The 60,948-nt window shown below is 39.0% G+C and overlaps 4 protein-coding genes and 1 pseudogene across 12 annotated transcripts in view; 3 read left to right on the forward strand and 2 right to left on the reverse strand.

Moving 5' to 3' along the window:
* LOC146572007 (B-cell receptor CD22-like) overlaps positions 1–3,693 on the forward strand; it is a 4,938-nt gene extending 1,245 nt beyond the window's left edge. The window contains exons 4-8 of the mRNA XM_085276042.1: positions 140–400; positions 678–938; positions 3,143–3,224; positions 3,304–3,364; positions 3,445–3,693. Coding sequence (XP_085132168.1) covers positions 140–400; positions 678–938; positions 3,143–3,224; positions 3,304–3,364; positions 3,445–3,588 — 809 coding nt within the window. The 3' untranslated portion in view covers positions 3,589–3,693. The remainder of the gene's footprint in view (positions 1–139; positions 401–677; positions 939–3,142; positions 3,225–3,303; positions 3,365–3,444) is intronic.
* An 8,664-nt stretch (positions 3,694–12,357) lies between these two features.
* On the forward strand, positions 12,358–19,675 carry LOC146572008 (B-cell receptor CD22-like). The gene is made up of 9 exons (XM_085276043.1): positions 12,358–12,466; positions 12,612–12,932; positions 15,888–16,220; positions 16,323–16,556; positions 17,273–17,533; positions 17,811–18,071; positions 19,233–19,314; positions 19,394–19,454; positions 19,532–19,675. The coding sequence occupies exons 1-9, from the start codon at positions 12,373–12,375 to the stop codon at positions 19,673–19,675; spliced, it is 1,791 nt and encodes a 596-aa protein (XP_085132169.1). The 5' UTR covers positions 12,358–12,372.
* A 10,626-nt stretch (positions 19,676–30,301) lies between these two features.
* On the reverse strand, positions 30,302–32,698 carry LOC146572009 (E3 SUMO-protein ligase ZBED1-like; annotated as a pseudogene). Its single transcript, XR_014892648.1, has 4 exons — positions 32,674–32,698; positions 32,459–32,598; positions 31,384–32,418; positions 30,302–31,275 (listed from the first exon to the last, which is right to left on the reverse strand). The product of XR_014892648.1 is annotated as an E3 SUMO-protein ligase ZBED1-like (transcript).
* Positions 32,643–59,487, reverse strand: LOC146572010 (B-cell receptor CD22-like). Of its 8 annotated transcripts, none has more exons than XR_014892645.1 (10): positions 59,354–59,487; positions 56,113–56,457; positions 55,783–56,016; positions 55,330–55,590; positions 51,866–52,126; positions 51,307–51,567; positions 49,682–49,772; positions 49,507–49,564; positions 49,266–49,381; positions 32,643–32,794 (listed from the first exon to the last, which is right to left on the reverse strand). XR_014892645.1 is itself a non-coding variant. In XM_085276036.1 (9 exons), exons 1-8 carry the CDS (start codon positions 59,415–59,417, stop codon positions 49,535–49,537), a joined length of 1,428 nt encoding a protein of 475 aa, XP_085132162.1. In that variant the 5' UTR covers positions 59,418–59,487; the 3' UTR covers positions 49,047–49,381; positions 49,507–49,534. The 8 variants fall into 8 exon arrangements, 6 of the variants coding, with proteins under 6 accessions (XP_085132162.1, XP_085132161.1, XP_085132164.1 ...); XR_014892646.1 differs by lacking the exon at positions 32,643–32,794 and adding an exon at positions 47,400–48,824 and having other exon boundaries at positions 49,276–49,381; XM_085276036.1 differs by lacking the exon at positions 32,643–32,794 and having other exon boundaries at positions 49,047–49,381; positions 51,426–51,567.
* Positions 37,041–46,126, forward strand: LOC146572011 (uncharacterized). Its single transcript, XM_085276041.1, has 2 exons — positions 37,041–37,732; positions 43,553–46,126. The coding sequence occupies exon 2, from the start codon at positions 43,938–43,940 to the stop codon at positions 45,618–45,620; it is 1,683 nt and encodes a 560-aa protein (XP_085132167.1). The 5' UTR covers positions 37,041–37,732; positions 43,553–43,937; the 3' UTR covers positions 45,621–46,126.
* Positions 59,488–60,948: the final 1,461 nt, after the last annotated feature.

The following is a 60,948-nucleotide window of genomic DNA, read 5'->3' on the forward strand; positions in this document are numbered from 1 at the left end:
TAAAATATAAGGAAGTTTGACAAAGAAATAGGAAGGTTTCTACATATTATTATTTTATAATTTTTGTTGTGAGAAGCCTGCAAAGACTTGAGTATATTTATAACCAACCATGTTGTCATTCTTATGTTTCCTCCTCCAGATGCTCCAAAGCTTCCCTCTGTGTCAGTGAGTCCCTCTGCTGAGATAGTGGAGGGCAGTTCAGTCACTCTGACCTGTAGCAGTGATGCTAACCCAGCAGCTAACTACACCTGGTACAAGGAGGATGTCATCAACCCTCTCAGTTACCAAAACCAACATGTTTTCAGCTCCATCCTGCCCTCTGACTCTGGAAAGTATTACTGTACAGCTGATAATGACCTGGGACAAAAGAGATCTGAAAGCAGAAACATTGATGTGAAATGTGAGTAAAATACATTTATAAGCTTTAAGTTCTTTGATCTCAATTGAACAGTTAACATCAACTTTAGAGATAAGAGTTAATTCATTATCATGAAGAGTGAAAACAGATTTACTGCACAATCATGTCTGTTTATTACAATATAAGGAAGTTTGACAAGGAAATAAGTAAGGTTTCTGAATGTTACCTTTTATAATTTTTGTAGCGTTGTGAGAAGCCTGCAAAGACTTGAGTATATTTATAACCAACCATGTTGTCATTGTCCTTATTTCTCCTCCAGATGCTCCAAAGCTTCCCTCTGTGTCAGTGAGTCCCTCTGCTGAGATAGTGGAGGGCAGTTCAGTCACTCTGACCTGTAGCAGTGATGCTAACCCAGCAGCTAACTACACCTGGTACAAGGAGGATGAAAATTTACCAAAAGCATTTGGACAGAACTTCACCGTCACCAAGTTCAGACCTGAACACAGTGGGCGTTATTACTGTGAAGCCCAGAACAAGCTGGGACGTCATAACTCCACCTTACAGCAGACCATTGTGCCAGGTAATCATTTATATTTACATACTGGATACACTCAGAAAGGAGTGCAGTCAAAAAGTCAGGCACAATCTACATTCATGCACTATGGCTAATTATTGGATGGCACTAGAATTTATAATAACAGATCACTGTCAAAATACCTCAGCACAGATAGAACTGTATTACTACCTAAATGTACACATGTACAAGTATTTATTTTGCCAAAATGTTTCCTCTTCAGTGTTGTATGGACTCATAGCGCTGCTACAGATAATTAAACCAGAGCTGATTTTAAAAACTTTGCTCTTTTGAATCTACACTAATCCATCATCATCTTTAAAAGCATATGTTTGTATGGTGTCTGTCCTGTGAGGGCCAAATATCTCAAAATAATCATTAATGAGTTCAGAAAACCAGGCCTGCAACTTGATTTACAAAGATAATTTAAATATATTAAAAATAAAATACTGGCTGCACCTGTAACTGTTCAACTTGCCTGTGTGGTTAAACAGAATATGGCAGGAGTCCCACTGTCTGCTGTCAAGGCTTTCCTTATTCATGTGCTAAAGAGTCCTAAGAATCAACATTGTAACTTATCTATCACGATGACAAGAACCATGTTTATTGCTAATGCTAGTCCTGTTTCCATGCAAAAAGCAGATTGTAACTGATCTCAGAATACTGAAAGCAGAGCCAGTGACATTTTAACCTCCTGTTAAAAACCAGGGATTTATCCATAATGCCCATGTGCACCCAGCCAGATAAAGCTGCAGGCGACTCAGCTTGAAGTGATTTTTAATCGAATGCAGACGAGGCTATGAAATTAAGATGTGCTACAGTTTTCAGTGGAATAAGGGGCGCGCCCAGTTAACCCTGTTTTCAGAGACAATAGCCAACTGCTGCCACTGTTTATTGTAGGCTTTTTAATTTACAGTATAAAGTGCATTTAGACAACTGAAATGAGACCTCTAAAAGTTGATTCTGTTCATCTGGACGTAGCGTTTTGTGGGGGAAACGTTTCGTCACTCATCCAGGTGACTTCTTCAGTCTCAGCTGACTGCAGGTTTCCCCAACCTTATAAACAGTACATTTGCATAATGACTGAAACCAGCCCACTGAAGGAACAATGGGCTGGGAGGTCAGTTCCTTAATCATAATTATGTAAATTCTCATGACCATTCATCAGCAACCACTGACCAATATCAGCTTTTAGATGTCCCCCATTACTGATGTAAATCTTACAGTCTAAGAAGGCTAACCTGCCACTTTTCATATCCTCCCTTTTGAATTTGATGTGTCGGTCCCCCGAGTTAATGTGATCCGTGAAATGTGGTACGTCCTGAGATTTGATTTTCACCCAGGTGTCATCCACATATCTGAACCAATGGCTTGGTGGTGTTCCAGGGTAGGATAGCAAAGCCCTCTTTTCCATTTCTTCCATGTACAAATTGGCCACGATGGGTGAAACTGGTGAGCCCATGGCACACCCATGTTTCTGCCTGTAGAACTGACCCTTGAAGACACACATGAAAACACAGTTCCAAAAGCAAACACACTTGGTCGATGCTGAGAGGGGTCCTGTTGCTGAGGTTGGTGTCATCCTGTAATCTCTTACAGACTACCTCCAACGCTTCTGGGACTGGGATGCAAGTGAAGAGAGATGTAACGTCGTAAGAGATCATGGTTTCATCTGCCTCCATAATGACATCTCTCACCTTCTCAACACAATCCAGGGTGTTCTGGATGTGGTGTTCAGAGCTGCAAATCTTAATTTACATAATTAAGATTAAGGAACTGACCTCCCAGCCCAGTGTTCCTTCAGTGGGCTGGTTTCAGTCATTATGCAAATGTACTGTTTATAAGATTGGGGAAACCTGCAGTCAGCTGAGACTGAAGAAGTCACCTGGATGAGTGACGAAACGTTTCTCCCACAAAACGCTAAGTCAAGATTAACAGAATCAACTTTTGGAGATTTACTTTCCTGGGTGATTAAGAATGCATCAAGACGAAACTGACATGAGAGAAATTTTTTGATAAAACACTGTTTGAGATTAACAGAGTGAGGTCACGTTACTCTGCTGTGTTTAAATAGATTTCTATTTTTATTTTTCACTGGAGAAGAACTTGGCTTCTGTAGCCTAAAACTCCAACACTGTTCAGGCCATACACAGGTCGAACGTTATGGAATACTCAATTAACTATTAGTGCTTTACTTTGATCTTGATCAGGAGCAAAGAAGATAAAAGCTGCTGGAGTAACTGCTGCTGTTCTCCTGTCCGTCACATCCCTCTCTGTCTTCCTTTGGATTCGGTGAGCAGATCTGTCGCATTAAACTTTTACTTTTCAGTCATTGTGTTGTTCTTTTGTTCATTATCATTTCATTCCTCAGAAAAAAGAGGAATTCCAAGGAATCATCCAAGACTGAAGGCAGAGCAGACAACAAAGAACAGGTGAAACCAGAAATATAATTGCAGTAAAAAAAAAAATCATCATTCACCATTCTAATCTAAGATCATTTTTTTCTATGCAGTGTGTCTCTGATCAGGAGGAGCCACAGGAACAGGATGATCTTCAGTATGCCAGCATCCACTTCTCTAAAAACCAGGCAGATCCTCTCTACAGCAACAGCAGTTCAGCCCCACAGACACCTGGAGGAACAGAAAGTTACACTTAAAAACTGAAAACTATTTGAATGAAAGAGTCCAGGCAACTAATCAGTCTTCCTAGATTGTATCACATCATCTCAACAAGAATAAATGTAACAAAGTTGTTGAACTTCATGCAGATCATACATGATTTAATTACGCTCACCACAGAAACATAAAATCTTTATTTTATTTTTTCAAATTACAAGTTTGACTCTTGTTAATATAAAAACCACCTACTTTAACTTTTTTGAGTTTACTGTGTTACACTGCTGTTAAATCAAATTAAAAAGTACAGCCCTGTGGTGAGCAGCTCCTCACATAATACGATGAGCCTCGCTAGAAGATTCAAATTAAATATCTGGGAAATGCATTGCCTGCTTGAGCATTCTTCTTCTGTTTTTAAGCTTTTTTTTTCACCATCATAATATAATTTCATGCTACATACTCAGAATCAACTAATTTGTGTCTATGAACCAAAAGCCATTGATGAAGAGGATCCATCCAGACTGCACCCTGCAGTCAACAAGATGTGGTCAACAAAGCCAAAATCCCCATTAGCAGAAAGAAGCTGCATCATGGGAGGTTTGGTCTGTTCACTCAGTGAGCGTCATAATTTAGCCAGCATGGTGGCTACTGGAGCTAGTTTCATTTTCACAAACCAAAATAATCTTTTGCTGCTCTTTTTCTTTCCTCATCACTTGTAGAAAAATACACGTATGTGATCAAACATGATTATCATAGTCTGTTTTCTGATGTTTGATATCCTGATGTATTATTATCATAATCACATTTATTTCAAACTGCACAAAGAAATTGACTTTTTAAAACGATTAACTTTTTTAACAAATCATTAAATAACACCTGATTTTTCAATAGCACTTCATTACTCTGATGTCTCACAGTGATATATATGGTTTATAAAACATTATTCTGCTACACCTCAACTTCTATGTGACTTTAATTTTCCATGGTGCTTTTTTTTTTTTGCATCAATAAAATTGTATAACATCAAGTTATGTCATGTTAATGCTGACTGGCTATTTGATATAACAGATCCAAACAGAGCACACTATCTGGATCTAGGTAAAATGGTGAAATGTGTTTGTTTTGAAAGAAAATTACAAAAATAACATTAAATTCCTTACAAAAAAAAATATAAATTATAGTGATTAACAGAAATATTCACAACAAATTCTCTGTAAAAACTCCCTTATGTATTGTCACAAACTGGGTCAAAGGGCAAAGAGAGAGTTCATAGGTACATCTTTAACTGAACTCTTTGTATCATGATAGTCCCATACAGTAGAAGACAAATTAGTAAAATCATTTAGCTACATTTATTTCTAAATTTACTGCTATATTTTGTGTTCTGTGCAAATGAACGCTGTCAAAACCACCAACACAAAGCACCAAAAAATGCCTTGAAACATAAACAACATACATTATTAAAGTGACAGAACTTCAGGTTACAAAAAGACACAATCACTAATTAGTGAGATACACGAGTCTCACAATAAATCCACACATGTTGGGATTTATCATAAAGACAACACTAAATGCATTTGTACAGCTAGCTTTCTTCATAGACAAAAATAGACACGTGTTTGGATAAGAAAAAATAACTTCACCAAACATGGTGGAGGAATTATTATGGTATGTGTGGCTGCCAGTGTTGATGATGTGACTGTGGATATAAGCAGCAGACTGAATTCTGAGTACAGGTATACACTCTCTTCTCAGATTCAGCCAAATGCTGCAAAACCAATTGGATGGTCCTTCAGATTGCAAATAGATAATGAATCAAAGCATATTACAAAACCAACTGGAGAGTTTCTCAGTATTCATCAATGGCAAAGTCACCAGCTGATCTTAACACCTAGGAGCATCCTTTTCAGTTACAGAAGACAAAACTGAAGTCAGAGAGACCCACAAAGAAACAGCTACTAAAGGTGGCTGCAAGAAAGACCAGGCAAAGTGTCTCAAGAGACGAAACTCTTAAAGTGTTCCTGATTTTTTTCTTTCTTTCTTTTGTTTTACTGCCCTCTAGTGTTAGCTTGCAGCTTTGAGTTTCATCTCTCAGTACTCTCTCTCCCTGAGTGAAAAATCCTTTAAAGAATTTGGCCATTCAAAATAAATATACTTGTTTGTATATTGATAACAAACACCTTAAGGTCTGATTTAATTCCATAGTAAGCACAGACCTTGCCCCAAACCCCCCCCTAACCAGGCTAGCCCACAGGTCACATGACCACTACTTAACTAGAAACCATGCTTTTTTTTCTTCCCCTGTCATATATAATGAGTAATACATACAAATCATTTCAGTACATAGGTATGTCCCCCAATGTCCTGTTCGGAGAGCAATTACTTTCTAGCTGTCTGATTGGATTTTTGTTTTTAATAAATCAGTCTCATGATTGTGAGCCCCACCTAATGTGTAAACAAATGGAAGGCAGGCAGGGTAGTGAGGTGAGGAGACCAAAGACATTACTGCCAGGCAACCCTACATCTGATATGGCTCCCCAGTACATTTCCAGCCTTCCACTAGCACCTATAGTGGATCCTGTTGTGTCATTTGTAAGTATAATTGTCTTTATGTAGGTGAGTGCTAAGCTAGTGCTATGTAGGGCAGCAGATATCGATTGTTCAGATAAGAAATACTTATGTCTTATTAATGAGCAATAATAAAAAAAGAGAGTCTTTTAAAATGAATTGCTCATTGACTTCCATTTCAGACATTGCAATGTTTTAAATTTTAACTGGATATAATGGTTGTCAAAAACAACAACAACAACAACAACAACAACAACAACAACAACAACAACTAAACCCCTTTAGGTAATTTAATACCAACCATATCAATTTTTTTTAAAGAAAACCATTTTTAAAGCAAAAAAATCAAAGATCAAAGTCATTGCAATCTAAACTAAGACATAAAAATGTACATTTATCTTCTTAGACAGCTTTCTGACATCAATGAAGTAGATTAGGCATGTTCTCATTTTTATGAGTTTTTGTGAATGTGTGTGTCTGCAGGTTTAAGTGTACAAGTAAATAAAGGAGTTTGTGCCTGTAACCCTTTAAAGGAGTATGTGGTGGCTGCAATGAAGAAAAGCAAGAAAACAAAAAAAATATTAACACAATTTATATAGCACACTATTTTACATTATTTTACTTTCAATCTAAAAAATGTTTGAAATGAATATGGTCTAATACACCCAAAGCCCTCCTTTAAACTCACCACTGTTTGCTGCAGGTACTGCTACAGCACTCCTACTCTGGAGTTTATCACATCAGTGCACTCCTGAACAGCGGACTTATTTTTGAACAGTAATAATAATTTTTTGCACATCAGGTCATCCTGCATACTAAGCCAACATATTGAGGTCATAGTTCTTTTGCACACATCTCTGTTTCACACTTTAATATTGTCTTCTTTTTGTCTTCATTTATTTATCTGTACTATTTATATTTTATATGTTCTATTTCTATTGTATATATTAATTGGCATCTCTGTGGGGACAGCAAAGAAAAAATTTCATTGCACAAAGAAATCCCTTTTTTTCTTTGAATACATGACAATAAACACTTTGAATCTTGAATCTCTTGAATCTACAGAGCTGCGTGTTAAACTAAGATAAGATGAACAAACAACTTCTGTTGAGAATTTTTTATAATCGAATTATTCAAATTACTCCGTGAATTGTTGCAGACCCATGCATTAAAAGATGTGAGACAGGTGGAGGACGATCCCACTCAGTGGCAGACCGGCTGTCATCCCATCCCATTGACCCAGCACCCAAGGGAGGCCATAGCGTCAAGGAGTACAGCAAAGGGCCACATTTCAGCCTGACAGCTTGATCATCTGGATGGGGAACTCTCCAGATTGTAAGTTACCAGAATACTGGAGATGTCATAGGATCCAGTAAATATTCCAGTAAAAGCTGACGTACTGAAGCAACTTCTTTACTCAAAGAATCTGACATTTAGAAAACCGTCACTCCCTTCTTGCTTCCTCTTCTGTAGTGCTAGCCAGATTTTGCTAGAAAATTTTAAATTGGATCTATTTAAATATTACAGCTTCCCATCCCACAGCCAAATAAAGGAGATGTGGAAATTTTTTTTAGTCTGTTACAGATAAAAGATAAGTTTATTGTATTTTTTGACCGAACAGGTACTCTTGTGTGTTCTGTCTTGCAATGTAAGAGACGCAGCAGCAGATTAGAATCAAGTATAGAAAGACTTTATATATTCTCTACATCACCAAATTAATACATGGATATTCCCTGGACAACGTAACCCAAAGTTTGCGCTCCATTCACGGGTTTTAGCAAAGTACACATAGCAACCTCCACATATAAAACATATTCCACCAGTAGAGAATCTGTAATGCACATAAAATAAATATAAGAGACTGTCGTCAATCGCAGAACGGTAACCAGACTCCTCCATGGCTCTGTGGCTGAAGAGTTCACTATATACAACACTTACTCATCATCAAGCCAGTCTATATCTGGAAAGAAATGTTTCAATATTCACCTCTCAGACTCACCAACATGGCGACCCACTGATGGCTCCAACCCTGGCGAGCTGCTCCCCCCATCACCCTCTCTCCACATTCCCCAAGTAAGGACTGATTGGAATCTCAACACTCTGTTCACTTTTCAACATACATCAAGATTTATACACCTGAGTCACAAACCCAGAATCCCTGTGATGTCCCCATTTTTACTTTATCATGAATATTATTACTATGGAAGGAGGAAATGCGCACGCGTGCACACACACACACACACACACACACACACACACACACACACACACACACACACACACACACACATTTTATAAACCCTCTGGTGACTGTTAACATATATGTGTAACGAGTATTTGAACCATTCTGCTTGATTTAGCTGCTGTCAAGTTTTAGCAAACAATAGCTGTAGGGCTCAAGTGTTGGACCGGGCATGACAGAGAGAAGCAGAGTGTAAATGGTAAATGGCCTGTATTTATATAGCGCTTTACTAGTCCCTAAGGACCCCAAAGCGCTTTACATATCCAGTCATCCATACATTCACACTCACATTCACACACTGGTGATGGCAAGCTACATTGTAGCCACAGCCACCCTGGGGTGCACTGACAGAGACGAGGCTGCCGGACACTGGCGCCACCGGGCCTTCTGACCACCACCAGTAGGCAACGGGTGAAGCGTCTTGCCCAAGGACACAACGACCGAGACTGTCCAAGCCGGGGCTCGAACCGGCAACCTTCCAATTACAAGGCGAATTCCCAGCTCTTGAGCCACGATCGCCCGTAGTTTGAGATTCTTTCTTCCCTTAGAGAAATCACACAGGCTGGCGGCCTTACTGCAGACAATAATAAAAGGCACTAATTTACATGAGGAACAGATCATCAGAGAGAGCAAAACGAAACAAGTCTACCACCCACTAATGATGTGTCGGTCGCGAACGAAATGGCTCTTACACAGACACAGAGAGAGGCATGAATTTTCTTCAGTGTATTTCTGACATTCAGGATTTCTCTCGAACAAATGGCCATAATTTCCTAACCGTAGGGGCTAGAACGGTCATTCTGACACCGTTTTGTTCAGAAGAGATGGAGGAATCTTCAGGTGTTCATAATTCATAATTAAAGTATAAATTATTGAACATATATGACTTGCCATACACTGTAACTGAGTAGAGGCGAAGCAAAAACTGCCTTGACTTGCCCTCAAACAACATTTTGTAAATCGAAATCTATATCAGCATCAAAATCATTCTTTCACCGTAAGAAACAGCAGGGGTTGGTGAACAGTCATAGAAATTTTCAGGGCTCTGTTGAAATCTATCAAAAAGATATGACGAGAGAAAAAAGTGCCTCATTTAGTTGAAGTTGAGTTTGAAATCTGAAGAAATCTGAGCGAGAAACAAATTTCCTACCCTCAAAAAAATGTAATTCATGACCAAACGGTAACAAGTGAGAAAGAAATTCTTGAATTGTGAGCGTCAGGAGTGTCTGAAGATATATTGGCACAAGCCTCATGTCTCAACTTTGCTTTGTTAAGCAGATATGACAATTTGAAAATGTGTCTCATTAGAGAAATCCAGCGGTGATTTTGAACAAACTCTCCATTGACTGTCTATGGAGAGTTTTCAGACTTTGTGTTGACATTTTCTGAAAGCCAGCAAAAATACCTACGTTTTGATGTATAATTTGTGGGGGTTGAGTGGAAATTGAGCGAGTAGTAAGAAGTTGTTGGGACATGAAGAGAAAATTCAAAAAGCTCAAGTGTCCACTCTGAGTTAATTGCACAGCAACCATAACAACGCATGTATTTTCTGAAAAATCACAAAGCTGCAACTGGAAACTTAAAGAGGCATTAAATTAAAACGGTAACAGATATGAAAAAGCTGAATCATACATGAATAGCCCAATAATCTGAGAATGTTTTAAAGTTTGAATGGAGTTTCTACGTGAAAGTATAAGGATGTAGTTAAGTTTCAAAATCAAGCAAATTTTAGCAGAATTTTGGAAGTTTTCCATTCATTTTCCATGCCTGTGAGGCATTCACACAACTACACACTCCAAACACGCTGAACCAGCGGTCCCCAACCCCTGGGCCTCGGACCGGTACCGGTCCGTGAGTTGTTTGGTACCGGGCCGCGAGAGTTGAGGCTCAGGTGTGAAATGTAAATAATTTTTTTTTTCGGTACCGGTACTAGTTTTATTTTGTTGTATTTATCCGCGACACCTTAAAGGCCGGTCCGTGAAAATATTGTCGGGCATAAACCGGTCTGTGGCGCAAAAAAGGTTGGGGACCACTGCGCTAAACTCAAAACTCGCTCTCTCTCTTTTTCTGCTCTCTCTCTTTCTCCTAAAACTTCCCCTGTATATGACTCTGGTTTTACGTGGCCTATCAACACAGTTTATAAATTGGTATATATCACCTTGTTGCTTTGTCTTTAAGTGGTCATGTGATTGGCGTACCACGACTACTTTATTCTTCCTCAGTCAAACAGCAGCACTCATGCCAGTTTTGCCACCTTAGTTCCAGGTGTTGTGCTAGACAGTGATCGTGATTACCGTCCGCGGGAGCGCGCGCAGCTGCTTAAAACTGTAGCGTCCAGATTACTTACAGCTACTTCCGCGTTAGTAATGCTGCTACTCGTAACGCCGTTATTCCCATCACTGACTACCACACACCAAATCCGGTTGTTGGTACGTCCTGGCTTGTGTAGCCACTAGATAACAAAAGCTCAACACTGTGCTTAGCATATGCCCATCCAAGCTGAGTCAGCTTGGATGGGCATATGCGGTTTGTCCTCAAGGCCTGGTTCCCACTGGATTCTTGGCTGACTCATCAAACAAAGACTTAACTATATTACTTAAAAACCACTTCATCTCTCCATTCCTCATGAGAGAGTTAGAGCAGGATTGTAAACATGTTCCTTATTTTGCTCCTCAGACTTGACTTTGCTTCTTCTTAAATACAACACTGAACTTTAAGCTCTTTCAGATTAATCACATATACAGAGGGTACAGTCAGGTGTATTTTAACAGTTTCTGCTTTTACTTACAGACCTCAGGAAAAAGCCACGTTTGACAGCTCTTTGAAGACAGCTCCATTGTGGATTGTATTTAAAGGTGTTGCTGGGACTCATTTACTTCAAATAAACATTATCGACCAGCAGTTATGTTTTATGGACATGGAGAGATGAGAGGAACAGCTGTAAGTTTAATTGCATACAACTCCAAATCAAAAGAGTTAGGACGGTATGTTATGAAAATGAAACTGAAAACAGTATTCCAATAGTTCTTGCAACACATTTAAAAAAAAAGTTGGAACATCCTTTAGAAAAGGAGCTGAATCTTTTAACATTTTCTATTATAAAAATGTATAATTTTTCAGTCTTTTCTCCATGTTTCTTAGTTTCCTCAGTCATATTTCCCTCTGTCTCTTGCTCTCTCTTTGTGTTCTCACTCTCGCTGTCTCTCTGTTTTTAGTCAGACTTTCATTGTGTTTCTCATACTTCCCAATTTATGTTGACAGTCTCTTGTCCCGTGTACATTGTGTTCAATTTTGCTTCCAAAGTCTCGTCAGTTAATTTTTTTTCAGCTGTGTTCCCCAGATGTGGCAGGCAGGTAGGTTAGGACCCAAATGTAAGACTCTCTGTCCTGATTCTCTCCTGTATATTGGCTCTCTCACTCTGTCTGTTGTTTTGATCTCCATCTTGCTCTGTGTGTCATTTGTTTAGAGCCTGCAGTGTTTGTATCCATGAGTATCTGCCAGTTAAGTTGGATTAAGTTATTTTTAATTTCCAGCAATGAAGCTGTTGTTCAGTCCAGCCTGATAATCTTACATTTGAGTCCTGACCTACCTGCCAGCCACACACAGCACTTCATGACATTTAAAGCTTCCTTTCTATGTAACCTCAATATTCCCATCAGTTTCCCCCTAAATATTTTATTATACAAGTTGTACTGATGAAAATACACAACAGATCATATTTTTTCTTTCTTATGTTTTGCTTTGAGAACGAGCTGGCTATTCACAGTGAAAATCTTGTCCAACAGGTACAGCTGGGTCTGCCAGCATTTGGGTTGTACGTGAAGGAGAGGATCTTTCACTTTATAGTTTTTTGACTGTGTCTGGAAACACAAAGTTCTTCTGCAAGGAAAAATGTGAGCGAGCAGAAAACATCCTCATTAAAACAGATGAAACCACAGCTCAGAGCGGCAGATTCAGCATTGAATACAAAGATGCAGCTTCAGGAAGAGGAAGCCTGACTTTTACCATCACAAATATGAGAAAGTCTGACTCAGGAATGTACCGGTATGGTTTGGGTAAATCTTCAGCTCCAGATTCATACTCAGACTTTGAGGTCAGAGTTTCAAATGGTGAGTTTCTACTAAAAGTCAAAATTGGGAAACCAATCACCTACTCTCATACCCCCATAAACTCTCAGGCCAAATACAGTCCTATTTAAACTCAGTCACTTTATTTATTTATTATATAATTCATGGATGTTCATCTATTTAACAGAAATTGCTAAAAACTCTAGAGTCTCCCGTGCACAGAGTGAGGGAGAAGAAATCTCATTTCCATGTGCCACTGCTGTCCAGGCACAGAGGAAGTTCCTTTGTAAGAATCCGTGTGAGAAAGAAGGAAATATCTTCATTGACACAACTAATGACAAAGTTCAGAATGGCAGGTACAGCATTGAATACACAAAAGGATCTGCGTTTGAACTTCGAGCAACCATCAGACGTCTGACCAAGTCCGACACGGGACAGTACAGGTGTGGTTACGGGGACCCTTTATCTCCTGATTCATATGACACTGACGATATTTTGGTTGTAGATGGTAAGTTTCTTTTCAGAATAATAACAATTCTTGATATGTTCATCCTATAGCTTGTTGTTAAAATCTTGCAAATTAGGGATTAGATTAAAATTCATAGTAAAAGATGCCAGTCTTTCTACAATTCTCTCTGTTTTGTTCTTTTTCTGCCCGTCCTTTCCAGCACTGTAGCAATCAGAATTATTGTTTGAAGACCAGGAAAAATGCCCAACAGATTTATTTTACCAAGTGGACCATCCTGGCTTTTGATATACTGGTAGATGGTCAGGTGGCCAGGAGAGGAAAGAGGTGCAGTGCTTTCCCTGCACCTGTAAATTGTTATTATAATTTTTTAATTATGATTAAAATAATCCCACTATTGTCCTCTCTCACGTATTCACAGACATTTGGGACATTATTGGACACAATATTCATTGTAATTGGGTCTTTTTCAGTTACGTTGTTAAATATATATGCCCCCCCTGGAAGCGATATTTATTTCTTTAAGAAAATTATAGACATGATGGTAACAGAGACAGTAGGTTTTCTAATTGGCGGAGGAGATTTAAATATACATCTATAACCAAAGCTAGATATTTCCAATAGAAAAGCACAGAATACCAAAACATTAATTAAGAATATAAATACATTGATGAAGGAGGTGGGACTAATTGATATATGGAGAAACTTGCATTATACCTATTTTTCCTCACCGCACTTGTTATACACAAGAATAAATTATTTTATTACCTTTGGGGAAAATAAAGATAGAATAAACACTTGTGAAATTGGAGCAATAGACTTAAGCGACCATGCACCAGTATACCTGTCCATTGATTTAAACCTGCAACCAAAACTCAATAATTGGAAATTAAATTCAAGCTTACTGAATGATCCACACTTCAAAGAACAAATTAAGAAAGAGATTCACTTCTATATGGAAACGAATGATAATGGTGAGGTGTCTCCTCCTATTCTGTGGGATACTTTAAAAGCTGTCCTGAGAGGGAAAATTATAGCAATATAAGCAATTATAAAAAAAAAGATGAGAAATAAAAAATTAGAAGAGCTGCAAAATAAGTTAGAAGAATTAGAGAAAAGGCATAAAAGAAAAACAACACAGGATATATTGGAGGAAATCATCAAAACAAGAAATGAAATAAATGATTTGACTACATATGAAATTAAATTTTTTTTTATGTTTCTTAAACAAAGGTATTACGAGGGAGGATCTAAAGCAATGAATGTTTTAGCCTGGAAACTAAAAAAGTAAATAGCAGATAATACAGTTCACAAAATTAAACATCCAGTGACAAAATTAATAAAAAATAAACTAGGAGAAGTTCAGAGTGCATTTGAAACATTTTATAAGACTCTTTATGCTAATAAGACAGAGAGTAGTATAGTTGAAATGAACAGTTTTTTAGACTCTCTCGATTTACCAGTACTGAATGAAGAACAGAATAAAACTTCGATTGAAGATATAACAGAAAAGGAACTAAGAAGAGCAATAAGGAGCTAAAAGAAGAATTAATACCAGTGATGCTTCTCACACTGAATTGAGTCTTAAAGAAGGCTCAAGTACCTTTTAGCTGGAAAGAAGCAATTATCTCTGCTATCCCAAAAGAAAACAAGATAAATTAGAATGTGTGTCATATAGACCAATATCTGTTCTTAATACAGATCATAAGCTGTTTATATCTATCATGGCTAGACGATTACAAAAGTTCTTACCTAGTCTAATTCATAATGATCAAACAGGTTTTATTCGAGAGCGCCAAATACAAGATAATGTACGGCGGACACTACAAATTATTAACCATATTCGACAGAATAAAGTAGAAGCAATGGTAATCAGTATCGATTCAGCATTCGATTCAGTTAATTGGAACTTTCTTTATGGAGTCTTGCATAGATTTGGCTTGCATGAAATAATAATTAAGACAATACAGGCACTTTATGATAACCCTACGGCAAGGATTAAAATTAATGGCTACCTATCAAATAGTATTAAGCTGCAAAGAGGAACAAGGCAGGGCTGTGCGTGCTCACCATTATTATTCACGTTATATCTGGAACCATTGGCTCACTATATATGGCAAAACAAAGAAGTAGAAGGTATTAATATCCATGAGAAGGAGCATAAATTATGGAGTGCCAGGACTGCCATAATGCATTAATTAAATACACCATTAAATAATTAATTAAATGTGGCAATAATTAATTAAAATTGGAATTAATTAATTAAATAAATAGTTATGACACATGTAATTAATTAATTATTGACACATTTAATTAATTATTTAATGGTGTATTTAATTAATGCATTATGGCAGTCCTGGCACTCCATAATAAATTAGCCTGCTATGCAGATGATATTTTAATATTTTTGGGTCAACCATCAAACTCTCTACCTAAATTAATGCAGTTATTTGAATACTTTGGTCGACTATCAGGATATAAAGTTAATATGAGTAAAATACAATTGCTTAAGTACAACTATATTCCATCAGAAGAAATTAAAAATAAGTACCAATTAGCATTAAAAAACGCAGGCCATTTTTTGATTTTGACGGTGTTAACTACTAGAAGACTAGAGGAAATATTAGTTATATTAATGGAAACAAAAACACACTCCTTACATGCCTTTTGTATTTTTTTTCTGTTTTTCTTCCTTTTCTATTTTTCTTTCTTTTTTTCTTTTTTCTGTTTTTCTTCTTTCATTCCTTTTGTATGGATATTTTAGTTAGAAATAAGACCCCAAGTAATTGGGTCTTTTTCAGTTTAAACCTTTTGCAAACATATATGAGATTCTTGACGGGTTCCAGTCACACTTTAAAGAACAGTATTATGCTGTATTCTGTCTTGTTCTCTATGAAACATGTCTAAATGGAATCTTAGAAATTGAATTCAGATCTATGAAAGTGAATATAAATAAGTCTGCTTTTTGATTTTTCTATAATGGGCTCTGTGTTACAGTGGTGACTTACACTTCTACTCAGGTCTGTGCTTTCAAAGGATCAACAGCAGAAATACACTCCAAATTCAGATACCTATCGATTATAAATGACATAAAGACAAGAATCCAGAAAATGTTCTGGTTTACTACAGTCAAAGATAATGAGCCTGTGGACCTGAAAACAGATCCAGAGTATTCAGGTCGAGTTCAGTATCAGTGTGAAAACAATGACTGCACTCTGAGAATCTCAGACCTGAGAGAGAGCGACTCAGCTGAGTACAAGTTCATGCTCATAACAAACAATCCAGGAGGGAAATATACTGGATCACCTGGAGTCACTTTGACTGTTACAGGTAAAAAATATTTGACTGGAATTCACGTTAAACATTTCCATGTGTATTTGTGCAGATGTTGAGATATTTCTGATATAATGTCATTGTTTTTTTTACTCCCAGATCCACAGCTCCAGGTACATGTGAGGAGATCAACAGTAAACTCTTATTCTAACTGGACAGAGCTGACATGTCACAACAACTGTCAGCTACCCGATCAATCTTCCTACATCTGGTACAGGAATGGACACAAACTTTCATCAGACGAACAATATTTACAGCTGAACACATTTGATTCTGCAGACCGTTTTTACTGCGCTGTGAAAGGATATGAGATATTCCCTTCTCCAACAGTGTGTGAGTTCACTACTTTTTGTTTCATTAAGAGAATTATATTTAATTTTTCTTTATTTACGTGAATGTGTCTGTATGTTAGTTTTAGTCAGAGGCCTTTCTTTTGGGAGGTTTACAATGTTTTCTTTTTAGAATATAAATTTCTAAAATTTGGTTTTGTTGTCATTCTTATGTTTCCTCCTCCAGATGCTCCAAAGCTTCCCTCTGTGTCAGTGAGTCCCTCTGCTGAGATAGTGGAGGGCAGTTCAGTCACTCTGACCTGTAGCAGTGATGCTAACCCAGCAGCTAACTACACCTGGTACAAGGAGGATGTCATCAACCCTCTCAGGTACCAAAAACAACATTTTTTCAGATCCATCCGGCCTTCTCAATCTGGAAAGTATTACTGTACAGCTGATAATGGCCTGGGACAAAAGAGATCTGAAAGCAGAACTATTGATGTGAAATGTGAGTAAAATACATTTATAAGCTTTAAATTCTTTGTTCTCAGTTGAACAGTTAACATCAACTTTAGAGATAAGACTTAATTCATCATCATGAAGAGTGAAAACAGATTTACTGCACAATCATGTCTGTTTATTACAATATAAGGAAGTTTGACAAGGAAATAGGAAGGTTTCTACATATTATTATTTTATAATTTTTGTTGTGAGAAGCCTGCAAAGACTTGAGTATATTTATAACCAACCATGTTGTCATTCTTATGTTTCCTCCTCCAGATGCTCCAAAGCTTCCCTCTGTGTCAGTGAGTCCCTCTGCTGAGATAGTGGAGGGCAGTTCAGTCACTCTGACCTGTAGCAGTGATGCTAACCCAGCAGCTAACTACACCTGGTACAAGGAGGATGTCATCAACCCTCTCAGTTACCAAAACCAACATGTTTTCAGCTCCATCCTGCCCTCTGACTCTGGAAAGTATTACTGTACAGCTGATAATGACCTGGGACAAAAGAGATCTGAAAGCAGAACTATTGATGTGAAATGTGAGTAAAATACATTTATAAGCTTTAAGTTCTTTGATCTCAATTGAACAGTTAACATCAACTTTAGAGATAAGAGTTAATTCATCATCATGAAGAGTGAAAACAGATTTACTGCACAATCATGTCTGTTTATTACAATATAAGGAAGTTTGACAAGGAAATAAGTAAGGTTTCTGAATGTTACCTTTTATAATTTTTGTAGCGTTGTGAGAAGCCTGCAAAGACTTGAGTATATTTATAACTAACCATGTTGTCATTGTCCTTATTTCTCCTCCAGATGCTCCAAAGCTTCCCTCTGTGTCAGTGAGTCCCTCTGCTGAGATAGTGGAGGGCAGTTCAGTCACTCTGACCTGTAGCAGTGATGCTAACCCAGCAGCTAACTACACCTGGTACAAGGAGGATGAAAATTTACCAAAAGCATTTGGACAGAACTTCACCGTCACCAAGTTCAGACCTGAACACAGTGGGCGTTATTACTGTGAAACCCAGAACAAGCTGGGACGTCATAACTCCACCTTACAGCAGACCATTGTGCCAGGTAATCATTTATATTTACATACTGGATACACTCAGAAAGGAGTGCAGTCAAAAAGTCAGGCACAATCTACATTCATGCACTGTGGCTAATTATTGGATGGCACTAGAATTTATAATAACAGATCACCTTCAAAATACCTCAGCACAGATAGAACTGTATTACTACCTAAATGTACACATGTGCAAGTATTTATTTTGCCAAAATGTTTCCTCTTCAGCGTTGTATGGACTCATAGCGCTGCTACAGATAATTAAACCAGAGCTGATGTTAAAAACTTTGCTCTTTTGAATCTACACTAATCCATCATCATCTTTAAAAGCATATGTTTGTATGGTGTCTGTCCTGTGAGGGCCAAATATCTCAAAATAATCATTAATGAGTTCAGAAAACCAGGCCTGCAACTTGATTTACAAAGATAATTTAAATATATTAAAAATAAAATACTGGCTGCACCTGTAACTGTTCAACTTGCCTGTGTGGTTAAACAGAATATGGCAGGAGTCCCACTGTCTGCTGTCAAGGCTTTCCTTATTCATGTGCTAAAGAGTCCTAAGAATCAACATTGTAACTTATCTATCACGATGACAAGAACCATGTTTATTGCTAATGCTAGTCCTGTTTCCATGCAAAAAGCAGATTGTAACTGATCTCAGAATACTGAAAGCAGAGCCAGTGACATTTTTAACCTCCTGTTAAAAACCAGGGATTTATCCATAATGCCCATGTGCACCCAGCCAGATAAAGCTGCAGGCCACTCAGCTTGAAGTGATTTTTAATCGAATACAGACGAGGCTATGAAATTAAGATGTGCTACAGTTTTCAGTGGAATAAGGGGCGCGCCCAGTTAACCCTGTTTCCAGAGACAATAGCCAACTGCTGCCACTGTAAAGGATGAATGTTTATTGTAGGCTTTTTACTTTACAGTATAAAGTGCATTGAGACAACTGAAATGAGAGAAACGTTATGATAAAACACTGTTTGAGATTAACAGAGTGAGGTCACGTTACTCTGCTGTGTTTAAATAGATTTCTATTTTTATTTTTCACTGGAGAAGAACTTGGCTTCTGTAGCCTAAAACTCCAACACTGTTCAGGCCATACACAGGTCGAACGTTATGGAATACTCAATTAACTATTAGTGCTTTACTTTGATCTTGATCAGGAGCAAAGAAGATAAAAGCTGCTGGAGTAACTGCTGCTGTTCTCCTGTGTGTAACATCCCTCCCTGTCTTCCTTTGGATTCGGTGAGCAGATCTGTCGCATTAAACTTTTACTTTTCAGTCATTGTGTTGTTCTTTTGTTCATTATCATTTCATTCCTCAGAAAAAAGAGGAATTCCAAGGAATCATCCAAGACTGAAGGCAGAGCAGACAACAAAGAACAGGTGAAACCAGAAATATAAATGCAGTAAAAAAAAGCATCATTCACCATTCTAATCTAAGATCATTTTTTTCTATGCAGTGTCTCTCTGATCAGGAGGAGCCACAGGAACAGGATGATCTTCAGTATGCCAGCATCCACTTCTCTAAAAACCAGGCAGATCCTCTCTACAGCAACAGCAGTTCAGCCCCACAGACACCTGGAGGAACAGAGAGTTACACTTAAAAACTGAAAACTATTTGAATGAAAGAGTCCAGGCAACTAATCAGTCTTCCTAGATTGTATCACATCATCTCAACAAGAATAAATGTAACAAAGTTGTTGAACTTCATGCAGATCATACATGATTTAATTACGCTCACCACAGAAACATAAAATCTTTATTTTATTTTTTCAAATTACAAGTTTGACTCTTGTTAATATAAAAACCACCTACTTTAACTTTTTTGAGTTTACTGTGTTACACTGCTGTTAAATCAAATTAAAAAGTACAGCCCTGTGGTGAGCAGCTCCTCACATAATACAATGAGCCTCGCTAGAAGATTCAAATGAATATCTGGGAAATGCATTGCCTGCTTGAGCATTCTTCTTCTGTTTTTAAGCTTGTTTTTTTTCACCATCATAATATAATTTCATGCTACATACTCAGAATCAACTAATTTCTTGTCAACAAAGACATAATTCCCATTAGCAGAAAGAAGCTGCATCATGGGAGGTTTGGTCTGTTCACTCAGTGAGCATCATAATTTAGCCAGCATGGTGGCTACTGGAGCTAGTTCTCTAGTTCTTTTGCTGCTCTTTTTCTTTGCTTATCACTTGTAGAAAAATACACGTATGTGATCAAACATGATTATCATAGTCTGTTTTCTGATGTTTGATATCCTGATGTATTATTATCATAATTGCATTTATTTGATAAACTATCAACTTTTTTAACAAACAATTAAATAACACCTGATTTTTCAGTAATCTTAACACTTCATCAGAGTGATATAAATGGTTTCTCTATATAAGGCTACGTCCACACGTACACGGGTATTTTTGAAAACAGAGATTTTCCGTTTTTGTTTTAAAAAATAATCCCGTCCACACGTAAAGGCAGAAACGAAGGAAAACGCTGCTAGGAACATGCCAAAGCAACAGGTGGCGCTATATTCCTACCCATGCAGAAATGTTGGCCAATCAGAAGTCTAGAAGCCTCGGTGGGAAAAAGTAAACAAAGATGGGGCATAGAAGCAGAACTGAGTCCTATGTGTGGAGGGACAGTAACTGTGTGTGTATATGTAAGCATTTAAACACTGCAGAGAGTACAATTAACAGTAATAGTATTGTAGAAATTAATTTCACCGAAACAATAACGTGGCGCACAGTTTGACGTCAAAAAATGCGCACACCTTTGACGCTGCGTTTTCTCCGTTTTTCTCGTCCACACGTAAACGCAAAAACGGAGTTTTCAAAAATATCCACCCTGGCAGGAGATTTTAAAAATCTCCATTTTCAGTGACCGAAAACGCAGTTTACGTGTGGACGAAAGGTGCAAACGCATAGAAAAATCTGCGTTTTCAAAAATACCCGGGTACGTGTGGACGTAGCCTAAGAATACACAGAAGCAGAAACAATACATTTTGTTTGAAGTAAATATTATAATTAATCATCTTATAGAAGTTATATATGTTGGTACACTATGTAGATTATAGGACAAAGAAGCAGTTGTCAAGGACGAGTTCGGTTATATATACACAGATATACATACGTTACAATTACTTTAGTATGATGGGATTTCAGAGAAACTGTTCAAGTTGCTGTTTCTATCAGGAGAGGAGAGAGAAGAAGCCAGAGCAGAAGTGAGGTGTAAATTGTGCAGTAATATTAAGCTCTTGGTATATTCCATTGAGAAACAGTGAGTGCGAATTAGACTGACCAGAGTTCTTTAGGGCAGGAGAGGGTGGCAAGTGAGTATTGCAGGTAAGTATCCAAGTATAACAAAGAATGCACACTTGCACTGCAGAGCCAGGGGTGCATATTAATGTTGTGAACAGGAAGGATGTCTGGTTTCACTGACCTGATTTCCACAATTTGACCACAGCAGAAAGTGATCAAATAAAGTAGAATGTTCTGAGTGAAACATCTTCTACTCTTCTGTATTTTCTTCTGCTTATTCAACAGACTTTACTAACATGTGGAGCCTAAACATTTTATTCTGCATGTTAACTCCGTGTAACTCTGGGCTTCTTGTTGATTCAAAGTGCTGCTGTTTTAAAAAGAGGATGTTTTTTTGATGATTGGCCCTGAGATATCCAGAAATGTTCACAGGATTCAAACCATCAATAATCCAGATATTCCCAAATGTGATGGCCAAACCCATGGCCACACTCTAAAGTCAGTAACTCTTGTATTTTCATTTCTTCATTTAAACACAGTAACACACTTTAGTTTCCAATAACTTTATTGATTGGTTTGGATACATTTGTTCTATTTCTAAGGGTGCACATTTAGTTTGCTTATGTATTCATACCACTTCATTAGTTTGATTTTTGACTAACCTTTGTCAAAAAAGGTTTAGGTTTAAGTGGTTTTTGATTTTCTTCTTTGGTGTTTAGTTTATTAACAAACCAGACGATACTGCACTGTTTGTTATTTACAATTGTGTTTTGTTTAGTTATCCCTTGTGTGTCACTATGGTCTGATCAGCCATTATATATACCCTTGTGTGTCATTTCATGTTTAGGTCAGTTATGTTTGTTTGGGCAGTCATTAGAGTTGGATGTCTTGAGACCGGTCTTGATCTCGAGACCACTTTTACGTGGTCTTAGTCTTGTCCTGGTCTCGACGGACTTTTGTCTCGGTCTTGTCTTGGTCTCGCTGTCTCAGTTTTGCTGTCTCAGATGAACATAGTGGTCGGGAGATTTGGAGTCAACAGTATCCATGACACACAACGTAACATTCGATAATGGGTCATGCACAAAACCATCAGCTCTAAGAGCCGTGCTTAGAGTACTTTGTTGGGAATCAGAAGAGTCGACTCCCATTGAGCGAGAGCCGGCTCCTCACTTAATTTCCTTTCGCTGCTCAGCTCTCACACAGCGACACACAGTGGCTCGCTGTGCTCAAATCCCTCCATATTGGGGCATATTATTATTTCGCCTTTCGCGCCCCTCAAACACAACTAAATGCAACCCATTAGATTGAGCAGTATGCCATATCAGTAAGTTACAGAAAGGTCAGAGACTTCGTCTGTCATAACATTGACCACAAAGAGTTTTCGGTAAATGCAAAAAGAAGCATTTGGCAAAATGCAGATTTTGCAAAGTCTCCTTGACCGATACAGCCGGGACTACTTCAACCTTCACCAGACACCTGGAGCGCAAACACCCTCAAAGGTAAGCTAGCCAGTAGCCAGCTTTCCATTTTCAAACTCTTCTGCCTACCTTTCCAACCTCAGATGACCAGGTCATGTTCATGTAATATTGTTATTTATAATGTGTTCTTCAAGCGGTATAAATTATTTAGGGACAGAATTTTTGCAACTTTCTCTGCAGACTTAACTTGTGAAGATCAGAGATGGGCAGTAAAAAAATAATCAGATTACAGTAACGTGTTACACGTAACGCGTTACTGTAATCTGATTACTTTTTTCAAGTAACGAGTAAAGTAAGGGATTACTATTGCAAAAACGGTAATTAGATTACCGTTACTTTTCCGTAGAAACGCTGCGTTACTGCGTTACTAAAACCGTGATTTTTTTGCGAGAATGTCTCATGACAGTAACATAAGCGAGTGCGACGTTCATGTCAACAGCTGTGTGCAGATCAACAATGGATAATATATCGAGTGTGGGAGAGAGTATGAGTATGCAGCGTTTAAAGCGTGGAAGTACTGACCTTATTTTGAGTTTGATTCCATAAAAAGTGACAAAAACATTAGTGTCCGTTGTGCGTGGGAAGAAAAAACATTTTTACAGCGAAAAAAAACCCTAAACAAGCTCCGAGTGCACAACGACGTAATGGGAAACTCACAGAGAAACTCGTGGATTCTTCAACAAACCGCTGCGGCACACCTGCACCAGGGCACACCTCTGCCTGCCCCACTCCTGCTTTACAGGTGAAAATAGAGCAACAGGACCGCTGAGTCTTTGACATTATTTATTTTCTGCTGTGTTTTACTTGCATCTATTTGAAAGACTGAGTGTAAACACAAAAAATATTTTATGTTATGTGCTGAAATGTGCAGAAAATAGGTTTAAATGTTAAACAAATTTATTCAAATCAGAGAATGGTGCATATAATTTAATTTTTGCTTGATGCATAAAGTTAAAAGATTTAAACTGATAAAACAAGTTTTAAAAAGAGACTTTTCCATTTGATTACATTTTGTATGATGGATTATGCAGAAAAAGTAGAATTGGGCTGAAAGCTCTATCTCTTTATTACCTATTCAGGTTGTAAATCGTGTTTTTAAAAAGTAACTAAGTAATCAGTAAAGTAACGGGATTACTTTTTTGGGGAAGTAATCAGTAATTAGTTACTGATTACTTTTTTCAAGTAACTTGACCAACACTGGTGAAGATTGTAACTAACGTTACATGCTATGTACAGCTAGCTAGCACTAGCACTGGCTATCACCTACTTAAATAGTTTTCACTAACTTTAGGTATTTTGGTGAATTCATTGAGCAGAAATATATCGAAACCATTTCAGTGAGCACTTTAAGAGCTAGTATGGTGTGGTTTGTTGTCGACTTTAATGGGCATATTTATGTGGTTGCTGACTCGTAAGGAAGGACGGGCGTTTCAAGAGTGTCCCTTTAACATTGCTAGGCTAACAGCGGTATTCTCAACAGTGAAGCTCAGATCAGAGCAGTCTATGGCTTTGGTCCAGATAGCTCAGATGGCAAAACTGAGTCCTAAAGTTCTAAAATCGAACTTAAGGATCTTTGACTATGACTGTCTTAGGTGTTTTCTACTATGTTGCCCTACAAAACCAGTCCAGTGTGTAGGGGCTACTGCAACATGTCATTATTAGACAGTTATTTTGTATTGGTGTAACTTCAGACTTTATTGAGTAGTTCATTTCTTGTCAATACAGCTGTGTCTGATAGCTGACTGACATGAGGAGGCTTAATGCAATATGCAAAGTTAATGCACAGACATTTTGTCTTTTGCAGATTTAATTCAACTGTTTTTCTGTTCTTGTTATTTAAGGTCTTGCAACCCTGAACACTCCAGTATTTTCATTATTACTAGTTGTGCCTAATGATCTATAAATGTGTCACACTGGATTGGGTTAGGTTATTTTGTATGCAAAGATCTGCCTCATTGATAGATTTAAAATCACTGTGCTTGTAAGATACAGTAGTTTGTTGTGGTTGAATAGAAACAGATGTTTTACAGATTCCTATTTCCCTGTTTTGTAGGTACTTGGAGTACAGATCTGCAACATCAGTGATAGCGGTCAATCCCACACAGCCTCAATTATCATTGTTTGCTCCAAGCATCCACTTATTTTGCCCAAATTCACCCAGGCAACAGGCCATCACCTAGTCCATCCTACAGGACTTTATAGTTGGATGCTCTCTCCCCCTGACTATCATTGAGAATCCACATTTTAGACACTTCCTGAATGTCCTTCAAATACAGCAAATACACTCCTGTGTCTAGGACCACCTTGACAGAGAGGCTGACATAAAGCCCTGGATATCCAGCCAAATGCAGCAATAACAACAGACCTCTGGTCTGACCGGAGGCTTCGGTCTTTCCTGGGAGTTACTGCTCATGTTGCCTGCAAGAACAAGGACTCTTGCTGCTGCTATTGTGCTGTGGTGTATCGCCCAAATAGCTTGCTTATGTCAGAGTTCAGCGACTTCCTGTCCTCCACTATGCGGTTGTCCAGACTGCTTTTAGTTGGGGATTTTAACATACATGTTGATGACAACTCTGACCTTGCCAGAGGTTTTATCAACATTATGGATTCTTTTCATTTTACCCAGCATGTGTCAGGCCCCACACATAACAAAGGACACACACTGGACATTGTTTTTACTTTGGGTTTGAATATTAATTCTATTTGTTCTGAGGACATTTTTATCTCTGATCATCACTGTATTCTTTTAACACATCTTCTCATGAGCCTTTGTCTCCCGTTCACAGGACAATTATCTCGCGCATTATAAATTCCTCTACAGCGGAGAGTTTCTCGCTTTTAATTTAACTCTATCCCCGAAAAACGGTGTTGATTTCTTAACAGATGTATTTAATATCCATAATAATATCCATATAATGTTTTTCAATTTTAGATTAAATCTGTCTGGTTAAAATGAGATCAGTTTCTGTTTCTAAGTCCTTACCCTGGCTAAATGACAATATCTGCTCCATTAAACGCGATTGTCGTAAAGCTGAGCGCTCATTCTGCTGAGACAGCCCTTCTTGGAGTTTCCAGTGACATTCTGATGCAAAACGATGCTGGAAAATGTTCTGTACTCCTAATGTTGGACCTCACGTCAGCCTTTGACACCGTTGACCATTACATTTTGCTTGAAAGGCTGAAATACTGGGTTGGTGTATCTGAGTCTGCCTTAGAGTGGTTCTCTTCGTATCTCTGTGAATGATACTTTTTTGTGGCGGTCTCTAAGTACAGGTCATCTTCCACGTCCCTGTCCTATGGTGTGCCACAAGGTTCTGTGTTGGAGCCCTTATTGTTTTCAATATATCTACTTCCTCTCCAGCATATTTTGAGCCCCTTCGAGGACATTTGCTACCACTGCTACGCGGATGACATCCAGTTATACATTTCTTTTATACCTGAAAATGTTTCTAAGCTGCAGATTCTAAATGAGTGCTTAGAATCCATCAAATGGTGGATGGCTGACAACTTCCTCCAACTTAATGAAGAAAAGACTGAAGTCCTTGTATGTGCTCCGGACAGACATGTACCTAACACAAGGCGGAGAGTCCCATAGAGTAGTATAGAGTCCACACTTTTTCCGTCAATTGTTCCGTCGGTCCTGCTCACATCTCCAATGGTTGTACACGTTGTCATTAACGTGGCTTCACTCCACATCAGCCACGCCGCTTTGCTCGCTAAAACACCGTGTCAGCACATAAGGACGCTGTCATAGCCTGTCAACGACGTTGATTAGCTGCGTATATACGAATATGAATCACATCATTGGCTGGACTATGGGATAAGGTGGCATCGTTCTGATCCCATACGGGAGCAGCCAGTCACTTATTGACTAACACTGCAAAACAGAATTGTTAAAGTTTCAATTTTAATTTCAATTCAGGTACTTTTTTTTTTTTTTTTGTGCACAATGCAGATTTTCTGTGTGCAGAGACCGTGCCAGCAGTGCGCAATTGCGCACGTGCGCAGCTTAGAGGGAACATTGGTCAGGGCACTGAAAAGACCCTTAGAGAAACAGTTCTCTGGAATTTTTTAGGCAGATTTGCATGGATGAAGAGGATCCAGAGGAGCCGTTTAGCCACCGGATCTACTTCCTTGCCACCATGCTCGACCCCCAGTTTGGACTGACCTGGGTAGATTTGGATGTCCAAAATGGTGAAACCGGATCAGCACTGAAGAGGTTCAGAGATGACCTTAAAAAGTAATTAACAGGTGGCTGTATAATAATAATTATTTATTGTTATTGTTGCACTTATTAACACTGTCTTTGGTTTTACAGCACCATTAGAAGCATCCTGTCTAATCCTGTCTTTGTGTGTGTGTGTGTGTGTGTGTGTGTGTGTGTGTGTGTGTGTGTGTGTGTGTGTGTGTGTGTGTGTGTGTGAGTGAGATGCATCTGCAGCACCAACAAAAGAAGACACAGAATTATCGGACAGTGACTCAGCACCACCCCCAAAACAATGTCTTCTTTCACGCTATAAGGCATATTGGCAACTGTCAAGCCTTTGAGTCGCCGAGCAGCTGAGTAGGGGAATAATGTTAACGCGCCCACTGTTCAAAACGTAAGTCAAAGTTCCAGGTTAAAAACTCCTTTATTTGTTATCAAATCCTTAAAATCTGTAGAAAAACAGTGATCAAAAGACATTCTAAGCTTGAGCGGTCAGCAAAAGTCGACTTCCCCCATCACCCACTCATTCACAAAAATTCCCTCGGGACGTGAACAGGTGATATAGCAATCACTATTACTATTACCGACACCACGTGACCCAAAGCTACGCCTATCCACAACAAGGCATTTAGGTTGCAACGCAGCACAAGCCAGGACTCGAGCACTGATGCACAAATAAGCAAGTACCTAGACAGCATAAATGACTGTGACTGTGATGCACTCACCTTTTGGTCAAAAAACAAAGAGCGTTTCCCTAGTCTACACACTGTTGCCTTGAAGGTCCTCTCAAGCCCTGCTTCTTCTGCCCCAGTTGAGAGAGTTTTTAGTAGTGGAGGCATTCTAATGAGACCCCACCACGCATGGCTAGGCTATAAGATGTTGCCATCTTTAGTTTTCTTGAAGTGCAATCAATCACTGTTTTAAAATGTGAACTGTTTTCTCTCCCTCCTCTCTGAAAATATGCTGTTTGTTCATTAGATATTTTTTGTTCATAATATTTGTTCATAAGATATCTGTTATTTGTCTGTGTTCTATTGTTCCTGCCCTACTGAACAACAGGCTTGATTTCATTGGCAGTGTGTTGTAATCACATGCCACTGAAGACATCAAGATGGCAGAATCTTTTAAGCACTTGTTCTTATTCTTATTAATGCACAATTTCTATTGCTATGTAATATTTGTAGTTTGCATCTGATTAATGTGAGGTGTGCATGTGCATAAGTAAATGTTTTTCAACTCGGTCACTCACACCAAACAAAAGAGCATTTTGTGTCAAGTATATAAAAAATGTAGCCTAAAAAACATTACAGATCTATGCAGTATATTAATCACTTATATAATTTTTTACATAAAGATAACATTAAAAACTCACGTCTCATCATGATTGATGTCTCAATCAGAGACATTATTCTATTTTTTCCAACACATTCCAGACATTCTTGTTTGATGAATTTCCAACAGTTTAGGTTCAAACATATTTTACATTTTTCTCATCAGCTGCAGTTTGAGAAAAGAAATCTATAATTGTGAAGAAAACTTAGCAGTGTCTGATTTAATGTGCCTTATTTCCTGCTGAGGCTCCACTTCTCACTGTGTGTTTCTATGAAGTCTTGTACATTTAACATATTTTGTACTCTAAAAATCCAAACACAGTTTGTAAATATGTTCATGTTTCCTCCTCCAGATGCTTCCTCTCAAAAGCTTCCCTCTGTGTCAGTGAATCCCTCTGCTGAGATAGTGGAGGGGGCCTCTCACCCTGCGATTGTTAGGATATTTTTAAAAAGGGGATTAAAAAATAAGAAAAATGTAATAACAGAAAGTCATTTTTAGCTGTTTAGACCATCTTTGCCTGCTTATGCCAACAAACAATGTTGGGGTGTAACGGAATACATGTACCAGCATAACAGGGGGGTATTTAAAATACAAAATATGAGTAACTGTATTCCGTTATGTGTTACCGTTTAAAAAGGTGGTATTAAGAATACAGTTTGTACACTCAATATGTAAATGACACGGCTGTCTTTTCCTGTGTCAGGCTGTCCCCTCTCTATTTGTGGTAATTCCATGCCGATGGAAACCCAAACAAAACACGCATTAAGAGGCTCTAATGCCGGGGTGTCAATCTCGGGGCCCATGTCACCTTTACTTGCGACCCACATAATTTATGTGTTTTTGCCACACACTCGCACTCTCCTCCTTAAAGCTGTCTCACTCACTGAGGGGTAGTGATCCTGATCCTGAAATATCGATACTTCCAATACCAACGTTTCATGTTGCATGATCAATTCCCATATGAAAATATCAATATCTAATGTAATTACATTTGATTTTATCATAAAAATGACATACAGAGAAAATTAAACTCAGCAATTAACAGGATAGTCAGCAATACCCTGTTAATAGGTTATTGCTGACTCTCATTCATGTGCGTGCTACGGCTCCGCATGAGCGTGAGCCAATGAGAGTCCCAAGGCACTTTAGACCACAAAACATGCAATCTTGACTTTGTTCACAGATCATAACTGCATTTACGTTCAACATAGAAATTGTGCTTTGTGCGATGTATGTGTGAAAACAGTTAAATAGGGATGGGTACCGGTTCTGACGTAAATGGTAGTAACCAGACCAAAAAGCAGCGCACATTTCGGTGCTTTATATCGGTGCTTTTTTTCCTGAAATGTCATACACTTTGGATTCTAACCAATCATTTTATAGTTAACATTGTTATCTTTTTACAAAAAAAACAGCTAAACATGAAAGGTTTTTGGACAAAGTTTGTGTTCTCCATTCTTTAAGCACCGGTTCAGCACCGTTTCAAAAGTACCGGTTTGGTACTGGTATCGGATAAAACCTAAATGATACCCATCCCTACAGTTAAATACTGTGGCAACACGACAAACCTCATTAAAAAAAAATGGGGTGCCGCTCTCACTCAATGGGAATTGGCTCTTCTGATTCACTACATTGTTATGATTTAATCTTTGTTTTCTGAGTTACCTTTGTTGCAGCTGCTCCAGTTCCTTGATTGAAGAGGCAAGAGATGGAAAAGGGGCAGAGCGAGCTTTAATGGAGGACTGCAAATTGTCTCATTCCATAACTCGGGACCATGGGGGGGTTTGGAGTTCATTATGTTAGTTTCAGTTAGGTTTTGTATGTTTTTGTCACGGCTGGGGCAGCAGTCGTGTGGTGGAGTTAAATGAGGACCCAAGATGCAAGAAACGTCTAGATGCAGGTGAGCGTTTTATTTACAAATGGTGAAATATACACAGAAACGAGGGTGGCGAGGACTGCACAAAGACAAGAACCTAAACTGGGAAAAACTAATAAACCTGGAACACGAGATGGAACAGAGAGACACACGGAGAGATACCAACTAACGCAGAGAAACACAGACGACGCGACGAGGAGCACAGGCAGACACACACTATAAATAGGTAATCAGGAAATGGCACACAGGAGGGGACACAGCTGGAACTAATGGGCATAACGAGACACAACCAAGTAAAACAGACTGTTTTACTACATGACTCGTGGACACGAACAGAGCACAGAGGAAAGACACAGGTAGGGCTGATAAAACACTTGAGCACTAAACACAAGAACCAAACCCTAAGAACTAATACCAAAATTAGAATAAACACTAGTGATGGGTAGATGAGGCCTCGTGAAGCGTTTCAACACATTCCCCAAACTGTATCGATACTGTGTCGACACAGTGTTGCTGTTTTTCTCCATACTGACACCTGCTGGACCTTAAAAATCATTGCAGGCAACTTACTTCAGACTTGCAACAGACACTAATTCAATGACCTAGTCATACTTGTATACACTGTAAGGTATTGTACTGTCCATGGAATCATTTTATATCTTTTACATTTCAAATATTGTAGACATCTTTAAAATATATTGTGAATGTCATTAAGTGAAAATTAGAATGAAAGTATTGTAAATGTAATTTTACCCATTTAAATGTAATTGACTCAGAGTTTATTATAAATTTTTATTCAGAAAAATAAGTTTATCCAATGTTTTTGCATTCAGTCTATTGTGGTTTTTTTTACACTATTTCCCCAGCTTTGGAAAATACACGTTCACTGTAATGCCAGGTGGAAAAGGTTAGGATAAGATGTTCGTTAAAGGATCCTCTGATCGTGGAATGTTTCTCTCCGCCAAGTAGCGCTGGACCTCAGTGATGGAGTCTGCTGTTGCATTGTTTGTTTGTCTGCCAACTTCTTCATCGAGCCGATTCCACGGGTTTTCTGAAATAATAAAAAATTAATGCCGTTTTAGTTTTTGTCATCTACTCCAAATTAGTACACATTAGCATCAAAATAAATGTATGAATAAGCTGATAATACTGAACTTGCCTGGAACAGGTGACTGCTCTGATGAAGGTCCAGGCTGTGGCTCAGATGTTGTGCGGGCAATTACTGCAGCACACTCCACTTTTAGGCAATTGACTGCCTCGCTACACTTGGAGGAACTACGAAATCCGAGTTTTTTAAATCTGGGGTCTAAAAGTGTTGAGAGGGTCAACACACTTAATGACTCCAGATTAGAAGCAGTGTCTGTGACACGATGCCTAAGTTGGTCATGGAGATGGGTGGCAGCTTGTGTGTGTAGATGTAAAGAGTTCCGCTCAAGTGCACAATATAGCATTTTCATCATCGGGATTACCTTTGATCCTGAAACTCTCCTCAGACAACTCCACTGTGGCCTGATGGAAAGGGGCCAACACAAGAAGTGCTTCCCTTATGATGTTACATTCATCAGTCGTAAGTGGACTTAAATCTGTTGGAAGAGAAGCAAGAGATACCCAGACTGCTTCTTTCTCATCATGTAGCCGTGACAGCATCTGATATGTGCTGTTCCAACGCGTTGGTACCTCGTTGATAAGTTCCAAGATGGGCCGTCCCATCTGCTGCTGCACTTGAGCAAGCTTTTCTTTGGCTGTAGTGCTGGATCTGAAGAATGATACGATTTGTCTAGATTTATCTCTTATGGATGAAAGTTCAGGGATTTGATCGCATGATTTCTTGACTAATAAATTGAGTTTGTGTGCAATGCAAACTGAATGTCGAATTTGGAGCAATAATGTTTGGTGCTGCATCGGTCACAAGACACCTTACCTTATTTGTGATGGCCCAGTCATCCATCATGCCCTTTTTGAATTGGGCCAAACTGTCTGCAGTGTGACTTTGTGGAAAGTGTTTCACACCCAACACAGATGTACACAACTGCATTTTCTCATTAATGTAGTGACAGGTAAGAGCCAAGTAAGCCTCCATATTCAAAGAGGTCCACAGGTCGGCTGTTATACTCACTGCCACAGCTTGCTGTACTTCCATTTTCACTCGTTCGAGTTCCTCCGTATGTTTTTTGGCTATCAATTCCTTTATGGTCTGAAGATGAAACAAAACTAAATCAGTATGCAGTACAAACCTTTCTGGTTGGCAAAACATATGATGGATCAAGGACCTGAACCAGCTCCCTGAACCCCTCACTCTCCACAATGCTAAGGGGTTGGCAGTCCTTTATAATAAAATTCAGGACTGCCTGGTCCAGAGCAATCTTCCTAGATGCTTGATTTCAAAATAATAAAACATTAATTTAAAAAAAAAAAATGATAAAGCTGCTCAATGTCTATATAGGCCTACCTGTGTTCATTCTTGGTGTGTTTGTCTCCTGATTTTCATGTTTTGCTCTGTAATGCCTAAACATTGAGGAGGTGCTTTTGTTTGTGTACGAAAGCTCCGCAGAACAGATGCGACATTTAACCTGCAAAAAATAAAATAAATATTTTACACTGCAAGTCACAATGCTGTTTTTCCTATTCTGATAGATTACACTGAAACAAAGGCAGACACACAGTTAACTTATTTGCAGTTAAAAGATCGAAATGATCCCACACAGCAGAAACTTTTCTTTTTCTTTCGGGCTCCATTTTGTTGTAGAGGGATATGTATTTTTTTTTCTTTGTGAGAGTAATTTTGGATTTTTTGGTGGCGACTCATTCCGTTGACAGATGCTGATGCGGTACCTTTTAAACACAGTTTGGCGTGTTGGCAATGAGCGATACAGCAGCTGTATCGATCACGTGGCTTTTTCTTAAAGGACACACTATAAGGTATTGTACTGTCCATGGAATCATTTTATATCTTTTACATTTCAAATATTGCGTCAGTGTTGCTGGACCCATCACTAATAAACACAAAAAACAAGGGTCGCTGGGTCAAATGACCCAGGATCATGACAGTTTTACCCCCTTTTTGTGGGCTGATCAGCCACTATTTAAGTTTCCCCTATGTCTCGTTAAGTTACCTCAGTTTTTTTGAGTTATCAGTATTGTTTGTCAACTTTGAGTAGAGTTCTGTTATTTTGACCTCTTTTATGGGCCAAGATTTTGATTCTTTTTGCATGATTTAACCAACTATGTTTTTGGGTTAAATAAAAAAAAATCCTTTCTTGGCCTTTAACCTGTGCCTAAGTTTCCGTCACTGCTCCGTCCATCACAGTATCTGATCGATACTTTGTTTCTCTCCCCCTTAAGTTCAGTAGGTATAACTAAATTGTATTAAATAAAGTTTTTAAAATTTTAATTTCAATCACAGCTCACACCCTGTATTTTCACTTCCCGGCAGACTCAAGACTATTTTGTCATACACTCTGGCAAACCCACACATGTGGTAAAACTGTGGGCAAAAGTGATTTTTGTCATGGCTGTGTGCAGGCAGGCAGGGGGATAGGACCCAAAATGCAGGACTCGGAGGCAGACGTGAACTCAAAATACACAGCTTTATTGCTGGAGCAACGGAACAGAAACTAAACTAAAGTGAGAATACAAAAAAATAAACTAAGCAGGCAGATGACCGGAACACACAGATAACCTGAGGATGCGACATGACACTGAGCAAGGGCAAACACAGGGCTAATATACACAGGGAAGTAATCAGGGAATGGAAGACAGGAGGGAGACACAGCTGGGAGAGATCAAGGCTAACGAGACCGGGGGAGCAAAGCTGGACACACTGGCATAGTACACAACCTTTCAAAATAAAACAGGAAACAACAAACAAAGATGCAGACTAAGAAACACGGACTTTACACGGGCAGAATTAAACCTAAACTAAACATGAGACACAACCTAAGAGCTAATCCCTCACCAAGAATAACTGAAACAGATCTATAATAATAAAAATTAACAAAGCACCAGAGCATCAGAAAATAATCCATAATGCAAAAATAAACCAAAACATAAGAAACTCAAAATGCTGGGTCAACACTGACCCAGAACCGTGACAATTCTTTTCTTGTCCTTGCCTAAGTGTGCTTGCTTTTTCTTTTGGGTTTGGTTTTTTTCAAGTTACTCATTACTTTCAAAGTAACTAGTTACCAGGGAAAGTAACTTTGGTTTTACTCAGAATTCTTCTATAATTGTGTTGCTTCCCTAACTGGATACCAGCTTGCTTACATGTTAGCACTATCCTGCCACAAGTGCACTGTGCCACCTAATGGCCTGAACCTAGAATGGCAGTGTAGTAGTGCGAGTGCAAGTTAATGATGAAATGAATGGAACTAAATTTGAAATTAACAATGTTTGTTTTATGTCTCACTTTTTTATCTGTCTGTTTTAAATCGATTTCTATTGTTTCAAACCGCTATAAATCCAAACACATCATTTTGGGGTTGATGCAGCAGTGTTATAAATCTAATCATTGTACATAGTATCACTAGGAAGAAGCAGTGGATCACAAAACACCACATACAGTGTGTTGAAACTTTTGAAAAGTATATTTATTTTTGCCATTGAAATGGGTAGAAAGTTTACTTTTAGCAGTGCCAACATTAAACTGTGCCTCAGACCATTTAGGAGCTGTAGGTATCAAAATAGTGCAAAAAATGGTTCAACGTGAACACAGTGAGGTTTGTCCATTCTGTGTAAGCTGAACTGCACCAACTGCAGACCTCGTGTTCAGTAATGATGGGCAAACAAATTATGGCAATAAATGTAGTTTACTGATTTGAGATAACCTGCACATGATACTTGTCTTGCTGATGCTGAATGCTCTCATGATACAATTGTTTACCAGTGTGAAGTTTGATTTCACTTCCAGATCTTGTTTTCCAGGCTATGATGGTGTGTATGCAGGCTCCTAGCAGAGCCAGGTTTTGAGGAAACTTAGTATGCAAAACACACTAACATTTTTTATTGCAGTGTTATAGGTCCGGGGTGGTGCTGCTCCAGAGGAGGAGACGCCTTGATGTTGCCTGGGACATGCTCTGGCTAACCTTTTTCTTTAAGACAGGAATCTAGGGTTGATGAGTTGACTCATGGGAGTGTCCATGCGTCAAGAGGAGGGGTCCAGAATTACATGAATTACATGAAACTATGTTTTCTAAATTAGGATTTTTGCAGTGATTTGTGTGATTAACAGTTCATTTACAGGTATTGAGCCTATGCAAAGTGTTGCATCCATGTTCAGATGAGGCTTTGATGGCCTATAAGTGAAGTTCACTGAACTAAGGAGTGTCATTTGATGATGGTTGACATGCTTTCCAAATAGACGTTTTTCCTCCTAGCAAGGAAATATAGGTGCAGCAGTCAGAGTGTTGCTGAAAGGAATCTCCTGAGAAATCTTCAGAGGCCCAGTGAGAAGCAAGAACCATTCCAGGCATAGCTGACAGCCCAGGCAGTGGTTGAGGTCAAAGGTCGAGCTGGATGGGGACCACGAAACTGCGTTGGAATGAGAGCTGTGCCAAGGGGGCTTTCCAGAGGCCAACAGAGGAGATTGTGGACAACAGATGGGAACCTGAAGGATGAGGGGAGCGTGCCACGCTCCATCGACAGCGCAGAGGGAGTTCGAGGATGGCATCATGATTCTGTGAAAAGCACAGGAACCAGAAGCTGTGGAGGTGATGACAGCAGTTTCCTATGAACATCACCTAATGCTGTGTCACTGTACTATGCATACGATGACACTCTGAAGACTGCTGGGATCATAAGAACAGTAAGATGACTGGATCCAACACCCTTTCCACAGAGGAATTTTCCTGGAGAGGATGGACAACTGAGGAGTCATAAGTATCCCCCACAAGATAAAGGCCTGAAGTGAGGTGATGGGGGTTGATAAAGGCCATAAAACAGGAGGGCTGACGAGGGCTGAGGCCTGCAGCTTTCAAGATAGCTGAGACCCATGTTTGAATGTCATTCTACATACATTTGGACTCTGGTCCTGTGGACAGTGATGGGAACAACTGGAAGGGACATCTACGAGGCACTGCAGAACTTAACTGCTCTGCAGAAATATGTGGCAGACCACACATCAGGAGGAGACGCGTCACAAGGCTGGATAGCCTGGTTGACATCTGGACCATGGTGGAATATGTTCTTAAAGTTTTGACTCCCATTCTTACATTGTTGGCATTGTTTTGCTTGGTTATAGGTTGCATCCTGCCATGTGTAAGATCGATGGTGAATAAAATGATTGCTAACACCTTTACCAACTTTATATTGTTGCAGCAGAGTGACATGGATGCTAAGGCTAATGTGTGTGTATGAAATGAAGCCTGCACTGAAAATGTTGACAAGTGGTGTAGAGCTGAAGATATATATACGCCGTATAGCCTTAAAAAATGACAAAAGATCAGGGGTGGGCAACTCCAGGCCTCGAGGGCCGGTGTCCTGCAGGTTTTAGATGTGTCCTTGATCAAACACAGCTGATTCAAATGGCTAAATTACCTCCTCAACATGTCTTGAAGTTCTCCAGGGGTAATGAACTAATCATTTGATTCAGGTGTGTTGACCCAGGGTGAGATCTAAAACCTGCAGGACACCGGCACTCGAGGCCTGGCGCTGCCTACCCCTGGTTTAGATGAACTGCTGGACTTACAGACCAGCAGGTTTAGGGAAGTCATTTATGGGGTCACACACTGACCCACCACACATACACACATACTTACACAACGCACAGGCAAGGTACTCTTTGTGTGTATGTATACGTCATATGTTAATGAACCTATGTTAAGAGAATTTTTATTTTAGTTAAATCATTAAAGTATAATCAAGTAGAAACAAGTATGCCTTATAATCAAGTGTTTATATATTTTCACACGGTAAAGCTTACTGTTGAAAAGAACACAATGTATTCCTTGCTTAAGTGTGTGAGATGTTTGACAAAGACAGGATATATACATGCATTCTTTACTTCAGTGTCTGCGATGTCAGATAAGCATGAATACTGCTGTGTCGTTGTTTTTCAGTTTGTGTGCAGAAGTTAGATAGCTAAGACAATGCCTGAGCTCTCCCCTCTTCAGTTGAAAGAGGAAGTATTATGTAACCCATTTTGCCTTATAAATAAAGCGAGTAAACGGTGCTCGGTGTGTTAGTCTGCTCAGAGACTCTCACCCGTGCGCACGTCTTTGAAACTCTGAGTCGGTCTGCCAGTGTCTCATTTCTCTCTTACTGTGTTTGAACAAATTGTCAACCCTTGACATTTAATTGGTCCTTCGAGCCGGATAACTGACTGTTATTTTAACGTCTAGTTTTCCACAGACGGTCTCCATCGGATCCTGACGTCGTGACGCCTGCGCTGGAAGAAATCTGATCAGTAAAACGAAAAACCCGGGAACGTGAATTCGATCTCCGGTCAGCGTTCGGCCTTCACGGCTCCAGGACCCGATGAGCACCGGATCTTAAAACGCAGCGCCACAGTAGAGGTGAATATGACACGCATTCCACCAAGCGCTAAAATACGTTGATATTGAGATTTTCCTTTAAGTAGTGTGTAAACCTAGGTACGCCGACAGATCTCAGTGTCCATGCGGGACTAAGAAGACGACAGGCAAGAGCGAAATTCTAGAAAAATCGCTATTAAAAGTTCCGGTCGCTCTGGGAGTGGCTGCAACGGAACAGGTTTCCGGTCACTCAAGAAGAGTGGCTGAAGGTGAAGGTGTTACACAAATAAATAGGCCTACGGAAAATCTCAATAAAAATCATAGAAACGCGCTTTGTTTGTGAGGAGTGAGTTGTTTTTACGACCCAATACGCGGTCGAACCACTTCTCAAACTGTTTTCCTGTGTACACTCACGTATTGGTAAAGGTGGAAAAAAGGGTTGTGCTTCATCACGTAAAATTGATAACCGCTCTCTCAATTAGTGGGAGAGTAGAAGGCTGTTATCGAAAACCCATTCTCACTTTTTCATGCCAAAGAAGGTGTCACAGTTCTGACGTAATTAGTTCAAAATGGGTAACTCTAAAACTAAAGTAAAATTAACAGCAGATGAAGGATGGTTGGAAAAAAACTGTCCAAATGCAGGAAGAGTCAGTGCAAATAGGTGGAGAAATCCACATAAAATTTATTGCCCAGCCTGGCAAGGCAAATGCAATCAAGAATCAATAACTGCTTTAAAGGCTGCTTTACAAAAAGAATTATTTGAGGAAAAGAGCCAAAAGAAAAAAGCAAAACGCTTAGCAGAATGGCACCTTTTCAAGGCGTGGATGGTAGAAAACGATAAACGCATTGCTAAACGTGCCCAAAAGCAGGAAACTAAAGATAAACAGAAAACTGCAGGAGAAGAAAAACCGTACCCCCCTCCTTATGCTCTTCAGCCTGCACAGCCTGCAGCAGCTGCACCTAACCCTACGTCAGCACTTCCTGTAAGCTCTCCTCACAAACCTTTTGTTTCAAATCCCTATATGGAGGCCAGACAACAACTTGATCTTATGACTAAGCATGGTCATTCCAAAAAAACAGAAATTGTAGGTCAGTTTCCAATGGTAGCCTTATCTAACCCCAGGTACGGTCAACCCACTGGTCCCCCAGACGCCCAAGGAGTCATACCAGTAGACGGTGAGCCTTTAATTTATGCATTCCGACCCTGGTCTCATAAAGACAGAGAGAATGTACTAAAAGATGTGCCACCCCTTAAAGAAGGCTTCCGGCCGTGGCGAGATGCAGTGGAATTGATCCGTCAGGGGTGGGGTTTAAATGGTCATGAGATGCATCAAGTTTTTCAAGATTTATTAGGTTTAAGTCTTCCTAGAGCTAGAGGTCAATTTACAGGAAATGATTTAAACGGTGACGTGTTGGGGCCAGACACTCCCCAATTAATACAGGAGCTTAATAACTTGTATGGCAGAATAGAAGTTATTTTAGCCCCAAGGCCAGATTATGGAAAGATAGGAGAGTGCAAACAAAAGGAAGGAGAGACAGCATCAGACTATTTGGATCGCCTACGCCCAGTTTTTAGACAAAACTCAGGGCTAAATTATGATGCCGATCCACTGTCTGCTTTTCAACAACAATTAAAAAATGCCTTCCTAAATGGTCTACTGCCTAAGATAAAAGCACATGTAGACAAACACTGGGTCACTCAAAATACAGGAACCTTGCCTGAAGCCCTACAATATGCTGAGCATGCAGTCAAAATTCAAAAACAAAAAGAAAAAACAGAAGGAGTTTTCATGATTGATCCAGAGACAGGCTTTATAGCCTTCTCAGGACAGCAACACACGGCAGGTTTTAAGCAAAGTAGGGGAAAGCAAAAAGCAGGACAAAGAAGAGATAGAAGAGATATGAGATGTTATAACTGTGGTAAAATCGGGCACTTTGCTCGAAACTGTAGAAATGTAAGCCAAGAACAGGAAGGTGGAGATGACAGGCGCAGACGCCGTGATGAATGACTAGCACAAGAAAAGGGAAGTGAAACAAGTGAAGGGGAAGTTTACAACATTGAACAACTGCTGCTAGGCTCAGAAGCAAAGCCCACCGTTATAGTGCACGTTAACGGGGTCCCAATAAAATTCCTTTGCGACACAGGTGCTTGTAAAACTGTCCTAACAGTAGAAGTCCCAAATTTAACCTCTTCAAAAGATACCTTAATCGTGAAATCAGCCTCAGGACATGTGACAAAACAGCATCTAACCGACCCCCTTTTTATGTCACATAGAGATAGTGGCCGTGCCTGCAAAAATCAGTGCATCTATGATCCATCTTGTCCACTAAATTTGTTAGGAAGAGATGCTTTAACAAAATTAAAAATAGGAGTTTTTCCTGAAGAAAGTGGCATGAAAGCCAGACTCCTACTCTCTGAAAGTCAGAGCCAAACTGAAGACATTTTTGTTTGTGAAGGTTTAGGTGAGCCAAATTATTACTGGGCCTTAGATTTACCAAAACTTGAACCATTAGAGGCCAAAGCTAATATGTACTTACCTGAGCACTCACATAGACAGGACCCAGCAAAATATCACAACACCTTGTGGTATAAATATGTCCCAGGTCCAGACAAAATTTATGATCAACAAGTGCACAGACTAGGACCGCAAAAACTAGTCCTACAACACCTGTATGTGACACAGAGTGGTAATGCAGTATGCTCAGTGTTACAGACAGATGCAGTGCAGCGCTTAAATAAGATGTGCAACCCTCATGTATCTGTTGCACGCAACGACCAAACGCCTTGGTCTGAGTTAGGCACAGTGCTGAGAAATGTAGAAATGGACAGATATGACAAAATAGAGTGTGAGGACTGGCAAAAAGGCCGTAGAACTGGGTGCATGAGGCTAACGCTGTGTTGGCCGGTGACAGCCACACCAGCCACACATTTAGCCACAACAGAGCAAGATGAATGACAAGTATTAACAATTGAAGCACATCCAGAACTAGAGAAGCTGCCACAAACATTATGGTCTCAAGGACCCACGGATGTAGGCCTAATAAAAGGAGCAGATCCAGTAGTGGTGAAAACTACAACCTCATATAGGCCTGTAAAACCACAATATCCCTTGAGTGCAGAGGCAAAAGAAGGTATCAGACCAGTCATAGCAGAGATGCAAAAAGCAGGTATTCTCGTGAAAACTAATGAAGCCACGTGTAATACACCAATTTTTCCAGTAAAAAAGGCTAATACAGGAAAATATCGCTTAGTTCATGATCTAAGAGCAATAAATGAGGTAACAGAGCAAATACCTCCAGTGGTTGCAAATCCACACACAATTCTAAATCAAGTAACACCAAAAGAACGGTGGTTCTCTGTAATAGACTTGTCCAATGCCTTCTTCTCCGTACCTCTGCACCCTGACTCACAGAAGTTATTCGGATTCACCTTTGACAATCAAAAGTATACTTATACAAGGTTGCCTCAGGGATTCCAGAATAGCCCAACTCTGTATGCAGAGGCTTTGAGAAAATCAATGTCATCTTGTACGCTCCCTGCCCCAGGGCAGTTCTTGTTGTATGTAGATGATATATTGATCACAGGCCATACAAAAGATGAGTGCAAAGAAAATACATTAACAGTTTTGCAACATCTCGCAGAGCAAGGCCATAAAGTGTCACAGCATAAACTGCAATTGTGGAGCCAGGAAGTAACATACCTTGGCCACAAATTGACAGGACAAGGCAGGCAGCTGTTAGAGAGCAGAAAGATAGCAGTCCAAAATGCCCCAAAACCAGTAACTAAACAACAAATGATGAGTTTTTTAGGACTGTGCAATTTCTGTAGATGCTGGATTCCAGAATACGCATTACTAGCTCAACCACTACAGAACCTCATTTATGGTAAAGATCTAGCATTAAAAGACAAAGTACAATGGACTCCAGAAGCAGAAAAAGCTTTCGTTGATTTGAAAATAGCACTGCAGACATGTACCGTCTTAGCATTACCAGACTATGGAAAACCTTTCGTTCTCCATGTTGATGGTGCAGGAGGGTATATGAAAGCAGTCTTAACTCAAGCTTTTGGAGAAAAACAACGTCCATTAGCTTTCTACTCATGCAAACTTGACTCTGTAGCTGCTGGATTACCTACCTGTGTTCAGGCATGCGCAGCAGCAGCAGAGGCAGTTAAAAAATGTGCAGACATTGTTCTAGGACATAAATTGATCATCAAAGTCCCACATGCAGTGACCTCTATTTTGCTCCAAGCGAACCTCTCTTTCCTCACGCATGCAAGACAACTTTCTTATGTGGGGATTCTACTTACACAATCACACATAAAAATAGAGAAGTGTGGCCAGCTAAACCCAAGTACACTTTTGCCGACTTCTCTGGACGGAGAACAACACTGTTGCATTCAAAAATTAGAGGAAGATACAAAACCTCGCACTGATATATACAGCTCCCCCCAGAGCAGTTTCAGTAATGTTTTTGTGGACGGCTCAGCGTCAAAAGACATTCACGGTAGAAATTGTGTGGGTTATGCGGTCACAACTGTTGATAAAGTGATAGAAGCAAAAGCTCTCAGCTCCTCAAACTCTGCTCAAAGCGCAGAACTAACCGCAGTCATCAGAGCATGTACTTTATATAAGGGTCAAAGTGTTAATGTTTACACAGACAGTCAATATGTCTATTCAGCAGTTCATCATTTCGCTAAAATATGGCATAACAGAGGAATGACAACTTCCTCAGGCAACACAGTTCAACATGCAAACCTTCTAAAAAAGCTATTAGAAGTAATAACGTTGCCAAAAGAATTAGCACTATGCAAATGTGCAGCTCATCAAAAGGATGACACAGAAATTACGAGAGGAAATAACTTTGCTGACAAAGCAGCAAAAGCAGCTGCAGAAAAACAAATTGATGTTTTAACAACAGAAATCATAGATCTAATACCTTTAGAAATACTAGCAGATGCACAGAAAACAGCATCGCTGAGTGAACAAAAATCTTGGGTGAAAGATGGAGCAGAATTAAAAGACAACCTCATGATGTGTAATGGCAAACCAGTGCTTCCAAAATCTTTGCATAGAACTGCTGCTTTAGTGACACATGGGAAAACTCATGTGTCATCAGGAGGGATGATTAATATTCTTAATAAACAATTCTATACAAAAAATTTTGAAAGTTCAGCACAAGAGTTTATCAGAACATGTATGATTTGCCAAAGACACAACGCACAGGGAAATCTACGTCCAAAGCGAGGGCATTTCCCTATACCACCGCATCCATTTCACACTGTCCACATGGATTTCATAGAATTAAATGAATCACAATCCTCCAAATATGCACTTGTGATAATTGATGTATTTTCCAAGTGGCCAGAAATATACCCAGTGAAAAAAGCAGATGCAATATCAGTAGCAAAATGTCTATGTAATCATTTTATTCCAACGTACGGTATTCCATCTCTGATAAGATCAGACAATGGCACACATTTTGTAAATGAAGTAATAAGTAAAGTTTCTGAAGCTTTAGGCTTCAGCATAAAACATCACTGTTCTTATCATCCACAAAGTGCAGGATTAGTCGAGAGAACTAACGGCACAATTAAACAAAGGTTGAGGAAATGTATGGAAGAGACTAAAAAACCTTGGCCTGAATGTCTAAGCTTGGTTAAATTATGGATGAGAATAACTCAAGGAACAGGTGGTCTAACGCCATTTGAAATCGTACATGGCAGACATTTTCCACTCCCCATAATGAGTGAGCCAATTAATAAATCTATTGCAGAAACAACAATGGCAGAATGGATGACAAAACTATTTGAGAATAAAGAAGTGAGATTAAGCAATCAACTGCCGAGTGACTTTTCTTCAGTTTCTTGCAGGTTGAACCCCGGTGATTGGATTCTGATTAAAGTCCTCCAGCGGAAAAACTGGAGTGCTCCAAAGTGGGAAGGTCCCTTCCAGGTGCTACTTACCACACCCACAGCGTGTAAGATAGCCGAACGAGTTTCGTGGATTCATCAATCCCACGTGAAGAAAGTGTTTGCACCACAATAAGACGCCGGTTCCCCTGACTCTTACGTGAACCCCTGCTGGAGGACAGGGCTGAACGGGTTTCCCGCCCTGTGCTTCCTCGGCAGTGCTACTCACGTGGGAGCTCGGGTGTGCCTGGTCGCCCTGAAGATCAGACTGACCTATCCCACCGAAGAGCAGAACCAATAATAACACCAGGGACGCCTGAATAAAATCTCAACAAGATGACTGAGGAAAACAACCTGATAAATCCAGAAGAAGAACCAGCTTCAGAATCAATGCTAGCACCAGTTCCAGCCCCAAAGCTGTTGTGCTTGGGCGCTTGTGACATCAAACGAAAACTACTCATGTGCTACATATTCTGTCTAATGGCTATCCTCCTGATGACGACACTCTTTTGGTTGATGCCCAGTGGAACCCACAAGACAGTACCAATTATTCTCCGACCTAAGAGGTGGACCCACGACAACTCGCACCTGAAGGAGATAGACAAAGAACACAACCACCCGTGGCTGAACAATGCATGGTACCGGTATGTCCATGACAGAGTGCACAGAGAAGACAATGCCGCAAACTGCTATGTCTGCTCACATATGCCCACGACAGCACTCCATGCCACAGTGTATGGAAAACCCCCAACCAAGGCTGAAGCACTCTGCATATATGACAAAGCCATTACCGGGACCTGCTCAACACCAGGAAAACCTGTGATGGTGATAGGTGGATCCATAAAGGACCAAAACAGCAACACATGCCACAACACTACACAATATATAGTCCCACAGAGTGTAAAGTCTTTAATCTACAACATAACAAACTGCACCCACCAGTACCCAAATATAAACTACACCTGCAATGAAGCCTACTGGGTGCATATAAACGTCAGCCATAGAAAACTGAAATCATTCTCAGTTGTTTTGCCACCTGACATACAACACCCAGTGTGCTTTAACTTCACAGGAGCAACCGGACAAACAGGTACGCCCCAGGGTCTGAAGAAATTAGGACAAAACCGAAACTGCTCCATGATCCTGGCGGCACCAGATTGGGATGGCATCGGCTCATCGACAGGTACATACTGGGTACAGGGCGCAGCTTGGGCGTGTGGCCTGAAAGTCTATTTCATGCTGCCACCAAACAGCACCGGACTCTGTGCCCCTGTTCTGGTATCTGACCACACCTTTAAGATGTCAGTGAACAGCAACACCAGAGCTAAACGTAACACAGGCCTCAAGCCCCATGATCCATATCTTGGTTCTGATGTACCAGATGACTTCAAACTCTGGACCAAGAGCCAGAAGGTAATACACGCTTTGTTTCCATGGATAGGAGTAGGGAAACACGCACTACGGATAGAAACCCTGGACTATCGTTTTGGATTATTTTTAAATGCTTCAACCCGCATTAATCAAGGACAGAATGAAGAAATTGATGCAATTCGCATCACTGTCATGCAGCACCGAGTGGCTTTAGACATCATTCTCGCAGAGAAAGGTGGTCTCTGCGTATTGTTTAACACTACATGTTGTACCTACATACCTGATAACATCCATTCATTAAACATGACAAATGCTTTGAATGTTTTGAAACAACTGAGAGACGCTCAGCAGCAGGACTACGTTACCGATACTCAAGGTTGGTGGGACTGGCTGCTGAGCGGCTCTTGGAAATCTCTACTGATTAAAGGCCTGTTGGCCCTTTTCAGTGTGATGTTACTATTTTGCCTTTTCATTGCTTGTATTATCCCATGTCTGAGAAGCATAATGACAAACATGTTCAAGCGTATGTTAGGAAACCATGTCTTGGCTCAGTCAGTTATGGAGGATCCCTATCGTCAGTATGATATGCTGAGTGTGGGAGAGAGAGAAGAAAATCTCTATGACAATCTTGACAAGCTTGTTGTTTAATTATTTCACTGAATGACGTGCAAGTTGAAAATGTGACTAACAAGTGACTATGCATTGAGTAAAACATGTGAAATATATTAACATCAGGAGGGAATGTTAAGAGAATTTTTATTTTAGTTAAATCATTAAAGTATAATCAAGTAGAAACAAGTATGCCTTATAATCAAGTGTTTATATATTTTCACACGGTAAAGCTTACTGTTGAAAAGAACACAATGTATTCCTTGCTTAAGTGTGTGAGATGTTTGACAAAGACAGGATATATACATGCATTCTTTACTTCAGTGTCTGCGATGTCAGATAAGCATGAATACTGCTGTGTCGTTGTTTTTCAGTTTGTGTGCAGAAGTTAGATAGCTAAGACAATGCCTGAGCTCTCCCCTCTTCAGTTGAAAGAGGAAGTATTATGTAACCCATTTTGCCTTATAAATAAAGCGAGTAAACGGTGCTCGGTGTGTTAGTCTGCTCAGAGACTCTCACCCGTGCGCACGTCTTTGAAACTCTGAGTCGGTCTGCCAGTGTCTCATTTCTCTCTTACTGTGTTTGAACAAATTGTCAACCCTTGACAACCTATGTATGTTCATGTGAGCTCAATAAAAGAACAATGTTACGGGGAAGCGGACGAGGGCGACTGGGGTCAAGTGAAGGAACGTCGCTTGTCGTAGTTCTCTCCCTCATGCATGAGTAACACGAAGAACTTTGCCTACTTGTGTCTTGCTTTTGCTGTGTAATCAAATTGTCCTTAACGTTCCAGCGAATAAGTTTACGCTACAAACCTATCATTAATATTTCTAAATTGTATAATTTTGACAGGATATAGTTTTATGAAGAGCAAAATATTTAAAGTTAAAGTTTATTTTTTTAAGTTTATTTAATCTGGAATAATATTCCTGTCTGTTTTTATTCATATTTATGTTTAAAAAACATTGTTTTTCTGTGTTCAATAAATGTTTATCTTGTTTGGCCCCCGACCTAAAGCGTGCCTTAAGTTTTGGCCCCCTGTGCAATTGAGTTTGACACCCCTGTTTTAAACCCTTTGGAGAGAATGAAATGTAAGTCGTCCTTTCTTTATCCAGGATTCAAATGGTTTTAGGGAAAAAGTCTCATCATATGTGCACCATCTGAAAGTTTCAGCATAATTTGTATTTTATATAATTTGACAACTTTCTGCCATAATTTCAATGTAAAACTTTTCCAGTTCAATTTTATGTCTAATTTGTCTGCAGGAAATCCATCTGCAATAACTGCTTGAAGTGTAATATTGGTGCATAATTCAAATTCAGATTTTTTCCATTATCCTTGTAGTCTTTGTTGTCCTGCAAGGTAGTAGTTTCTTAAGCATGGTAGAGTCATCCCTCCTCTTTCTTATCCTTGCTGCAGAACACTGAAATGATTCTAGGTTTCATAACCTGCCAGATGAATTAGGAAATCTATTTGTCCCACTCTGTAAACTCATTATCACTTACTTCTACCGACAGTGTTCAAAAATATATAAAAGATAATATATAAAAGACGAGGAAGGATATTCATCTTCATTTTTAAATAGTATAAGGTTCCATCTTTGAGAGTTTAAGTTTAAATAATCAGCAATTATATCAGATACAATGTCAGGCACATACCACAATGTGCCCGTGCACATTGTGCAAAAATATCATTTTGCACAATTATAAGTGAGGGTGGAAGATGATCGTAACAGATGGCAGAGAGAGGGGAATCTTTCCCTGACATTTGCATGCTTTTTTCAAACAAACATGATCGACATAAACTTGTGCAGCTATTCGCTGTGAATGGCAGGTGTGGCCATTCATTCCTTTGAGGCACTGCCTCGCTTTTTCTGTCATTTCCACATAAATTCTATGTTTACTTTAAAACTCCCTGTTATTGATGTGAGTTAATGTGAGTCTTAAAGTGTCTGACCTGAACCACAATGTTAGAAAGTTGTGTCCAAAAGAGGAAAGTAAAAATTGTTTTAAAAATACTCAGTCAGTGAAAATAGCTGACAGTGATATGACCCGTACCACATACAGGAGAAGACCCACAACATTGTCAAACTCATTTCTTTTTAACAAAACAAGCCAGAGATGTTTCAGTGTGAGAATAAAACCTGAAGTCTTTCCAATTCTGTATTTATGTTTACAGCCTTACATGCAAATTCTTACATACAAAGCAACATTTTTACATTTAATTTTAAATCTTTACCAAGGACATAATAAAAATGCAAAGGCATAATTTACAGTGGTTCCCAGCATTAAGCACCACTTAATGATCAAAATAACAAAGAAGGTAGAAAAACAAATGTATTTTTGGTTCATCAGGCTGAGAGTGAGAATGACTTGAAGGGATTTCACAGTTATGTACAAGAATTACAGATCCTTCCATCGTCATTTTTTTTTCTAAAATGTATCTTGAATAAAAACACTTTTGATAACAAAACAAATACATGCTAACTTGTTTTGACTAAATATGATGATGTGGGAACTTTCAGGCTAAATATCTTTAGCCTGAGTCTCTGTCACGGTTCTGGGTCCGTTGGACCCAGTATTTTGAGTTTATTGTGTTTTGGTTCACTTTTGCATCATGGATTATTCTTTGTTTCTCTGGTACTTTGTGTTTCAGTTATCTTGGTGTTTTGGATTGTTTCTCATTCTCTTGTTGTGATGTTTATTATTATTATTATTATTATTATTATTATTATTATTATTATTAGAGTTTCATGTTTCTATTATCCATGTTTTAGGAATGGTGGTTTCATGTATAGTTCAGTTCCATGTTTCATTTTCTGTCTCTGTGTTGAGTCCATGTCTCTGAGTTGTGATTCATGTTTCCTGTTTTATTGTGAAAGACTTTGTCTTATGTTAGTGTGTGCAGCTTTGTTCCCCATGTCTCGTTAGCCCTGATCTCTCCCAGCTGTGTCTCCCTTCTGTGGCCCATTTCCTCATTACTACCCTGTGTATTTAAGCCCTGTGTTTTCCCATGCCCAGTGTCGCGTTGTACCCTCAGATTATGCCTGTGTGTTTTTGGTTTCGGTGTTCAGTCCTCACTTCATGTTTTGTTTTCTGGCCAGCAATAAAGCTGAGGTTTTTGAGTTGCATTCCGTTTTCCGAGTCCTGCATTTGGATCCTCCTCTCTGCCTGCCCGCACACAGAGCCCTGACAGTCTCAGCTGTGTCAAACATATCGCTCACTCTACCCACTGTCTGCCACACTGCACCGAAGTAAGAGACAGATAAAGCATTAAAGGATGAACTGCTGAAATGAATAACAGAAGATTGACATTATTTTTTTGTATAAATGATACCATTAAACAAAAGCATCTCGGTGTCTTTCATAGTGGGCACAAAAACATTTCTGTAAATTAATAGAAATTGTTGATCATTTTGATTATGGAGCAAAGCACAGAAAAAGAACTCCCAGTACTGTCTCTGTATTTTATTTTTTATATTTATTTAGAGTATAAGCTCAGTAGATTTCTTTGTAATGACATTAGATTGGCTGACTGTGGAAAAACACCACAGGCTGCTCAGCGCAGGTTTCATACATGAAGAAGACATTTTAAATTGTGGCAGTCTTTGTTTTATTAAGCAAACATTTTAGTTTTAATGGTCTAACACACAAAAGGGCTGTTTGTGACACTTGAACTGAACACCTGCTGTAACCTGACTGGACTTGACACCAGCTGTTCCTGCTCCTCCTTGTCATCTGTCTGTGCTGCAGTCAGAGCCTTTAACGATTCATCGGGATTCAGTCAGGATGAGAGTATACCTAATGAAGAGAGATTAAATGCTCAGACTGAAACAGCTTCACTCATAAAACATGTGCATGTATTTCATAATAAGTCATTTGCTGAGTGGCATTTGCGCCAACTCCAATAATGCAAATAAACAAACCTCAGTCATCTCTACAGGTTCATTTGGTTCAGTTTTTAAGATGATGCGCTTCTTCCTCCTGGATATAATAAAAAAAAAAACAACAACTTTAGTATAAATGTTATGAACTTTCAACTTTCAAACTAAGGGTCTAATGGGAAAATAAAAGAGGGGTAAAGTGTTTGTATTGTTTTACCTCGTCAACAGACTCAAGACAAGCAGAGGAATCAGGATCAGGACCACCAGAGTCAGCCTGATGATATTCATGATTATTATTTTGGATTTCCCTAAAACAGAGACAAATACATGGCAGAGATTTCTCAGCAGTGAGATTAGATTGTTTGCCAGGTGATGCTATTAGTTATTTATTGTCATAATCCACTCATACAAACGTTTTTCCTTTAAAATGAATGAATAAATAACTATTTATCTTATCTCCAGCTGAACATATCTAAAATATTTTAGGAAACAACAAAATGGGCACGGAGTCACTTTAATTAAAGGTCAGAAAATAGAGCAAGTGCAATCATATAAATATCTTGGGACCATAATAAATGAAAAACTGAACTTTGATCAAAATTGCAAATCAGTTTGTAAAAAGGGTCACCAGCACCTTTATTGCCTTAGGAAACTTGTTCATTTCCACATTGACCAAAAAATTTTAACTTTGTTTTATCGTTCTTTTATTGAGTCTGTTTTATCCTTTTGTTTGGTGGCATGGTTTGCTCAGACCTCTGTCACAGAGAAAAACTCTTTAAATCAGATAGTGAGATGGTCCAGTCGTCTGATAGGTGAGCCACAGTCTTGTTTAGCCTCCCTGTACTCTAAGCAGGTACAGAGGATGGCTTTATCAATCCTTAAAAATGGTTATTATTTTTTTAGAGATCTGCACTGAAAAAAGACTAACATTGAACATCTATGGATAGAGACGTAGAGTTCTTCTGTCCATACTGATTCTCAGACTTGCAGGAATAATTCCCACTGTTCTCCAATTTGATGGAGATAAAGTGATAAACATCCTTTTGTCCCGTTGAAAGTACTTTGTTGTCTTTGTACCAGGTGTAACTAGCTGCTGGGTTAGCATCACTGCTACAGGTCAGAGTGACTGAACTGCCCTCCACTATCTCAGCAGAGGGACTCACTGACACAGAGGGAAGCTTTGGAGCATCTAGCAAACATTAAATAAAAAACATGTATATAATTACATTCTATTAATGTTACCAAGTGTTATTTTTTTAGAGATCTGCACTGAAAAAAGACTAACATTGAACATCTATGGATAGAGACGTAGAGTTCTTCTGTCCATACTGATTCTCAGACTTGCAGGAATAATTCCCACTGTTCTCCAATTTAATGGAGATAAAGTGATAAACATTCTTTTGTCCTGTTGCCAGTACTTTGTTGTCCTTGTACCAGGTGTAACTAGCTGCTGGGTTAGCATCACTGCTACAGGTCAGAGTGACTGAACTGTCCTCCACTATCTCAGCAGAGGGACTCACTGACACAGAGGGAAGCTTTGGAGCATCTGTTAATATATAAGAGTTTAATGTAAATTATCAGTGTCTTACACACACACTGTTAATGAAAAAACTAAGTTACATACGTAAAAGAGTACATTGATGTGTTATATTTATTAAAAGACATTCACAGAACAAAAAAAAATCCTAAATAACCTTTAGTCCAAAAAAGTGTGACAAAATTGTGTAAAATATAAATAAAATACAAATACAATATATTGTTTTGCAAATCATCAGAACACAGAAAACATACCACATGTTAAACTAAAACAATGTACTTAAAAAATATATTTATTTTACTCACATTTCACATCAATAGTTCTGCTTTCAGATTTATTTTGTCCCAGGTCATTATCAGCTGTACAGTAATACTTTCCAGAGTCAGAGGGCAGGATGGAGCTGAAAACATGTTGTTTTTGGTACCTGAGAGGGTTGATGACATCCTCCTTGTACCAGGTGTAGTTAGCTGCTGGGTTAGCATCACTGCTACAGGTCAGATTCACTGAACTGCCCTCCACTATCTCAGCAGAGGGACTCACTGACACAGAGGGAAGCTTTGGAGCATCTGTTAATATATAAGAGTTTAATGTAAATTATCAGTGTCTTACACACACACTGTTAATGAAAAAACTAAGTTACATACGTAAAAGAGTACATTGATGTGTTATATTTATTAAAAGACATTCACAGAACAAAAAAAAAATCCTAAATAACCTTTAGTCCAAAAAAGTGTGACAAAATTGTGTAAAATATAAATAAAATACAAATACAATATATTGTTTTGCAAATCATCAGAACACAGAAAACATACCACATGTTAAACTAAGACAATGTACTTAAAAATATATATTTATTTTACTCACATTTCACATCAATGTTTCTGCTTTCAGATCTCTTTTGTCCCAGGTCATTATCAGCTGTACAGTAATACTTTCCAGAGTCAGAGGGCAGGATGGAGCTGAAAACATGTTGTTTTTGGTACCTGAGAGGGTTGATGACATCCTCCTTGTACCAGGTGTAGTTAGCTGCTGGGTTAGCATCACTGCTACAGGTCAGATTCACTGAACTGCCCTCCACTATCTCAGCAGAGGGACTCACTGACACAGAGGGAAGCTTTGGAGCATCTGGAGGAGGAAACATACAATATGTAATTACAATATATACAATATATAGTTAGAACCAAATTTTCAAATATTAATAGCTTATATTCTAAAAGGAAAACATTGTAAACTTCCCAAAACGAAACAAATCAGCTTTATTGAGGAGTAAAGGAGTAAGAGAAGTGAACTCACACACTGTTAGAATGGAAAAGCTCTTATCCTTTCACAGCACAGTTAAAACTGTCTGCAGGTTTTTCTTCAGCTAAAAACTTGTTTGATTTCAATATTAGAGGAATCTCAATGAAACCGCTTTGCTTTGAAGAATTGCTTTGTGTGTAATGAGAAGCTGCAGTTGATGTTCTCAGTTGGATAAAGCAGTCTGTTATTTAAAGAAATGTCTCAAATATTTGTATGAACACACTTTTGAAAGTGGAAATGATCGGATCAAACTATATATCACTATTTACTGAGATTTCGATGTAGACATTTGTAACGGTTCTTACATGTGTTCATATACAGTGGCTTGCAAAAGTATTCGGCCCCCTTGAACTTTCCCACATTTTGTCACATTATAGCCACAAACATGGATCAATTTTATTGGAATTCCACATGAAAGACCAACACAAAGTGGTGTACACGTGAGAAGTGGAACGAAAATCATACATGATTCCAAACGTTTTTTACAAGGAAATAACTGCAAAGTGGGGTGTGCGTAATTATTCAGCCCCCTTTGGTCTGAGTGCAGCAACAGAGGTTGTCTAAGAGAATACTGGGAGCAACAACACCATGAAGGGATAAAGTTACTGAGAAATTTAAAGCAGGCTTAGGCTACAAAAAGATTTCCCAAGCCTTGAACATCCCACGGAGCACTGTTCAAGCGATCATTCAGAAATGGAAGGAGTATGGCAAAACTGTAAACCTACCAAGACAAGGCCGTCCACCTAAACTCACAGGCCGAACAAGGAGAACGCTGATCAGAAATGCAGCCAAGAGGCCCATGGTGACTCTGGACGAGCTGCAGAGATCTACAGCTCAGGTGGGGGAATCTGTCCATAGGACAACTATTAGTCGTGCATTGCACAAAGTTGGCCTTTATGGAAGAGTGGCAAGAAGAAAGCCATTGTTAACAGAAAACCATAAGAAGTCCCGTTTGCAGTTTGGCACAAGCCATGTGGGGGACACAGCAAACATGTGGAAGAAGGTGCTCTGGTCAGATGACACCAAAATGGAACTTTTTGGCCAAAATGCAAAATGCTATGTGTGGCGGAAAACTAACACTGCACATCACTCTGAACACACCATCCCCACTGTCAAATATGGTGGTGGCAGCATCATGCTCTGGGGGTGCTTCTCTTCAGCAGGGACAGGGAAGCTGGTCAGAGTTGATGGGAAGATGGATGGAGCCAAACACAGGGCAACCTTGGAAGAAAACCTCTTCGAATCTGCAAAAGACTTGAGACTGAGGCGGAGGTTCACCTTCCAGCAGGACAACGACCCTAAACATAAAGCCAGGGCAACAATGGAGTGGGTTAAAACAAAACATATCCATGTGTTAGAATGGCCCAGTCAAAGTCCAGATCTAAATCCAATCAAGAATCTGTGGCAAGATCTGAAAACTGCTGTTCACAAACGCTGTCCATCTAATCTGACTGAGCTGGAGCTGTTTTGCAAAGAAGAATGGGCAAGGATTTCAGTCTCTAGATGTGCAAAGCTGGTAGAGACAAACCCTAAAAGACTGGCAGCTGTAATTGCAGCAAAAGGTGGTTCTACAAAGTATTGACTCAGGGGGCTGAATAATTACGCACACCCCACTTTGCAATTATTTATTTGTAAAAAATGTTTGGAATCATGTATGATTTTCGTTCCACTTCTCACGTGTACACCACTTTGTTGGTCTTTCACGTGGAATTCCAATAAAATTTATTCATGTTTGTGGCTGTAATGTGACAAAATGTGGGAAAGTTCAAGGGGGCCGAATACTTTTGCAAGCCACTGTATCTTAGATTATAAAACATATCCTGCCATTTGTCCTCCAATTTTCAAAAGCATAAAGCTGACTAATTTCTGCATTAGGCTGGATGGAATACCCAGCATTCATACCCTACACACTTTTTTTTTATTAGTGATATGACCAACTAGAAATATTGCTGCCCTTGCTAGTCACCTTAAACTCTAGTCTGTGGTCTTCTTATTGTATTAATATATAATGGCAGTTACTTGTTCAAAGATGAAGAGCCCACTGGCCAGTAACCTGGGCTGCACTCTTGACCGATGACTGAGCATCCAAAAAGAAGGAAGGATGTAAAGGAGAACCAGGAAAGGAAGCAAATGACAGCCCACTGGCAAAGGCAGTCTCATTCGGCATAAAGGAGTGGATGCTAGCTTGGAAGAAACCAACTTCTGTCTGTGCTGCTAAGGTTAGCCAAACTCTGCAAACTAATAAGCATATTTTGAATTCAGTGACAGCAGCACATTTTCAAAAGATCTGGAGCAGAGACACTTTTACCTTTTTGAGGGTCTGAATATCACAGGCATCCAATATTCATCTCAGTCAATGCAACTTATGCACACAGATTTCTCTAGATTCGCTCAATATTTGATGGTATCATGTAATGTAGTTTGTCAGATATCCAGAGTCTTAAAACATAAAATCGTGGACGATAATTTTGTAAAATTCCCACAATTTGTAGTCACAGGTTTTTACAGATTGAAGAACCTTTGCCCGTCTTTATTTCTGAGAAACTGCGTCTCTCGGATTTTATTTTTATACCCAAACATGTTGCGAGACTGTTACCAGTTAACTTGATGCAACATGTTCCTCCAGATGTTTTTAGTAACTCTTAGTTTTCCAGCCTTTTGTTGGCCCCATCCAAATTTTTGGACTTGTGTTACTGTCATGAAACTCAGAATGAACAAATACTTTACTTGTACTCTTTAAATCGTACATTTTCTCAGCTGATATTTTTTTATGTTCTATTATGAATAGAAAACATGTAAAATTTGTTTATGACATTTTCTAATCATGGAATTCTGTTTTTTTTTTCTATTTGAATGCATAAAAATAGTTCAGCTCACACACTCAACCATTGAAAATAAAAAGAATAACAGTATTTCTAAAAACTGCAAACATGGTCTTCGTGATATGTAATTCAAGTTTTTCCATATTCCTGCAGCAGTCTCACAGCTCTTCAAAAAGTCTTTACAGCTTATAAATGTATTTTACTCACATTTCACATCAATAGTTCTGCTTTCAGATCTCTTTTGTCCCAGGTCATTATCAGCTGTACAGTAATACTTTCCAGAGTCAGAGGGCAGGATGGAGTAGAAAAAATGTTGGTTTTGGTAAATGAGAGGGTTGATGACATCCTCCTTGTACCAGGTGTAACTAGCTGCTGGGTTAGCATCACTGCTACAGGTCAGAGTCACTGAACTGCCCTCCACTATCTCAGCAGAGGGACTCACTGACACAGAGGGAAGCTTTGGAGCATCTGGAGGAGGAAACATAAGAATGACGACATGGTCGTAAAAAAACAAATTAAAAAAATTTATATTCTAAAAAGAAAACATTGTAAACCCCCTAAAAGAAAGGATTTTGACTAAAGTAGCATACAAACACATTCCCGTAAATAAAGAAAAATTTAATATAATTCCTTTAATAAAACAAAAAGTAGTGAACTCACACACTGTTGGAGAAGGGAATTGCTCATATCCTTTCACAGCACAGTAAAGACTGTCTACAGTATCAAATGTGTTCAGCTGTAAATATTGTTCGTCTGATGAAAGTTTGTGTCCATTCCTGTACCAGATGTAGGAAGATTGATCAGGTAGCTGACAGTTGTTGTGACATGTCAGCTCTTTCCAGTTAGAATAAGAGTTTACTGTTGATCTCCTCACATGTACCTGGAGCTGTGGACCTGGGAGCAAACAACAGATATTATATTAAAACAAACTCTCAACATACTGCAAAGCTTATAAATGTTTAAAGTTACTTCCACTGAAAATTATTTTACCTGTGACTGTCAAAGTGACTCCAGGTACACCAGAATATTTCCCTCTTGGATCGTTTGTTATGAATCTGAACTTGTACTCGGCTGAGTCGCTCTCTCTCAGGTCTGTGATTCTCAGAGTGCAGTCGTTGTCTTCATACTGAACACGATCTCTGTACTCTGACTCTGTTTTCAGGTCCACAGGTTCCTTATTTTCGTCTCTGATGAACCAGAATTTTTTGTCAACTCTTATTCCATTTATAGTCGATGGGTATGTGAAGGTGCAGCGTATCTCCACTGTGGATCCTTTTACAGCACAGATCTGAGTAGAAGTGTAAGTCACTCCCCAGCCATACTGACCCAGAACGACTGTAACACAGAGCACATCATAACAAAAAATAAAGTTAGATTAACAAAAATTAAACAGACTCATTTGGATTAGTATTTTTCTGTAGGCTACATTTTCAGCTTCATGTCATGGAAAACAAAGTTTGCAGGTTTTTATTTTCAGCTAAAGATTCATCTGATCTTCACATTAGACGGCAGGAACTGAGTGAGAGCAGCTGCTTTGTAGACCGAGTGTAATGAGAACCTGCAGTTACTGTTGTCAGATAATTAGACTCTCACTTAATGTTAGAATAAAACAAACTATAATGAAAAATGATTTGCTGATGATAAAGGTAAATGTGTAGAAGTTACAGGCTGCTAGAGTTGACTGCATTGACCCACTGTTGCTCTGTGCACAAGGTAAGATGAGCTTGAAATTAATTTAAACATATTTCAGCCATCGTATGAGAGTGAAGGCAGCATGGAGATGGTTAGCACTGATGATGGAGACAGGAGAGGACATGGGAGAGGAGAAGCACGTGTAACAGTAACAAACGCATAAGAGTAGAAACCTTTGTTGGAATTATTGCTCATGTAGTTTAATGTATTTCAGTCTAAAATCTTCAAAATCAGAAAAAGAAACAAAAAAAATAAAGCACAACTAAATTTTGAATAATTGTATAAACTTGTATAAAAGTAAGTTATCGTTGGGTTGAAAGCCTTGTTACTTTTTGTTTTGTTATATATTCTGTTGTGTTTAATGATCATTATTTTCTGACCTTGATGGACGATTTCATTTTTAACCAATCGGATTTGTTGTCCCGCCTTTAGCTGTTTCCTGTCTGTTTACACTGGTAAAGCTGCTTAGCGCTACACCCGCTAAAGGTGTACCTACAATGCTAAAGGAATGTTGTTGCTATTCAGGCTGGATAGCGGCTGAAGCCTGAGGTCTGTTCGGTCAGCTGCTACATCTGGAAACCTGTTTTTTGTGAATACACGGTGCTTTGCATTGGTAAGTTTTTTTTAAATTGGATATCAAGAAACAGAGTCCACAGAGAACTTCCACAGACCTTCTGGAAATCAACAGAAGAATGATGATCTTCCATTGCGATGGATGGTGAGGCACAGCTCATATGGAACTGAATCTTGCAGTCCGATTGTGGCAGAACAAAATGTGCAAAACATACGTTGATTGTTGGACTGGTTTCACACCAGTAAAGTGCCCAGATCACCCAACAGGCCTGAACTGGACAACACTGACATTGAAAAGACCCAGGTCTGAATTCATTTTACTTTATTATATTTTTTTGGTATTCGTGCACGCACGCTGTATTCGCTACTGTTGTTGGTTGTAATACAGCTTACAATATTTTAATACAACGAGATGCAGTTTCAACATCTTGTGGTTGTGTTTTCCTTGTGGTTACCCATCCTCTTGGCTCCTATCATTCCTTAAGTTTCTAAAATTGGCCATCTTTTGTTATTTTTCTTACATACTGGTTACACGGGCAGAGTGGCGACGAACGGAACCACAAAGAAGAAGAAAGAAATAAAAATCGAGGCAACCATGGTCCTAAAGTACTCTTTTTATTACATTTATAGCTCTTTTAATGGGACATTAATTGGAGGGACAACTGTGCCACTGTCCATGAAAGAGCTGAGGAGAGCCCAAGGGTCACCCCGCAGCCGTGGAGCAAAAGCCAGAGGGGGTTGCAGTGACATGCCCGTCACTGCAATGATATAGATTCTTACACAGTCAGTATCAGAGTTTTTGTTATGAAAGGGTACATTTTAGATAATCAATTATTAACTCAGAAACACTCCAAAACAGGAAGGCACTAATCACTACTGTAGTACTCTAAGCACTACTGAAGAGCAGTGGTTAGACCCAAAATAAGCCTAATGGAGTATTTTGGTAGTTTAGTCAAATTGAGTTCTAGCACACACTTAAAACATCCACTGCTGACCAAAATGAAGCACAATAAACAGAAATAAAATGGAAAACATAGGAGAACAGGACAGGATTTTAAAAAGAAAGTAAAATAATAAATAAATAAAACAGATAAAAGTAGTTGGACCTCATTCTGATTTAAAGGGTAAAGAATAAAAAATAAAAATGTAGTCTATGGAATTAACAATTTCTTACACAAGGAACTTCTAGGATAAATTACACCCAAACACACTTATATAACAAGAGACACACTGACACATAGAGACACTTCAGCAGAACCACAAAGAAGGACACAAACACAGACACAGAGACATGTTCTCATATGGGGACGTTACATGTTGGCTTTTCTGTGTAACGAGCTAAAAACTTCCATTTCACAGATAAAGTTTTGTTAAACGTTAAATGACTCGTTCATTTTACAGAGCAGCTTGAAGTGGCTGTAGTGTCACTATCACTTAGTCAATGGCAGCCATGACTTTACAATTTGGTCTTTATGTAGAGAAAGAAAAAAGGAAAGAGGTGAAGTGAGACTGATAGTCTGGGTTTTGTCAGCATGAAAACAAAAAGAGGAACAAACAGTTCACACTGATAAACGTCGGCCATGTTCATCCTGAGGAAATCCACTGAAACACAACAAATAGATTCTGTGAATCTAAGACGACAGATGATTTATAATAATTAGACTAAATTATTGGGTCTTTCACCCAAACATCATTAGTGTCCAGATTTATGGCACTGGAATAAAACGCAGATAAAATGATTAGACTGTAAAACTCTGAACTGCTGAGTGTTAACAGTGCAAAGAAAAACATTCAAGAATGGAGACAGAAGGCTGGAGCTGCAGAGCTGTAAGGACAGACGATGTTTCACACAGCATCATTTTACAGATGGAAGAAAAATACATTCACCTGAAAACAAATCAGTGTCTGAATTATATTTTCTGTCACATTTGGTTACTCAAAGTAGAATTACTCACAGCAGACCAACCTGTCACAGTGAGGAGAACAAATCCACTGACTGCTGTTATTACACTCATAGCTGCTCCTCTCATTGCTCTGTGTGAGCCGTTAAAATGCAAGTAGATAACTGACAGTCCTTTCTGTAAAGCAGAAGTCGACTCATCCCAGTCTTTAAGATACAGAAGTGAAGTGTTAAAAAATGACACCCTCTCATCTTCCTCCTTATTTGCATACATGGTTAACCAGATGCAAGTGGATACAACTTCAAGACAGCAAAGCTGCAGTTTTACCAGCAGTGACAGCGTGTCTGATATTCTTTACAACGTCTTAGTCATCCAGGAGATGCTCTCTGTGGCAGGAAGCCTTTTTCAATCTGTGAACAAATTTTTTTGATGTGATACAAGTGTGTGAGATGGACTCACAACACTTTACAGAATTAGAGCTGAGCTCAAAATGAGGTCAGAGTTAAAGATGAGCGTGGTCTGAACCACGAGTGCTGAGAAAAGCACACATGAACTGTGAAAGCTAATTCCTGGTTATCTTCTTTGCATATTCATTATAGTTTAAATGTGTGTGTAGGTGCCCGTATGATCTGCTGACTAAACACAGTGTACATAATAACCTTGATAGCATAGAGTAGAGAATAGAGCTCTGCCCGTCTCTTGATATTGACAGAATAAGCATGACGAGACAGATTCGACTTTTTATTGCAGACAAATTCAACAAATGCACGTTTGCAGATTATCAAGTTACACAGAGGTTTGCTCTGTGTGTGTTACATACTACACATATTACACTTGTGGTTGGCAGAGTTGGTTTATTGTGGTGCTTTTCAGTGTTTCTGCAGCATCTTGCACAACAACAGTTGTTACAACACAATTCATCAGAAACTCTGTTTTCACTTTAAATAAAGATCAAGTTTGAATCAAAACATCAGCAAAATGAACAGCTGTGGTACAAGTGTTACACCTGTTACAAGTGGTAACAGGTGTAACACTGACAATCTGATCATTGCATTTATGGACTGAAAAAATTCAATAATGATGTGAGTACTGTCACATCAGCTGTTTGTCTTTAAGAGAGAAAAGTCAGAGGAAAGAATCAAACCCATTTCATTTGACTTCACTCGTCTGTCATTTGTCTTTTAGAAGAGACGAGGAAATGGAAACCAAAAGGTTCTGTACGTTTCTCTTTGGAGGCATTTTTGAAACTGTTTGAAAGAACAAAAGTGTTTAACGAACCCATTTTCAGATCAGTGGAGCCAAGCAGATAAACACTTTTATGTTCTGTGTCAGAAAAAGTGAAATATCCCCACATTGATCTGACATGTGACACAAAACAGAGAGATTAACACTGTCTGTCAACAGAGGCGACAAAATACTGACACTTTGTCCTTATGAAGAAGTGCAGATACTTGTACTTAAGAAGTATTTAAAAATGCTTGATATTTAAAGTACTGTGAAGTACTGATTCAACATCTTTATTTAAGTCAAAGTACCGAGGGCTCTGAAATGTACTCAGTTTCTACCAGATAGTTTTGTTACAAGTTTACAGAACCTGGTGCTACATTAATATAATCATAATATAATATGAGTACATGGGAATACTAACTATTAACTGTTC

The sequence above is a fragment of the Mchenga conophoros genome, linkage group LG6 (assembly GCF_057382185.1).
Source record: "Mchenga conophoros isolate Kocher_MC1m ecotype Shallow Benthic linkage group LG6, M_conophoros_male_GT1.1, whole genome shotgun sequence".
Lineage (NCBI taxonomy): Eukaryota > Metazoa > Chordata > Actinopteri > Cichliformes > Cichlidae > Mchenga > Mchenga conophoros.

What these genes read in the sequence shown, in the direction of transcription:
- LOC146572010 (XM_085276037.1), bottom strand. Translation starts at nt 59,417, where the DNA reads ATGAGAGGAGCAGCTATGAGTGTAATAACAGCAGTCAGTGGATTTGTT. An exon ending in ATTCCCTTCTCCAACAGTGT is followed by an intron (nt 55,591 to 55,782) that starts GTGAGTTCACTA and finishes TTCCTCCTCCAG; the next exon opens with ATGCTCCAAAGCTTCCCTCT. An exon ending in CAGAACTATTGATGTGAAAT is followed by an intron (nt 51,011 to 51,306) that starts GTGAGTAAAATA and finishes ATATATTAACAG; the next exon opens with ATGCTCCAAAGCTTCCCTCT.
- LOC146572011 (XM_085276041.1), top strand. Translation starts at nt 43,938, where the DNA reads ATGACTGAGGAAAACAACCTGATAAATCCAGAAGAAGAACCAGCTTCA.
- LOC146572008 (XM_085276043.1), top strand. Translation starts at nt 12,373, where the DNA reads ATGAGAAAGTCTGACTCAGGAATGTACCGGTATGGTTTGGGTAAATCT. An exon ending in TGAGGTCAGAGTTTCAAATG is followed by an intron (nt 12,467 to 12,611) that starts GTGAGTTTCTAC and finishes TCTATTTAACAG; the next exon opens with AAATTGCTAAAAACTCTAGA. An exon ending in ACAGCAGACCATTGTGCCAG is followed by an intron (nt 18,072 to 19,232) that starts GTAATCATTTAT and finishes GATCTTGATCAG; the next exon opens with GAGCAAAGAAGATAAAAGCT.